This window comes from Coffea arabica, chromosome 3c, assembly GCF_036785885.1.
Source record: "Coffea arabica cultivar ET-39 chromosome 3c, Coffea Arabica ET-39 HiFi, whole genome shotgun sequence".
NCBI lineage: Eukaryota > Viridiplantae > Streptophyta > Magnoliopsida > Gentianales > Rubiaceae > Coffea > Coffea arabica.
This window is the reverse complement of record NC_092314.1, coordinates 37,510,190-37,582,278: the sequence shown is the minus strand read 5'-3', so window position 1 is coordinate 37,582,278 and position 72,089 is coordinate 37,510,190. Positions and strand designations below refer to the sequence as shown.

At 34.7% G+C, this 72,089-nt stretch overlaps 3 protein-coding genes and 1 pseudogene across 3 annotated transcripts; all 4 read left to right on the top strand.

The window, feature by feature from the left end:
• Positions 1 to 736: 736 nt before the first annotated feature.
• Positions 737 to 1,518, top strand: LOC113735896 (B3 domain-containing transcription factor NGA1-like; annotated as a pseudogene).
• Positions 1,519 to 23,177: 21,659 nt separating this feature from the next.
• LOC113735009 (L-type lectin-domain containing receptor kinase IV.1-like) lies at positions 23,178 to 25,558 on the top strand. The gene has a single exon (XM_027261883.2). The coding sequence runs from the start codon at positions 23,254 to 23,256 to the stop codon at positions 25,243 to 25,245; it is 1,992 nt and encodes a 663-aa protein (XP_027117684.1). The 5' UTR covers positions 23,178 to 23,253; the 3' UTR covers positions 25,246 to 25,558.
• Positions 25,559 to 29,589: 4,031 nt separating this feature from the next.
• On the top strand, positions 29,590 to 31,906 carry LOC113735008 (L-type lectin-domain containing receptor kinase IV.1-like). The gene has a single exon (XM_027261882.2). The coding sequence runs from the start codon at positions 29,713 to 29,715 to the stop codon at positions 31,759 to 31,761; it is 2,049 nt and encodes a 682-aa protein (XP_027117683.1). The 5' UTR covers positions 29,590 to 29,712; the 3' UTR covers positions 31,762 to 31,906.
• Positions 31,907 to 40,076: 8,170 nt separating this feature from the next.
• Positions 40,077 to 42,428, top strand: LOC113735007 (L-type lectin-domain containing receptor kinase IV.1-like). Its single transcript, XM_027261881.2, has one exon. The coding sequence runs from the start codon at positions 40,195 to 40,197 to the stop codon at positions 42,226 to 42,228; it is 2,034 nt and encodes a 677-aa protein (XP_027117682.1). The 5' UTR covers positions 40,077 to 40,194; the 3' UTR covers positions 42,229 to 42,428.
• The last annotated feature ends 29,661 nt before the right edge of the window (positions 42,429 to 72,089 follow it).

Genomic DNA, 72,089 nt, shown 5'->3' with positions numbered 1-72,089 from the left:
TTTGATTTTGACAGTTAGATATTGTAGTTTTCTATTAGTTGTCGTAAAGTTGCCTAAAATAAAAAAAATTTGGGACCATATCTATTTTAGTCGAAATATCATGGACTAATTTAACTCATAAACCAAACATTGGGGATCAAAATTGCACATCTCCCTTTATTTTAATCATGTTTGAGTTCCCAACTCTTCATTTTATATTTACGCTTCAATTATTTCAAATATTAAACTCAATTAAAAAAGAAAAACTACCACAACATTTGTTTTGACATTTATAAAATTCACGAACTAATGTTGAAAATTTCACCTATTTTCCATAACAACAATCTTGTCTACTTTTCTGTGCCTTTTTTACCACATTTCTTTGACATTTATTTTTTCGTTCTTCCCCTTTCATTGTTCTAAGTACTGAGCATTAGATGATGAACAAATTTTTAAGAGGATTTTTATTGTGATTCTAAAATGTATTTGCATTATTTCATCCACTCAAAACTGGCTTTTTGCCCCTTAGTTTAGGATAGTGTAGGCTACTATAGATGATAAGTGATGATTGATCAAATAAAAAAGGGAAAATTGCCAATTTGATCCCTAAACTTTTCCATTTAAACCAATTTCGTCCTTCATGATTTTTTTCACCAATTTAGTTCTCAAACAATTTTATCAGGTTCAATGTAGGACTTATTGGGCGATGCCACCATATTTTATATATTTCGCACGGCAGGCCAAGGGTATAAATGGAATGACAGGTTCGACTGTCAAATTATAGGGATTATAACAGAGATTTTTAGATGATTAAGGACAAAAACCTCTAAAAATTGAGAGAGAAATAGGGTTTCATAAGCATCAAAATTGAAGAAAAGGCTGGAGCCGCTTCGTCAAAAAAGAAGCTCGATGCCGGGGACATCGTCTCCTTTTAGCACGGAGTGGGTGAGCTGGACAAGGATCGATTGTTCATTGATTGGAAGCGCCGACCCGACGCTCCAGACCACCCCCAGTTGCCTCCTTTCATGTCCACTACTAGTTTTTCGCAGCTACTTACACATCATCAATATTCTTTCCCCCATTCTTGGAACCATTCTTTCTACTTGCAACATCATCAGCAGCAGCAAACCCCCAGGGACCATTCCCAGTTGCTACAACTAAATAATGATGCTACTAGTGTTGGTATTAACAACAATCCCTATCCATCTCATCCTCATCATCTAAGCAACAACTATGCCTACAACAATGTAATAATGGTTGTTTTGACCCGTTTATTTATCTCAGATCCGCCGCGGCTGTAAGGCTACTACCAGTTAATTTGGGAATCGGAACGGTGCAACTGGTACAGAAAGGAGGAGAAGGAGGAGGCAACGTTGGGCTGAACCCAGAGGAGGTGATGGTAGAGGAGGTAGGGAGGTAGAGGAGCCAATAGTGTTTGAGTCGATGCCACTAGTCCAAGGGAAGGCCGCAGAAAAGCGGCTGAGGCTGTTTGGAGTTAACATGGATTGCCCCATCTCGGAGTCGTCGTCGAAGAATTAGGAGAATGATAACTGTGACATACTTGAATTACCTTCCACCGCAGTTGATCATCCTACAATGCCATAACAATTTCCCCATTTGTGTTCGGTGGAGACATACTTGAATTACCTTCCACCGTAGTTGATCATCCTACCATGCCATAACAATTTCCTTGTGACGACTTCCTTGTGACGACCCCACCTCTCTCTCGAGCGTACCCCAGGGTTTAGCGGACCGCCTGCCCAACTCTCGCCAGAACTCACTTACTCACTTCAAATAAAACAGTTTATAACCTTAAGAATAAATGAAATAATGGTTCCCAAGTTTGGGCTAGCCTGTACCAGTCTCACACCCTCGCTTGTACCCCCTGTAAGGAAAACAAAAACTAATAGATTGAACTAAAGTTCAGTGAGGTTCCAAATAGCAAGTTGACTATTATTTAAAACTTGAACTCTTAAAATGAGCGAGTGTAAAAGTTCATAAAAAGAAACAATAACACGACAAGTAATAATCATGTCAAAGTATAAGGATACAGATGGCTCTCAAGAGTCAAATTTCTGTTGCTTCACCATAACTTGATCAAGTAATAGTTGACACTTTGTCAACTTGCAAGTAAAGTAACTAGTCCAGTAAAGCACCACTTAACTACAATCTCCGTCTATCATTCAAACCTCCTACTGGGCCCAAAATCCTCAATAAACACGAGTGGTAATACTCGGGTATACCGATTAGCCAAGAAAATAACACTCCACTCGATAAAACAAGAGACCCAGGATTCGTTATCCAATCGATCAAGCCCTTGCCGGTTTGACTCGAGTAACTCGCCACAGGGTTTCGGGAATTCCAGAGAGTGCGCGCATCATACACAAGTATATCAAGTCAATTGCAACAAATAAACAAGTACATTTCACATTAGGGCAAGTGCGATAAAGTACACCCTTGCCTGACCAAACCACGCAAATCTTATCCGATTACGTTGGTAAAGAATTTAAATCAAGTAGCAAGTTCAATCATGTATTTGGAAGCACTCACCAAAGATTTAGTGCTTGTTAAAATCATGCTCAGGTACAACTCCTTGGTTGGAGTCCAAATCTGCAATAAAATATCATTCAAGAGTTTAAAATCCACTAGGGTTCGAAACCTAAGAGTTTCGCTTCAAGAAAATCAAGTAAATGAAACTTGTTTAAGTAGTAGTTATATGACTTCTCAAACTCTCGAAAATTCATGTTCGCTCTTTTAGTTTCGATAAAGAAGTGATTTATACTTTGGAAGTCACACTTGGTACGAAAATCGAGAAAATCATATTTTTAAGGGTCACTACTTTCACTTTTTAAAGGGTACAAGTTTCGGCAAAAATTTGAACTTATGTATCTCTTACTAAAGAAAACTCGAATACCATAAACAATCGAAATTCGCTTTAACCTCGAGTCGTCGCTCAAGTCTTGAGTTCATTCGCCTAACCCTCGAGCAAAAATTTGGGCAGCATGCCCTTTATATTTAGCTATTTTCCATCCAAGTACAACTTGGATTTACAAGCCAACAACCTCCAATTGAACCACAAGTGATAACCAACAACATACATCTATTCAAGGCCTCAAAACCAACCAAACAAACCAAATAATAACTTATCACCATGGACCAAAGCTGGAAACCAGTTTAAAGAAGAACTTATAAATGGCAGATTTGTCATCCTTCGCTGATTTGTCATAACTGTAGCTAGGTCTATCGGATCAAGGTAAATTTTATGGAGTTTCAAAGCTAAGACATAGACCTGTATTTCCTATGAAGACATTGGCACACAGTTCTTGCATTTTCAGGGTCAAAAATAGATGGTTAAAAGCACATGAAAAACAGGTCAAGAAAATTAGAGATTTTTGCGCAGTCAGGAGTGTTCTAACCAAATCATAAGCTGAAATAATCCAATTGATCTAAAATTTTGCAGGTAGAAAGTTAACTCAAATTTCTATAATTTCATGTTTTGTCCAAAAGCTGATTCAATCTAAAATATGGAAAAATTCGCAGCCTAAATTGATTCCAAAAACAGGGCGGAACTGAAATTCACTACCAAATGCTGAAAATTCAACTTTTAACTCTAAAAGGTAACATCAAGCCATTAATCACTTCATCAATTCCATATCCTAGCTTAACAACATCATTTACTAGGTACACAACAATAATCAAAGCTGAAAAATGCAAACCCTAGCTGGAAATTCCACTACACCATCAAAAACTAGGAAATCAACCATAGCAAGCCAAGATTAAAAACCTTCTATAGCATATTTAGTAAGATTAAGAAAGAGAAAGGGAGTGGATCATCTTATACCTTCCAATACTTGTTGCTAAGTGAAGAACCAAGCTATTTTTTCCAAAACTTTCACCATACCAAGCTTCCTTAGCACCAAAATGAAGGTTTAATCGGTTTAGTTTTTTGGTTTCAACTCAAACAAGCAAGATCAAGGTGGAAATGGAAGGTTTCACCTCTCTTGTTTTTCTCTCCAAGAATTTCGGCCAACATGAAGGAAAATGAAGAAAAATGAGCCAAAAGGAAAGATAAGAAAAAAGGAAAATGTCTTGGTCAAACTTCCATGAATTTCCAACACTTGTCACTTTAAGATCTTTTCTTTATTTTGTTTCTTTTTTTCCTTTTCTTTAGTCAATAATGTTGGCTGACTTAAGGGTTAATTTAGGGAGGATTAGGTGAAATAAAAGCAAGGATATTAGGATAAGAAAGTTGTGACAGCCCCACTTCACCCTAAGGCGAACCAAAGGGTTCGGCAGACCGTCTGCGCAACTCTCGCCAGGACTACGAAGTCGATTCACCCAAACCCAACATAGTACGCGCGATAGGATCCAAAGAAAACGAACAATCGGAAACTACATATATTCAAATCTCAAAATAATACAAGCCTAAATAGAACAAAGGTTCTCAAATTTGAACCGTACAAGTACAGTCATTCAATCCCAACCACACACCACATAGACATGAAGGAACACCTTATATATATACATATTTGGAATGTTTTACAAATCAAAAGCAACATTGGATCATAATACTATCAGGTTGCAACCACAGAGGAGCTATACAAAAAAAAAAATAACTATACTAGCTCAACTCTTCCTTCAAAACCTTGATTTCAAAACATGGAACCCTGTAAGGAAAACAAGGATAACAGAACGAGGTGAATTTACGCTCAATGAGGTACCAAACATGTAAGCAGTTAAAAGCATGGCAATTCACGCTTAACTAATCAAAAATATATGCCAGGTATAAAGTAAAGCAGTTAGACACAGTGATTCAAAGAGAAAGGATACAAGTGGCTCTCAGGAGCCAGATTTCCATTTGCAGTACTTGATCCGAACCCGTTGACTCTCCGTCAACGTAAATAGAACCAACATGTCCATAGACCCCACTTTACACCAATTTCCCGTCCACCAAACATACCCCTACCGGGCCCGAACGCCGAACAAGAACAGTAATGGTAATATTCGAGTATACCGGAATCAAGAGTCTCAATACCCAAAGATTCCCAGAACAGACTACCGTGGTTCGTTATCTAATCGACCAGACCCTTGCCGGCCCGACTCGAGTAACTAGCCACAGCTGTTGAGCTCAAAGGTCGCAGAAAGGTCGTTAGATACCAACCTCCAAACGACGTCCGAACAGACTCAGATACAGATAACAGATTATATACAGTAAAAGGGCATACAGACAGACAGTAGATATACAGACAGACAAGAGAACGAGTGTGATAAAGTACACCCTCGTTTCAAACGGAATAAACAGATAGCACAGTCATTCAGATTACAGATTGCAAGTGCAGAAATCAAGTTAAGCAACAAATGAGGGGAGTGGTACACTCACCAGTTCAAATACAGGTACTTCCAAAAGTTTCCACCCAAAGTGGCCTAATCACCGTGAAAACCTAAGATTAACAAAGATAAAGCAGTTGAAATTTCCTCATCCAAAACTGAGTAAATAGGATGCACAAATGAGATTCGATTACTAGTCAGGTACCTCTCCAAGATTAATCCAACTAAGTAACCTCTAACTATCTCTTAACACCTAGTAAATTAATCCCTGTATACAAAACTTAACCTAATTGGCCGAATTTATCTCACTTAACGTACTAGCGGGTCCCACATCCACTATACACTCTAAACTTAATATGAACTAACTTATATTAGAAAAATGTTTTAAAAACTCTATTCACTTATAAAATGTCTGGAAAAATCAATATAATAAGGTATAATGAAGAAAATGCATACGAGAAAATAAAATAAAATAATATAAAAATAAGAAAAATTTACGGGTCCTCACAAAAATAGTAGTCAAGTGGTGTACTCAATCGGTAGCAAACGGTGCACGTCGGTTCAAGCCTATTTTCCTTAACTCTCTTATACTTGTGTTTTAACTTATGATTCACTAACTTATTATTAGCACTTCTAATCACATACTTCCTCTTATCTAATACTCACTCTTATCCATCAAATTTAGTACACATATCTCACCAAGTGGTCATACGACCAAAATACGCAAAAATTCTAGTTTGCTCTAACTATAAAAGTAAAAATAAAACTCTCGATTCTATTATATATTGCAACTATTGAGAAAAGAAAATTAGTACTAAAGGAATTTTAAATTAATTTTTCAAAATAAGAGGGAATTATAAGAGAATATAAGCAAATTTTCAAGTCGTCACATTCCCCATTTGTGTTTATCTCCATCTCCACCTTCGCTTTCTTCTTCTTCTTCAACTTGTCCTCTGCAATTGAGGCCATACCATTATGCCAGCCATCGCTCCACACAATGCCCTCCAACAATGACAACAGCAGCAGTGACAGCAAGGGCAAGGCATCTATGTCCTTGGATTTGGATATATACTTAGATGGAGTGGCACCGGGGACTCGGGAGTTAATCTTTTATATATCTTCCTCTTTAGTGCTGTACTTTGGGCGGCATTAGAGAAGTAGTGAAACACTGAAATGCGGAACCATGTTATAGCACTAAGAGTACATGGAAAAGCTCTGGTTCCGTTAGCTCTGCCTGGTAAAATCCTAGTGACAAATGCAGACAACTTACTATACTATAGTAGAAGAGGAAAGTGTACAACTCACGGGGAATGGCTGACTTTTTGCAGAGACCTTGGTCTGGCTTCTCTTTAGTGCTCTCCTCAGTCCTCTCTCAATTTTTAGAGCTTTTTGCCCTTAATCGCCTAAAAGCCTCTATTATAATCGCTACAATTAGACAGTCAAACTTGTCATTTCAATTATACCCTTGACCTGCTGTGTGCAATACATAAAATGTGGTGGCACTACCCAATAAGTCCTACATTGAACCTGATAAAATTGGTAAAAAAAATTGTAAATGATAAAATTGGGTTAAGTGAAAAAGTTTAGGGACTAAATTGGCAATTTTCCCAAAACAAAAAAACCGGCTTTCTGCCCATGCATCTTTTTGTTGTTGTCTTTATGCGTCCCCACAGAACACAGTTGGCCTCCTTTCATTACTTCTACCTACCATGGGCAGAAAAGTGAACTTACCACCGTAGACGTCCCGCAACTAAGCCTGTCAAAATTGTACTTTGTTGTTGATTTTTATTTTATTTTATACTTGCTAAACCTTGGCGTACAGTTTCTAACTGATTTACCCGAATCCTGCATGCATTCTTTAACTTTAGAAGGGGACATTTGCTCTCTAAATTATAAATTCCGTGCCACTTAAATGCAATCCTTAACAGAACGCTCAAAACTAACAAAATAATTTCCACATTTTATAATCTTACTGCAAAAAGATTTTTACGTATACTAATTTTTCAATCACATTTTTATCTCACATACATTAAATTGCTATAATATATTTTTCTATAAAAATTCCTAAAAATAGTAATTTAAATGGGCAAATTTTAACTAATATTAGACAAATTTGCTGGGACATAAATGTCAATTTAAAGACCCCTTTTTATTGCTTTTATTCTTCTTTCAAGTTTAACACCAGAAACCCAACACTTCCCAACCTACCTCCAAATCTAGCAGCACCTCTGCTTCCAATTTCCTCCTTCAATTTATTGCGCATATTCCAAATATTCTAGAAAGCCACAAAACCATGGTCAAGCCTTAGACAATTTTTTAATCACCTCACATTTAAACGCCTCTATAATTCCAACAAAATTCCAACTAAAAGAATTCCTTATATTATATAAGATTGAGTTTTGGTCAAAGAGGGGGTTGAATTTCAACTGCATGATAGGGATTTTTTGGGAATGTGGGATGTTGTGTGGTTTTCTTAAAACTTTTGGTACAACTGAGAGGAGCATGTATTTGGGTATGTTTACCGAAATGTCCTTATTTTGGTACATTAAAAGTTTTGATTTATATAGGCATCTAGGTATTTCTGGAAGGTAAAATTATTTTGCAACCATTTTTGAACCGTGTACAACTCATATATGCTTATATGTTGGTGTAATTACTCGAATGATATTATAGATACATTTAATTTAACTGTGACTTTTGTTGTACAATTAAAACAAAGACATGTTGCTATAACTACTCGTTCGAGGTTATTTCTTTGTTTGAAACAACTTGTCTGATCGTTTCCCAACTCATATGAGCTCATGCCTAAAACAACCCATTTCTTTTCCTATTTACATCTCAATTAAATAGCCAAAAACATGGGTATTGAATGAATAAATGGCTGAGCTGAGCATCATTATGGTTGTTTCAATGCTTCCCTTTTCACCTTCTTCAGTTTCTCCCCTTTCGGCTTTTGGAATTGGGATATTTTTTGCAGCCTTTATACTAAACATCTCGAAATGGTTTTCAGCCACAGCTATTCGTGGTGGTTTAGCTTGAGATTAGATTTGTTCCTCAATTTTGTTGTTTATGTGGGTGGTTCTTGTAAGTAGCATCAATGTGTGGTCAGATCCTAAAATTTGAAACTTTGGTTGTGTAGTTTAGCTGCAAGATAAAGATTTTTGCACAGAATCAGTGTCCTCTGAAATTTAACTGGTTTGCTTATAATGATAGGTTCGGAGCAACTTTAAGAAAAAACTTCCCAGGAGGTATTTGGAACAAGGTCAGCTTTCTAGGGTACTCTAGCTTACTACATTAATCCGGTCATGGTGTGTTTTCTGCTATATGAAATAAGAGATTCACTTCCTCTTTCCTTTTGGGAATAGCTAGTAGCAGGACAGAAATCCATCGATGTAAGGCAGGGCAAGAGAACGACTAGGATCTTATAGAGTTTTTGGCTTTCAAGCATTTTCCTCGCTCGTTTTGTTAAAGAAAGTGAATGGTTTGCTTGACGAGGGAAGAGATGTGCTAGCTATTTGCTTTCTTAGAAAACTAAGCAACTAATTTACTGTTGAGAGGTCAGAAATTCCTACAACAAACTATTTCTTTTTCTTTGAGTGACAAAGTGAACCATCTTGCTAAATTAGTAGCCAAGAGGGAATATCCCTTTAATGGGAATATGGCTACCTGCCTTTCTTCCTATGCTGGCTAAGCAAATTAGTCCTCAACTGAAAAAGGAAGGTTCTACCACGGTTGGGGTTAGCCATTCCTGTTAGCCTTGATGAGCTCCTCTTTGCCTTTAGGTAACTGTAGTCACTTGCTAATTGATTATAAAGGTAAGCTTATTCACCTTGACTTGTTTTTATAGTTTACACACTTTTGTATTGGCATTTTTTACTTTATGTAGGATGAATCTGATTAATTTCCTGAACCACCAGCAGTTGACTTTGGGCATTGAGTCCTTACTCCTTTCGACAAGAACGCTTACTTCTACGACACCATCGCCGGTGCCGGCTGCTCCTCCACACCATGCCCTGGATATGCCATTTAACATTTGTACAACAAACATGTTTTACATAAAATATCAAACTCCAGCTTCTTTAACTATTTCTTCTCAAATTATCTCTCTAATTTTAGGCACCAAACACTCGCGCGATGCGCGATGCGCGAGCACTCCCCCCTAGTAATCTCAAGAAAAACAACAACGATGGTACTAACGTTGAAGAAAAATAAACATTTGTAGCCAATATAAAAAAAGATCAAAAAGGGGTGTCCTATGAATAAACATCAGTTATATTTTTGAGCGGATCGGTGAAGAATAGAACTAGGAAAAGGGATCTTTCCTTATAAGTTAAGATGAAGAAGAATCAGCGGATTAGAAAAGTCGAAAAAGAAGAAGATAAGGAAGGAAGAAAATGAAAAGGAAAAGAAAAAGCAAAAAGAGGAAAAAAAAGGAACGAAGAAGAAGATTCAGCAAAAGAGTCAGATTAACAGACTTTCTTTTGTCTCGTTTGGATAGAGTATTATTTGAAATATTATTTGCAATACTTACTATAACATGTTTTGTGATATGATGTATGCGAGGTAAAGAAATGATTGAAAATATAAAAAAGTTAATTGAAAAATGTTGATGTAAGCGAAATATTATTTGAAAAAATTTGCTATCCAAACATTCTTACTTACACTTGAAAGTTTAATAGCTTGTACCAATTATTTTGCTAATTTTTGGTATGCAGTCAAGAATTGTCTTTACATGGGATGGAATATATTGTTTAAAGAGTAAAGTGTCCTATTTTGAGGTCTAAGGATGCAAGTAAGAGTCAGAGTAAAGTCAAAGGGTGCAAAATCGAATTAATCCAAAACTTTAATACTCTGAAAGCAAGATATTTTTGGGTAATGCTGTTTATACTCTATATTTAACTTTTTGCCCGCACTTAATGAGCGACACAGGGTAGTATGCTGATGGTGCTGCAATTGATGTACTTGTTATCGAGTATACTTTACAATTACACTATATTGTGTTCAAAGTGAATATGCAATATTGTGTTTATAAAATTAATCTTTTTTTACATTGATAGTATACGAATTAATAATAGTACATGCATGTTATATGTGTAAAATTTTAAATTTAAATTCAAATTGAAATTAGTTGTTTTGCATTTAGACCAGTTAAAAACTTTTACTTCAAGGTTACAGTATTGTTTTCTCGTACATCATACAACCTAATAGTTTCTCCATCCTGAATTTTTTGTAACATTACAAATTTGTGTTTTTTTTTTATTTTCAATAGTAGTGTGCTAAGCACTTGTTTTTAAAACTAAGAGATGAGCTAAACTATTTGATACTTGAATCGACCTGGGCACTCAATAAAAGTTCATTCGAATTTGGTTAGCCAACTAATCAAACCAAACTTAAATAACAATTTATTTTTGATAAACTATCAAGTTAGACTCAAGATTGACTTATAAGTGAAATTTACATGTGAAAAATTTTAACTAATTAAACTTGATTTGAGTTTGATTTGACAAAAATTCAATTAAGTTTGACTCGAAAAGTAAACGAGTTAAGTTTGAAGAAAAAAATTTCAATCTCCTAAAAAATGCCAGGATGTTCAATTTTTTTTTTTACACTAAGCGATAGGAATATATATATTACTTGAACCAAAAGTATTTACAACCGAGCAAAGGCTCGATACATACATTGTGCTTCTAGCATAGTAGATTGGGATTAACCCATTCTACATCCTGATAACTGCTCAAAGCTTGAGCACTAAATTGAACACTAAGATCATTACAATTACCTATGTCTAGGTAAAAGGAGCATTTGTAAAACAAGGAGCTCAGCTCAAGGATGTCTTGCATCACAATTGTTGTCCTTTTTTCCATTGGTTTTGTCCATTGGATTTGCTGTAGCAGATTCTTGTCAGGAACTCCTACGTTAATTAGTCGCCATCCTTGTTCTGTTGCCTTAATTTGGGCAAGTTTGATTCCTTTAGTCAGGTGTTGAAGATGGTTGTCTACTGCCCTCTCTCTCAAAACCCAAGCCATTAGTTCCTGTTGCCTTCCATCATACGCTGCAATGCCATAACCAACAGCTTTGTCCTCTTTGCTCCATTGCACTACAATTCTCAAGCTGGTTCCTGAGGTTGTGGAGCGCTCTTGCTGCTCTTTCTCCTGTTCCCTGTGTTGCTGAGAAAATGTTGTTTTCCTAATGCTCCATTTCCTAGCTTTCCCTGCCACATTTTCAAATTCACTCCATTCGTTGCATGCTTTGTTTACTATTGTAACTGGATCCATACTTTTGTTGTTGAAAACCATGTTGTTCCTAGTTTTCCAGATTTGCCACAAAATATATGTCGTGAGACCTATATGATCTTTCCCTTGTATCCTACATCTAGCTTCAGATACTGCAGCCCACCACTCTTTGAATTTATCCGTCCTGTGTTTGATGCCATCCTAGTGGATAGGGGCTAGTTTCCAGATGTCCTTTACTTTGCTGCATTTAAGTAGCATGTGTTCCAGTGTTTCCACTTCTTCTTCACACATTGAGCATATTGGATCTCCCACTTTGACTCTTATTATATCAGTTCCTTGATTGGTACTGCATCCCTGAGTCCTTTCCATATAAACATCTTGACTTTGTGGCTGATATTTAAACTCCACAGTACTTTCCATACTTGCTGGCTCAGTGAACTACAGCTCGATTCTGCACCCTCACCTACCTTCCTAGTCTCTTCCTCCCTCCTATCCATTGCCACTTTGTATCCTAACTGCGTAGTGTACTCCCCATTTAGGTTCCCTATCCAGAACGTATTACCGTCTCTTCCAGTAATGCTGATGGGGATTTTCAAAATATTTTCTGCATCCTCTTTGGAAAAGGTCTTGAAGATGAGAGGTTTATTCCATCTGTAGCTACTGACCAAGTCAGTAACTTTGTCAAGTTGGCATTCTTGTGGTTTAGCAGTGACTAGTTTCCATTGGTGGTTGTTTGGTATCCATTGGTCATTCCAAAAATTGGTTTTCTTTCCATTTCCTATTCGTTTTCTCACTGCCCACCAAAGGTCCTCTCTGCTGCTCATTATACTCTGCCAGAACCATGATGAATTCTTAGGAACCATGATGCATTCTTAGGGACTTTGCACTCTTGGATGCAACTCTTAGGAAAATACTTTGCCTTTAGCACCTTGCTAGACAACAGGTTTGGATTTCTCCATATCTGTTTGGCTATAGCAAGACTCTATTAAAGCTTTGTAAATCCTTAAAGCCTAGACCTCCTTTTTTCTTCTCCTTGGTCAGCTGCTCCCATGCCACCCAATGGACTTTATTCTTGTTGTCTTGCTCTCTCCACCAGAAGTTTGAAAGTAGAGAGCAGATATCTTTATATAGCCTGCATGGCAATTTGAAACAAGACATAGTGTAAGTAGGCATGGGCATTGAGACTGCTTTGATCAAGATTTCTTTCCTAGTTGAGCTTAGCAATTTGGATTTCTAGCTTTGCATTCTGTGTTCAATGTTGTCCTTGATGAATCCAAACAGTTGCTTCTTTGTTCTGGTAATCACCAGTGAGAGTCCTAAGTATTTCCCTTGGGAGACTTGTTGGATTCCTTCTAGTTTGCTACAAACTTCCTCTCTTATTTCCTGGTTGACATTTTTGCTGAAGAAAGCACTGGATTTGTCAAGATTTATCATTTGTCCTGATGCTTGTTCAGAACTCTTCAAGATCTTTGTCAACTCCTGTGCCTCTTGACAGGTAGCCTTGCAAAAGATCAACGAATCATCAGCAAAGAAAAGATGTGTGTCACAGAAGGGCCTTGCCTGCTTATCAGTGATGGAGCCAGGATTTTTTTTTTTTTGGGCCCAAAATTTTTTTCTAATAAAATTATCTTAATATATTATGTTCAAAATAATTTTCTTCTATTTAAATATATGACATCTAAAAATATCAAATATTAAATTTAATTATAAAGGTATGTCTATTCATAAATATGCGGTACAGTCATAACAAAAATTAACAAAAAAGATAACCTTTGATTAAATATCTTATAACATCACAAACCATTCAATTTGCACATTATGAGAATATGCTCTCCAATATGTCACCTATGCAATATATATATATATATATATATATATATATATATATATATATATATAACCATGTAATATAAATGTAACTATTTTCAATTGAAAAAAGATAAAAGTTATGTTAATTAACATACTTTGAAATTTCAACATCTTTTCTTTGAAGTAAATTGAGCTCTACGCTCTTTCATAGAACTAAATTAATCTATGATTGAATCACTGCTAAAATTTTCAACAACTTCCTTTTCTATATACACAGTTAGACAAATCATTCAAGAAATTATCTTCCATCTTGTTTTGGAGCTTTGCCTTGATTATTTTCATAATTGAAAATGCCCGCTCTGTAGTTACAGTTGATACAGGAAGAGGATATATCAAGTCTAATCAATCTATCAATAAGAGGATATATCACTGATTTTCTTGCCTTCACCAAGTCTTGACATAACTCATTAATACCAGATAATTCTTGTAATTCATGATGATTTGGAATGTCGAGTTCAAAATGTTGAAATTTTATTCTTAGACGTACTAGTTCTTACTCCATAAAATCATAAGACGGATAGAACTTCTCTGCATACAAATATCATCAATCTTAAGCAGTATAAATCCATTTCTAGGATCTAAAGTAGTGCTCAAAACAAGCAATTCTATGGTATGATCATTAAACCTGCTATGTAACTCTTGCAATTGATAATCAATTGTTGCAAGAAATATATCTACTCGATAATAATGCTCCACAGTAATCTCATCATGATGATTTCGAGATCTACCACGTCTTGCAATATATTGAGCATTCATACATGGGATATCAATTGGATGTTGTTCACAAAATAATTTAACTTTCACCAAGAAATCATCCCATCCCGAATCTCGAAAATTCTTCAGTAGCTTTGTTGTGCTTGAGACAAGATGCATTGCATTCAAAATATCTTGAGATTTACGTTACAATGCTATACAAAGAAGATGAGTAATTTTCGTAATGTCTTTCATAAGATGCAAAGTGAAAACAAATTTAAAGGATAACAACTGATTCAAAGCAAAATTTGCATCTTCACATTGAGAGTATGAACCTTCATCTACTGCAATGTTACTTAAAATCACATAAGTAGCATTGAACATTTTCAGTAAACTAGAAATAGAATCCAAATGAGAACCCCAACGAGTATCTCCAATTCGTTTTAAAGTGCCAATTTGATTAAGCCCCCTTTCAGTTTCAAGTTCACCATTAGCAATCTTAGTAGCAACTTCAATTGGTTGAGCCTCCTTTAATTCATCATTATGTTTGCTAGATGCAGTAACAATATTGATAATGAAAACTAAATTGGAGAAGAATTGGTGAACAGAAGCTACTTCTCTAGAAGCTGCAACATTAGCAAGTTAAAGCCTATGATATATATATATATATATATATATATCAACTCTCATAATATAAACTAAAATTGTAAAAATTTAGGGGGGGCCAATTTTATTTTACACACATATTTACATATTATGAATTAAAATTCTCAAAACTTAGGGGGGGCCATGGCCCCCCTCTGCCCCCCCTTGGCTCCATCATTGCTGCTTATCTTGACTCCACTTATCCTCATGTCTTAGGCTGCATTTTTTAACAGGTTAGAAAAGCCTTCTGAATAGATAAGGAAGAGGTAAGGTGACAAGGGATCTCCCTGTCCAATCCCTTTTTGAGATGTGATATATTCTTTACAATCTCCATTTATATTGAATGAAAATGAGACTGTTCTAATGCAATATATGATCCAGTTAATCCAGCTCTCACAAAACCCCATTTTGCTCATTATGGATTGTAGAAAATCCCATTCAACTATGTCGTAAGCTTTTGACATGTCCAACTTCACAACCATATAACCATCCTTCCCATGCCTTTTATTCTTAAGGTAATGCAAGTATTCATGAGAGATTATTATGTTATCAATAATGTGCCTCCCAGGTATAAAGGCAGATTGATTGATACTAATGCAGTACTTAAGAACAGGCTTTAGTCTATTGACAATGATTTTGGTTATGGTTTTGTACACGACATTGCATAGACTAATAGGTCTATATTGCTTAATGTTAATAGGATTTGGAACTTTAGGAATAAGGGAAATGATTGTGTGATTAATGGCTTTAAGCATAAGACTAGAGTGGAAAAAACTTTGAATAGCATTTACCAGGTCTCCTTGATTACATCCCAAAATTTTTGGAAAAAAAGAGATATCATACCATTTAAGCCAGGAGCCTTATTGCAATCCATAGTGAAGAAAGCAGTTTTGATCTCTTCTTCTGTCACTTCCTTGGTTAGCTCCGTGTTCATTTCTGTCATGATGGAAGTTGGGATTCCCTCTAATATCTCTTGAGCGTTACTGGTTGGAGACTTGGCAAAGAGCTTCCTGTAATAGTCTACAATTTCTTTCCCAGTTTCTACTTCTGATTCAGTCCAGCCTCCATCTTCTTTTTGTAGTCTTTGCAGCCTATTCTGCTTCCTTCTGCCATTTACCTGTGCATGGAAGTATTGAGTATTTCTGTCCCCTTCTTGCAACCATTTGAGTCTGGATTTTTGGCTCCAGAAGATTTCTCATCTTTATAAGCCTCTTTCAGCTGTGACTTTAATCCAACCATCTTTTCTCTCTTATTGTTCATTGAAGAATCTCTTGTCTAATCCAGTTGCTTTTTGAGACTATCAATTCTGTCCTTAGAGTTTTTGTAGATGCTGTTACTCCACTTAAGCAATGCCACTCTATAGTTCCTCATTTTTTATTGCACTTGGTACATCCGAGATCTTTCTACATTGTCCTTCCGTGCTCCTTTAACAACCTCAGACATTTCCTCATGTTGGAGCTATCTCTTATCAAAGAAGAACCTTCTTTTTTTCCTCTCTACAGTAGGCTTGGTGTCTATCATCAAAGTATAGTGGTCTGAAGCATATGTTTTAATGTGAGAGCACTTAGCATTATCAAACAACTGAATCCAATGTGCACTTCTCAGGGCTCTATCTAATCTTTGCTTGATTTCTCCTTCATTTCCCCAATTGTTGCATCGAGTCCACGGCTGCCCCTCAAACCCCAGGTCCACCAGTTAGTTGGCATTTATGAAATTCCTGAAATCAGTGAAACTCCATTCAGCTCTACACCTTCCTCCCCATTTTTCAAAATTAGAGGTTATATCATTGAAATCCCTAGCCAACAACCAGTTGTTTCCCCATAGCTGCCTTCTTCTATTCAATACTGTCCATTGTGCTTTCCTTATAGCATCATTACAGTTTGCATAAATGCCAATCAGCCACCAAGTGCACTTGCTTTCTTGGTTCTCAATCTGAGCTTCCATAGTGAATGATGTGTGTTGCACTTGCAATATTTTTATATCAGAATTCCAATACATGCAGTGCCATTCCTCCTGCTTTATCCATTGCTTGCACCACATAGCAGCAATAATAGTTTAGGGTTTTTTCCATACACCTTAATCTATTTTTCGTCTCACTTAAAAACATCAAGTTTGGGGAAAGGAGTTTTTTATACTCCTTCAGATGGGGAATTGTCAAGGGACTCCCAGCACCTTGTCAATTCCACACCATCACTCTCATTGACTTTTAGGGACCCAGTTAAGGCTGGTTCCCACCCCCTCTGCTTGTCTTTCACTCACCCCTCTGGGGCTGTCAATTTTGTTCCTCTTTGGCTCATGCACAATATTATCCACTTCTGGCATTTCCTCATCAATCAGACTTAACTTTCATTTGGTCAGAACTGGTTGGGCCATGCTGTTTCCATCTATCTATTTCAGTGCTCTCCAGCCTCTTCCTCTTGATGTTCTTATTGTCTTTCTGACCTTCAAGTCCTGAGGTTGTCTTGTTCCTTGTTGGCTACTTTCCATGCGCTACTTTCCATGCACTTATCAAATATCCTAATATGTATTATCTCATTGATACTATTATGTTTATCCGTCTCTTGAGTGAATTCTGTTGTTGTCTGTTCTTTCCCCAATGACTGTGAGTCCATCATCTCCAAATCCTCCTTGTGAGGATTAGGTTCCGCACTCCTCTCAACTCTCTCTACCTCCATGGTCATAATCTGGTTTTTTCCTTCTTCTTTACCTTTCTCTGGTTTCTCTTCTATTGACGCTACCAATGCTGTGCTAACCTGTGTGTTACACGTCTCTGGCATCTTACTGTTGGGTGTTGGTGGTACCTAGTTCGTCCCTTCCTTTTTGGATTGCAGAAGCTTTGTTACCTCTTCTTTGAAGGCAGCCACCCTGTTTCTATCCCTAACTTCCTCAGTTCCCATTTGATCCTTTGGGATATTTACCACTTCTTCCTGACTTAGCTCCTTACGAACTAGTTCCCCATTTTCCAAACCCCAGTGTACTCTGTTGGAAGGGGATTTGTATCTATTACTGTCCTTTTGTGGGGAACCTTTGCTATAGTTTACTCTCATCCAAGGTCCATACTGGTTCTCTTGTTGCCCCTTCCCCACTAAGATGCCTGCTGCACATCCTTTCTCACTATGGCCAATGATTCCACAAGCATAACAGAAATCTGGGCATCTCTCATACCTAAATTTAATCCACTTCATAGAGTCACTCATCTTGACAGTAGTGCCCCTAGGTAGTGGCCGAAAGGTATCAACCACAACTTGTACCTTTAGGTGTCTTCCTTCCTTTCCACCTGTTTGGGGAATGATAGCTTCTTTCACCCCCTAAACACTGTTTTACCAATCTTCTTCCCCATTTCTTTTGATAACCAATGAACTGGTAGGTTCCACATTTGCACCCACAATAGGGTCAATCTGAAGGCATTTGGGTCATCCTCAATCCCTTCATACCATTTGCTCAAAACTATCAGTTGGTTGTCCAAGATCCATAGGCCTCCGTTCATAATTCTCTCTTGAGTTTCCTCTTCAGGAATCAAGAATTGATACAGGTTTGGTCCTAACTCTGTGACTTTCAGGTCTTTTGGGTAACCCCAAGCAATACTGACAAAGTTTTTTTGTCCGGTGAAGTTAACTAGTTTCTCTCCCCGGATTTTGCCCAACAAGCTTAGTTGACATTCCTGCCTACTGATACTAGAGTGAACAAAGTCCAGGTCAGTTATGGTGCACTTTTGGGTATTTAAGACAAATTTCTGCATTATCTCAGACAGTTCTTCCGCCATAGTAATGGACTGAGATATAGAGGGGATCCCAATTCTACCCTGACAATGAAGGGGAACTAGCCAAGCTACTGCATATCAAAAGTAAAACTGCTTATTTCAGCTAGGTAATGCTTACCTAGGTGACAACGAAAACAGAGGACAAATAGTAGAACTAACAAACAGAAAAGCAGGTATTTTAAGAAAGCTGGAAAAGTAAAAAAGAGAATCAAGCCTTGAGATGGATGGTTTTATGCTTGTGAAGTGCTGACCCACTATCTCAAGTGCTACTCCCTTCCATTACGTACTTGTAACGCCTCTTCAGCTGCCGATCCTTTTGGAGTTAATGCAGACGACACCGTGGTAGCTCCTTCAGCAACTAACATACATTTATTTTGTCCGATCTAAAAAGCTGTGGGGATCATGTATGGATTTGTGGATGGAATTGGTTCTTTGTGCTTTTTGCCAGGATTTGAACTTTTGGGATTTGAAAAGTTTTGAACTTCCACCATTGGAGGGACAAGCAATGTTTTCAAAACTGGACTGGACCGTCCGGTTCGACCGGTTGGACCGCGAACCGGACATGTCACCGGTCTGGTCTAGTGCTAAAGCCGGAGAGTAATGAAAAACCGCTAAAACCCAGATGACTCGGATGAACCGTGAAAAATCGCTTAGACCGTGAACCGGCGGTTTTTGAAACTTTTCAAAATTAATTTCCAAATTGCAGCCACCAAGAATCAAACACCAGACCTTGCGTTTGTTACAAGGAGCCCTTACCATTAAACCATAGCCAGCGGACAAGACTGTTTTGTGTAGATATTTACTTAACTTATTAAGTAAAAAACCAAAAATACCCCAAAACACATCAAACTTATTTCTTTGTTTGCTTTAGTTCAGCGGCTTCTCCTCAGTGAATAAATGTAAAGAAACGTAGGTAAGATTAAATATAAAAAATATATAAATGCAAAGATAGTAATAATTGTTAGTATATGTGTGTATATATATATATATAATAAATTAGATGAATATTAAATGTGTTAGGACAACCATTAGAAAAATCCTTTAATAAAACAACTTTTTCAAATTATTTTTTAAATTTTTGTAGAAAAATGTACGACCACGATTTAATGTGTGTAGAATAAAAATAATCAAGAAATAGATTTGTGAAAAGCTAAAAAAATTAAAATAATGACAATCCAAACAAGGTCTAATTTGGTAACTAAATTGAATTGTTTAGATAAGTTATTATTTTAAAATTTTTTAATTACATTAGAAAAACTTGTGCTTTACATCATAAATACATTGTTGGTATATCAATGTTTGTTAATGTACTCCCCTTGATTATTAATGTAATCCCCTTGATCTTTTAATTTGTGAAAATAAATAAAAATACTTAGACTTTTAATTTTAGTTACAATCTCACAATAAAATAGTGGTTGAAATGCAATAACAGATAGAAAGATTGAGTAGGGATATTCTTGCTCAATTGACATTGTAGACAAGTATTTAGGGAAAATTTTGATAAATAATTATTATTTTAAAAAATATTTATAATTACATTGTACACATTCGTATTATACATCATAACTCCTTGATTTTTTTTTATTTGTGTGAATAAACAAAATACTAAAAATTTTAATTTCAATTACAATCTCAAAACAATATCGTAGGTAGTAAGATTGAATAAGGATATTATTACCTAACTAACTAGTAGATAAGTATAAAAAAAGGGAATATTGATAAATAATTGGGCGCTAATAACAATTTTCTAGTGGACAAAAAATGTGAATATGGAGAATTTTTTTTCTTTTCAATGAATATGGACAGAGTGAGAAAGTCAAATGGCCGAAATGAAAACACAAATTTGGTATCTGGCTAGATATCAAATTTGAAAATACAAATTCCAGATTCTTCTGATAGAGGATATCGAGCTGGATATTTTTTAGTACTACTTCAAGAAGGTTCCACATTCCTCTGATGTCTCATTTAGACCCATCTCAAATTTGAATTGCATCATTATCGAGTTGGACCTGACAATAGCCTGTACCATGTTCTTGGACATCAGCCTTCAAAGTTTAACCTTGTAGCCATAGACTGTCAACGGTTTCCGGAAAGAAAGATGTTAACTGAAGTTGTATGCCAAAAAAAAAAAAAAAAAAGTGAACCAGTGAACCGGACGATCAAACCGATCGAACCGACTAAACCGGTCAAACCACAAACCGATCCCTTCTCCGGCTCACTGGCCAGTCCGATTTTAAAAACATTGGAAAAAAGTGCTCTTAAAGAGAGAGAAAAAAGTCAGGATGTTCAATTTGATTAGGCTGATTTATACTCGTGCTTGTTCCACTTTAGTTTCCTTTTCTATCCCTATAGCTTCACTGGTGGAAACAAGAAAGGACACATGTGGGGTCAGGTCTTGTGGTAAATCTCTCAACTGTTCTTCAGCAACTAGTGTACGGACGCTCATAGTGCAAACCTTTAGCGACCGTTGTGTCTGCCTTTTTCAAAATTCTTTGAAACGTGACACTGCCGGTCCCACAAGTAAGACTTCAAGCTTTTCAACTTGCCGAAGGGTGAAGGTCAAAACTCAAAAGTAGACAAGATCATCCATTTAAGTCTGATGGAATTAAACTAACCTATCATATTTATTTATTTTTTATTATTTTAATTTCTTGTTTTGGGGTCCTATTTATTTATAGTTTGGATATTAGTATAGAAAATTTCAACTTAATTTGAAGTAAGTTTCAATTAACAATTGTAGTTGTTTAGAAAATTTAAAAATCTATAAGTACTACTAGTATGGTAGATTATGACTTAAAAGGCTGAATTGAATCTTGAAGAGTTCATTGAGTTAAATTGTGAGATAAAGAGAAAGTCTCTAAATTGATATTTGGAAATTGTCGTAAATGAAATGTTATGACTTGATATTGTTATTATTGAATTTTGAGTTAATAAAATTATTGACTATTTATCGTGTATTTATTCTCCTCCTTTTCTCACACATTTTTATACATGTTAAAATTACTTTCGCTATGCATGATTTTATTGTGCCAACAAGCGGTATAAGCGATCTAGGCTTTGATCTTGGGGCTTGTTCATAAAATTAATGTATGGATCCATATTATTTCTATCTTTGATGGTAAAAGCAATTTTGATGTTTGGAAATGGATGATGAAGACTTTTTTTGAACTATTGGACTTTGGGATATTATTCAAAAGGGATTCATAGAACTTGTAGAAGGCATGAAATTATCAAGCGACGCAATTAAAAAAGTTAGAGAGGAACAGACACATAGATTGTAAGGCATTCCACTATCTCAGTACCCAACTCTAGTTGTATCTAGCTAAAAAATTTATACATGCAAAGACGACTAAGAAGGTTTGAAATTTTTGATAAATTCTTATTGTGGTCATGGTGGAAAAGACATTTATGACGAGCAAGAGAAAACAGAATTTTTTTGATGAGACAAATAAAAAAAATTGCAGAAGTTGTGGGTGTACATAAAGATTAAGAATTTGTTCAAAAGGAAATTTTAGAAGTGATTGAGAAAGAAAGCAACATTATTGATGAAATGAAATATGTGCTGAAAGATCATGGCGTTGTAGAAATTCTTGATTCTATGGGAGTTGATGAATTATTTGAAAAAGAATATCAAACAGTTGAATTGATTGATATCAATTGTAGGATGGGCAAATTAAAATTGTAAATTGCTAAAAGTGACGGGATTGTTTGTGTTGACAAGTTAGGGCTTGCTGAAAATATCAGTGGTGACAACTATGATTTGTGAATTTGAAAAATTTTGTTGGTGACATAGATGAATTAAATTTTGAAGTGTAATGGGTCATCATATTTGACGTTTTTGACGAAATGATCATGTCAAGAAATTATTCCAAAAGTATGAGTTTTCCAAAAGTGATCATGACAAAAAGATTAGTTATAAGTAGGCGTTTCACATCATTTATACAGTGACAGAGTTGTTCATGAAGATTCAAGTTCGCGATAGAATTGGAAATGATCATAATGAAGAGCTTAATTTAAGAGAGAAAATGATGAAATCAAACTAAGGCATCCTATTTGTTTATTGTTTTAATTTCTTGTTTCGATGTCCCGTTTATTTAGTTTGCACATTAGTTTAGGAAATTCCAAATCAATTCCATGTAAGTTTTGATTTACAATTGTGTTTGTTTAGGAAGTTCAACAATTTATAAATAATGCTAGTGTAGAAGATTATTACGTGAAAAGTTGATTTGAATTTTGAAGAGTTCTTGAATTGTGAGATATAAGAAAAGTTTCTAAGTTGATATTTGTGAGTTGTCATAAGGAAAATGTTATGACTTGATATTGTTATCATTGAATTTTGAATTAATAAAATTATTGAGTATTTATTATATGCTTATTCTCCTTCCTTTTTCACATATTTTTCTATATATTAAAATTACTTTTCAGTGTACCTAATTTTTCGTGCCAACAAAGTCAACTAACAAGAAATTTGGACATATCAAAAGCACAATAATTTCAATAAGATGAAAGGAGAATATAGAACCACCGTATAATTTAAAAAGACCACTTGCGTGGTGGCCCAAATCCCTTAAAAGAAGGTGTAACGTGGCTACGATACCTACCTGCTTGTCATTTGCATTAGTTAAAAAGCAGTCAAAGTGTGTGTGAGAAATTAGAAAGGAGCGTGGAGAAATTGCAACGCTAGACAATATGATATAAGCTACTAAATTAAGAAGAGTTTGGCAATTGGCATCCAACTCTTTAGTCATGACATTGAAACTAGGAACAGCAGTCTTAGCCTATTTTCTACTTCCCATCGCAGCTGGTGCAGCAGCTTCTGATGATGCTGGGTTCATCTTTCAAGGATTTCAACAATCAAATCTAAGCCTGGATGGATTAGCCACGGTAACCAACAATGGCCTCCTACGAATAACCAACACCACCATATCACAAACTGGGCACGCCTTCTATCCTAATCCTATCAACTTCAAGAGCACATCTAATAGTTCAGCTTTCTCCTTTTCCACCCAATTTGTGTTTGCTATAGTACCCGATCTCTCAGGCTTAACTGGTACCGGAATGGCTTTCGTGATTGCACCAACAAGAAACCTCACAAAAGTGCCTGACTCGCAGTTTATCGGCCTCTTCGATAACAGCACCAATGGAAATCAAACAAATCACGTCTTTGCTGTGGAGCTTGACACTTACCAAAACCAAGATTTTGGAGATATCAATGACAACCATGTCGGTATTGATATTAACTCTGTGATCTCCAAGGTATCCATGCCAGCGAGTTACAAAGCTAATAACAAGGATTCATTTGAAAACTTAACTCTTATCAGCGGTCAACAGATGCAACTTTGGGTGGAATACGATGGGATGGATAGGAGAATCGATGTTACATTAGCTCCAATAGCTGCTGCCAAACCACATACTCCTCTTCTGTCTTTGAGATATGATCTTTCGCCAATTTTAAAGCAAACCATGTATGTTGGCTTTTCTGCAGCCTCTAGTCCACTCGAAATAGGAACATCTCATTTTATACTTGGATGGAGCTTCAAGATGAATGGTGTTGCACAAGCTATTGATCTCTCCCAGCTCCCCAAGCTTCCTCGGTTTGGACATAAGAAAGTGTCTAAATTTTTCACAGTGGGATTGCCCCTGATTTGCATTACTTTTTTATTAATACTAATATCTGGAGTGGCTTATTATCTAAGGAGAAAGTGGAAGTTTGCAGAAGTGCTAGAAGAATGGGAGCTAGCTTACGGACCTCACAGGTTCAAGTACAAAGATTTATACATTGCCACCAAGGGGTTCAGAGAACAAGAGCTGTTGGGAGAAGGCGGATTTGGCAGGGTCTACAAAGGCGTCATGCCAACAAACAGGGTTGAAGTTGCTGTCAAGAAGGTCTCTCATCATGCAAGGCAGGGAATGAGAGGATTTATTGCAGAAATCATCAGTATAGGACGCTTGCACCATAGAAATTTAGTACCGCTCTTGGGTTATTGCCGGCGTAAAGGAGAGTTACTTTTGGTATATGAATTCATGTCCAATGGTAGTCTAGACAGATTTCTGTTCAACCAACCAAAGCGTACTCTCAACTGGAACCAAAGATTTCGAGTCATCAAAGGTGTGGCGTCAGCATTACTCCATCTACACGAAGAATGGGAGCAAGTAGTGATCCACCGAGATGTCAAAGCCAGTAATGTATTGTTAGATGGTGACCTGAATGGAAGATTGGGAGATTTCGGCCTGGCAAGGCTATACGATCATGGAACTCTGCCTCAAACCACCCATGTAGCGGGATCTTTTGGGTACCTTGCCCCTGAGTATAGTAGGACAGGGAGGGCCACAACGAAGACTGATGTATATGCTTTTGGGGCCTTTTTGCTAGAGGTTGCATGTGGGAGAAGGCCAATAGATCCCCGAGCAGTACCAGAAGAGAGTATCATTTTGGTTGATTGGGTATTTTTGTGCTGGAAAGAAGGGGATATTCTCCAAGCAGTTGATCAAAAGCTGGGTGCTGAGTATGTGAAAGAGGAAGCAGAATTGGTGTTGAAACTAGGCTTGTTGTGCTCTCATTCAGAACCAAATCTTAGGCCAAGTATGAGGCAAGTTCTATTGTACTTGGACGGATCAGTTGCCCTGCCAGATTTATCATCACTGGCCATGAGGGGTTCTACCGTTGGTTTTGACGTTTCCACAGACAAATGTTTTTCACATTCTGTTGCAGACTATCTTCTCTCTGATGGTCGGTAATTAAGATGCTTTTCTTTCTGATTTATTAATTTTTTGTAAAAAAAGAGCTTCTACTCCTGTACTTATTTTGTTTGGTGCATTTTCTGGCATATCTGTTATATTTTTCCTCTGTTTCTACCCACCAGAACCCCCAGTTCTCTCTCTTTAGTAGTGTGGCAGATCTCATATATGTAAGGTTAAAATGTTGTTAGTTAATTCTTTTCTCCTTTCTGTATAATCTATTATCTAGTTTCAATAAGTCTTGTAAAAAGATTCATTAATAGTTGAGAATAAGAGCAAAGATAGCCAAGAGCACAGGAGCTTCACCCATCAACTGACCAAAGCTCGAAAGCATTTGGTTTTTTATTCAAGGACTCACATTATTGTCACGTGTTGAAGAACTCGTGCTCTATACTTGGTAGAAATTGTTAATCTCTTTCAATAACACAACTCAGATTTATTGCATGGAAACTGGTATTTGGATGTTGCACAATAATATCTTACAAATCATCAAAAAGTACTGAACAATTCTTAGGATCAGAGGTCTCACATGTTTCAATTCAAATCAATTTTTTCTTATGATGTAAACAAACGAATGCATGATGTAAATGGATTTAGATAGGATGTAAAGTATAAACAAGTGGGAATGCGGCGTAAAGAGATAGAAAATGACGATTCTATTTTCAACCAATTTCAGCTAAAACTTATGAGGGGAAAATCCTTCAATCCTAGCGTGCACGGTCTTGATTTGAAAGCAAGTCGTTTTACAGCATCTTGACGGAAGACTGTGGACAATTCTTTAATTAGTTTACTAAGTCAGTCGTCAGACTACAAAGTCAATCTGGTGGGGGCCAAAAGATTTAACGTGGCGGTTTCCCATCGGCCCAATCTTGATGCATTTCTGCTTCCATCCCTGACCTTGTTTTCTAGCCATCAGCTTTGATACATCTATATTTATTTTATACTATGAGAGAGGAATTTGTTGGTGGAAGAATAATAAGGAAATTATTGCTCCTTGTCAAATCTTCCAAAGCCAAGCTCCGTGATTTTCTAGTAATTATTTGTAGATGTGGACTTCCATTCAATCTTTGATTTCTAGAAAAATTAACACAAAAAATTCAGTGTGCTGGGTCCCATCCCACGTCCCTTTTTTTTTTTTTTATCAGCAACGATACATTTGTATAATTTACTCTATCCTAATCTAGGGGGAAGGGAAAGCCTAAGAAGGCTGTGGCAGAGGGTTAGTGGACATACAGACTCAACTAGATCAAGGGAATATTCTGACACAACTCTTAGATTTTTTTTAACTGCAGGTGAGATTTGAATCCTCACTTACAGCCCAAGCCCAAGGAGAGACTACATCCCACGTCCATTTCCATTCTTTAAAAAATGTCTCCCCCGTGCTCAATTACCTACCAAGTCATAATTTTGACTGTTTTTTCAACTGTTCTTTTACAGGTGTTGATTTTTATTCATATTTTGTTATTTATATGTCCAAGAAGAAAACAATCCAAATACTCAACAGTAACATTAAATATTAAGAAAACAATAATTAAAGTTCAATCTGAAAATCAAAGTATTACAAAATCTTTACATAAAAATTGGGTAGCTTGAAAATTAAACACAACTAAAGCCATGCTTGATAAAACTAAAGTCTAGAATCTTAAAATTTGAAATATGAAAATTAAGTGTTAAAAATATTAAATTGCGAAATTGATAAAGCTATTTTTGTTTAATAACTAACTGAATTATAGCACTGAATTGAAATATCACACAAATATTATACTTTAAAAATTATCTTTATTTGTATACTCAGAAAGCCCCCGCGTGAATGGTTCAACAGTAGCCACCTCTCACAGGGACCGATAAGTCCCGAGTTCGAGCCTCCGCTCTGCTGGATTCCTCCGCGCACTTAACGTGCTAGGGTCGGGTTGGGGTGCCTGGCCCGGGCCGCAGGGAATTAGTCGGGCCCCGTAAGGATTGATCGGGACACCTTGTGTCGACAAAAAAAAAAAAAAAAAAGTATACTCAGAGAGAAAGGAAAACATGCATGTGCGCGTGTGTATGTGTGAAAGAGAGAGAATAATGAATCAATTGAAACATGGGATTTAAGTGCATGTATTTATGTGTAAGAGTGTGTGTGCGCCAAATAGACAAAGAGCAAATGCCATTTTTTTTTGGTGTAAGAACATGTGTGAGAATGTGAGAGACATAGTGTATGTAGTGAGAAAATTCAGTAAAAAATGTCCACTTAAAATTTTATACACAAATTAAGTAGTGCTTAATTTATTAAATGATAAGGCAATTAAATTATCAAATATGCTAAATGAAAAAATTGTCAGCATTAAGTAGAGTTATCAAACTGGCCTAAATGAACAGTCCAATCTTGGACAAGGTTAAGATTTGATGTATCAATACTATTATTTTTTTTTCAAACAAAACTCACCAAACCCCATGTATTTACTGAAATTTTGATTCTCCATACATTCAAGATATTCAAGATCTTCTCTTTCCACAGAGTCCAAAAATACATGAGCGTGCCAATAGACAATTGAGTGAAATCCTGTTTTCAGAATGTGTCAATGTATCAATACTATTAGGCATGCCATTTAGAGGAGAAAAAATAATTAACTATATATTTAGTGCTCACATACGTGCATGTGTGTGTGTGTTTATATGTGTATGTATGTACCCATGTACATAAGAAAAATGCATACGAATGTATATATATATATATGTGTGTGTACGTGCTGTGCACATATACATATACATATATATATATATATACATATGCATATATACACACATACATACAAATCGTCCAAAGAACAAGACCCTTTTCGAATAAATCAATTCATTTGAAATCGTGCGGAACTACTCTCTTTCCTATTCAAAGATTAGCCCCTGGCTTTATGTTTTCACATCAAGAATTATTTGCAAACGAAGAGATGTACATATCACCTTTTCTTTTATACATATCTCTTAACAGATTTGGTAGTAAAATCAGCCCTCTGTCAACTAAACTGCGTAAAATGTTGACTACAATCCCAGACAGCAAACTTTTTATTCTAGCCTTACATTTGTAAGCCACAAAACAAATAATTTAATATTCCAAAGTGAAAAAAAGGAGAACTGGAACATGTGTCCCTCATCACGTGGAAGACCAACATAATCTATCCATACTATATTAAAAGCACCATTGTGATTTGGTAAGTTTGTTATTTAGTTTTTCTTTCCTAAAATTCCCTTATTAGATATAAATGTAATCCTAAGTATTACTGGGGCTTTTTATTGCTACCAGCCTTCAAATTTTGTTTTAGAAATAGAATTCCTTATACAATAGAGATTGATTTGGAAAGATTATAGGTTTACTTGAAAACTTTTTCCTTTAAAATTTAATGACCAAACATTTGCTAGGCCACAGTCTTAAAAATCTTAACTAACTTCATGTATATCAGCCTTTTTAACTTTTTATAGATTCAATGTCCCGTTACATGATATTACTCTAAACAATATTCAAATACATAAGATAGTTTATACAAAGAGCGTACATAGACATGTTAAATTTAGTTCAAATTAATCCCTCAAAGTCATAATTTTTGTTTTTCTTTTCCGTGATGTTACTGATTCAAAAAGATATGTCCAAAGATGGATTTTGTTGACATATGTGTAATTCTAAATTAATATCAATAGAATAAGTGACCCCTTAATGATTATATTATGTTCCAAAGTCCTTTTCTATTCTTTTTGTGGTTATTCATGTAACATTGGCCTTTAAATTTCATCTAGGAAAAATAAACTTGCTAAAGTAAATTTCAGTAGAGTTTAAAAATAGATTATAGAATTAGTGAAGAACGAGAAAAAAACTTTGGGTGGATAATTTAGAAATAAACATGAATTAGAAAACAAAATTTATGTAAATTGATTTTACGTGGAATAAATAATTGTGGAGAAATAAAAGAAAGGGGAAAACATTGACCAAAAATAAAGATAGATTGAATGGATCACCAATGTGATTTAGTAATTTGGCAATTTAGGTTTTTTTCTCAACAGTACCTTTGCCATAGACTCTAATTATAATTAATTACGCACGTTCTCTTATACTAGTTACAATAATGCCATCGTGGTTGTAATTTTCTTTGGCACCTTGTAACACTAACGTCATTGTTTAAACAGTAGTCATCCTTTTTCACAATTAAATTGATCATTAATGTCTTAGTTGATGCTGAATAAAAGTACAAACAAGCTATTCAAATGATGTAAGCTTACTTTACGCAAATAACGTGCTTTAGTCATTAATTTTTGTGTTCCCACTTAACATTTTGAACCATTGGAAATCCGAATGAACGGCGAAAGAAAACTCGTTCAAGGTATCAATTGATGTCGTGGGAACCACTGACTATTAGCCGGTTGTATTAGTTTGTATTCAAAGTAATGAAATACAATAACAAGTCAGCTAATGACTCGTCATTGTAGCATGATCCAGCCATGTCATTGAAACTAGTAACAGCAATCTTAGCTTGTTTTCTGGTTCACACGGCACCTAGCGCAGCAGCTTCTGATGATGGGTTCATCTATCAGGGATTTCAGTCATCAAATCTAAGCCTGGATGGATCAGCCACAGTCACCAACAATGGCCTCCTACGGATAACTAACAACACCAAATCACAAAGTGGGCATGCCTTCTATCCTAATCCCATCAACTTCAAGAGCACATCTAATAGTTCAGCTTTCTCCTTTTCCACCCAATTTGTGTTTGCTATAGTACCCGATGTCCCAGGCGTGATTGGTCCGGGAATGGCTCTTGTGATTGCACCAACAAGAAACCGTACAGAAGGGCCTATGTCGAAGTTCTATAGTATGGAAAGTCTCGGCCTCTTTGATAGAAACACCGATGGAAATCAGACAAATCACGTTTTCGCTGTGGAGCTTGATACTTTTCAGAACTCAGATTTGGGAGATATTAATGCCAATCATGTTGGTATTGATATTAACTCTGTGAGGTCCAAGGTATCAAGGCCAGCAAGTTACCAAGCTAATAACAAGAATTCATTTGACAGCTTAACTCTTAGCAGCGGTCAATCGATGCAACTTTGGGTGGAATATGACGGGGTGGATAGGAGAATCGATGTTACGTTAGCCCCAGTAGCGGCCACCAAACCACATACTCCTCTTTTGTCTTTGACATATGACCTTTCGCAGATTTTAGTGCAAAACATGTATGTTGGCTTTTCTGCTGCCACTAGCCCAGTAGAAAGAGGAACATCTCATTTTGTACTTGGATGGAGCTTCAGGATGAATGGTGTTGCGCAAGCTCTTGATCTCTCTCAGCTCCCCAAGCTACCTCGGTCTGGACATAAGAAAGTGTCTAAATTTTTCACCGTGGGATTGCCCCTGATTTGCTTACTTTTGTGGTTAGTACTAACATATGGAGTAGCTTATTATCTAAGGAGAAAGTGGAAGTTTGCAGAATTGCTGGAAGAATGGGAGCTAGCATATGGACCTCACAGGTTCAAGTATAAAGATTTATACATTGCCACCAAGGGGTTCAGAGAAAAAGAGCTGTTGGGAGAAGGTGGATTTGGCAGGGTCTTCAAAGGCGTTATGCCAACGAACAAGGTTGAGGTTGCTGTCAAGAAGGTCTCTCATCAAGCAAGACAGGGAATGAGAGAATTTGTTGCAGAAATCGTCAGTATTGGTCGCTTAAGCCATAGAAATTTAGTACCGTTCTTGGGTTATTGTCGGCGTAAAGGAGAGTTACTTTTGGTATACGAGTTCATGCCCAACGGTAGTCTAGACAAGTTTTTGTATGACCAACCCAAATATACGCTCCACTGGAGCCAAAGATTTCATGTCATCAAAGGTGTAGCATCAGGATTATTCTATCTACACGAAGAATGGGAACAAGTTGTGATCCACAGAGATGTAAAAGCCAGTAATGTACTACTGGATGGTGACCTGAATGGAAGATTAGGCGATTTCGGCCTGGCAAGGCTATACGATCACGGGACTCTCCCTCAAACCACCCATGTAGTAGGATCTCCTGGCTACCTTGCTCCTGAGCATAATAGGACAGGGAAGGCCACAACGAGAACTGATGTATATGCTTTTGGGGCATTTTTGCTAGAGGTTGCCTGTGGAAGAAGGCCTATAGAACCCCGAGCAGCACCAGCAGAAAATTTCATTTTGGTTGATTGGGTATTTTCTTGCTGGAAGGCAGGCAATGTTCTCCAGGCGGTTGATCAAAGGCTACGCACCGAATATGTGAAAGAGGAAGCAGAATTGGTGTTGAAACTAGGCTTGTTGTGCTCTCATTCAGAACCGCAGAGTAGGCCAAGTATGAGGCAAGTTCTGCTGTACTTGGAGGGATCAGTTGCCCTGCCAGAATTATCATCACTGCCCATGGGCGTTTCTGCTGTTGGTCTTGGCTTCGCCCATCCTGCTGGCTTTGAACATACTACATCGTCATTTGCATCTTCCACAGACAAAAGTTTCTCACATTCTGTAGTAGACTCTGTTCTCTCTGGCGGTCGGTAACTTTACTAAATTTAGGGAAATAAAAGTGCTTATTTTGTTGAGTGCATTTTTACTATCTTTCTACCCAGGAGAGCCCCTTGTACTGTTTATTAGTGTGGCATCTCAAATATGCAATGTTGTAATATTGAAGCCTTTTCTTTTCCCCTTTTCTGTGTTTTCCGTTTTCTAGTTTCTGTATGTCTTGTAAAAAGATTGATTCATGTAGAACTCGAATTTAAAATTCTAGTAATAATAAATATATGCAGGGTTACAGAATTGAAAAGAGAATATAATTATTCAAAATATTTATTTGGGATAATGAGAAAGGAATAAACGCGACTCACTATCTGGTCCTTTAGTCCAAAACGACTCACATTTTTGTCCCATACTGAACAACTCAATGGATCTTTTCAATTCTTTGGCACTTCATTGAGCTTTTCGTGCATTAGTCATGCTTCTTGATTGCTAGAATTTAATTGTTAGTTTCTGTTAAATGTTCCATCAAATTTCAAAATTAGCTTGATAACGATTTTCTGTGAGCTCATTATACATATATATATATATATATATATATATATGTATATGTTGAAGAAGAGCTAAGGAAAGAAGAATGAACTTCATAGTGTAATCAAAGAAAGGGACCGTTTACTACCAAAGTCCTTGGACACATACAATCTGGATTTTAATGCATTTCTACAAGCCTAGTCAAGCTCGCTGTTGACTGACAATTACAGAAACCCTTAATCCCTAACGTGCACGGTCTTAATCAGTGTTTTGAAAACTGGACCGGGCCGGCCGGTTGGACCGTGAACCGGTCATGGCTCCGGTCCGGTTCTATCCTACAGTTGACCAGGTTAGAAAACCGGTTAAACCGTGAAAACCACCGGACCGGATTGAACCGGCGGTTTCCGGTTTTCGAGATTTCCTTTTTTTTTTTTTTTTTTTTTTACGTTTTGCAAAATGCAACTATCAAGATTCGAACTCAAGACCTTTGTAATAAAAGACCAATGTAGTAACCATTGCACCATCACATCTTATTAGTTTTTTTTTTATAACTTATTTATATAAAACAAAAACTCATATTTTTTTTTCATTTTTTTAACAAAATCTAATCATCTCATGGCTCTTTCTTTTTAATTTTCAACACACACACACACACACTCTCTCTCTCTCTCTCTCTCTCTCTCTCCTCTTTTTTTTGTCACTCTCTTTTTAATCAAACCACTTTATTTTTAATTTATTGATGTTTTCTTCCATCTTTTAATTTTATTTTTTTCCATTAAATTGAAAAAGGTTAAAAAAGAATTATTTTTCTTTAACCCAAATTATTTAATGCCACAACCACTCACTTTTATCTCATTTTTTATTTCTTATCAAGTTTGCATTTCTATTTTCGATTTTCTTGACTTCTTTCGAACTCCAAAATTCCTTTTTTAAATTGCAATATTTAAATCCCAAAACGTAAATTAAAATTTAAGTTCACAAAATCTAAATTCTCATAGACATGAATTTTGTATAATTTTAAAATATTATGATATTTTTGGGTTAGATCTAAGATTTTTTTGGTAGATATAATTGAAATTGAAATGAAATTTATTTGTTTTAACTTATAATTTAAAAATTTTATTTTTAAAAAATCAAGTTATTCAAAAATAGTAAACTTTTCATCATATAATGTATTAAATTAGTCCATTACATGTCTTATTTTGTGAATAAATATTTATATAAATTATTTTTTTTAAAATTCATTGAACAGAGGTTGAATCGGTCCGACCGGTTGAATCTCGACCCTTTCACGTCACCGGTTCAATTAACGGTCCGATTTTTAAAACATTGGTCTTAATTTGAACGTATTCCATGGTACAAAGCACTTGTCATTTTACAGCATCTTGACGGAGGAATGTAGAAATTTCTTTAATTAGTTTGATAAGCCCGTCTTCGGACTACAAAAATTCCTCTACATATGAAAGGCAATCTGAGGGGACCCAAAGGGAAAAAAAAATCAATTTGGCAAGTTCTTATTAGGAGTGTGTAAAATCGAAAAATTCGATTTATCAATTGAATTCGAATTGAATTCGGAATTTTCGAAATCAGTAATTCGGAATTTTGCATTGAATTCAGAATTTTCGATTTCGAATTAAGCGAATTTGGTTCGAATTCGGTATTGGAGTTTTTGAAATCGGAATTTTCAATTTCGAATTCATAATTCGAAATCGAAATTTCCGATTTCAATTTCGTTTTATTATATATATTAATATACATTTATTTATATATAATAATAATATTTTTTATTTCAATTTCCTTTTATAAATATATATAATAATTATAATAATATTTTTATTTCAATTTCATTTTATAATATATATTTATATATAATAATATTTTTTATAATATATGTAATATAAAATTTATATTATATAACAATACATCTAACACAAAAGAAAAAAAAAGGGGAAAAAGGTTTCCGAAGAAAAAAGTTTCCGAATTCGGTGAATTTGGAATTGACTGAATTCCGAATTGAATTCGGAATCGAAATCGAAATTGGAACTGGTGAATTTGAAATCGAAATCGGTCAATAATTTCTATGCCAAAATTTCAAAAAATTTTGAATTTAAACTTCCGAATTCGAATTCGTTGCACTGCCCTAGTTCTTATTCTACACAATCTTGAAATATCTCCTACTCTAGCTTCCACCCCAGGTCTTGTTTTCTAGTGGTAATTAGTTGGTGTTGATTTGTATTCTACCTTTTTTTTCAAAAGATAAATAATAAAACTTACATCATTCTCTTTTTTTTCGATAACGATAACATTTGTATAATCTAATCTATCATATTCTACAGGTAAGAGAGCCTAAACAAACTGTGTAATAAACTAGAGAATATACAAATTTGATTAGATCAAAGAGGTATTCTGACACCTCTTTTAAATTTTTTTTACTGCACGTCGAATTCAAACTCCCAACCTACAGCCTAATAAAAAAGGGACAAACTTATGACCTGTATCATTCTCATATAACAAAAAATTCTACATGGCGAGTCCCAGGCCACGTCCGCCGCCCAAATTGAATAGGCCCCTTACTCGAGGCCCTACCTTAGTTATGTTTTTCCAACGATTGGTGACAGGTATTGATTTTTATTTAAATTTCTTTTAAAAAAAATTAATAACTAGACTTATATCATACTCATATGTCCAAAAAAAAAAAAAAAATCAAACCAAATACTCAACTATAACATCAAATATTAGGAAAACAATAATTCAAGCACAATCTGAAATTCAAAGCATTACAGATCTTTATATCTATATTTATACTATATTAAAAGCACGAGTTTGAATTAGTGGATTAGTTACATTACATTTTCTTCCCATAATACCCTCACCATAAAATTGAATGACTACATTAACTTCTCAAAGTTGAATGCCTTTTTAATGATTATCGAGGATATTTATGTAATACCAAGGATGAAATTTTATTTTAGTAAAGTAGTTTTCATTCAAATCAATGCCGTGCACGTTAGGGCGCAAGGGTTATCTAGATTTTAATGCACTTGACTGAAAATTGCAGCACCCCTGGAGTCCTAACGTGCACGGTGTTAATTCGAGCCCCTGGTACAAAGCAGGTCATTTTATCACATCTTGCAGATGACCAAAGACTGTAGACAGCTGTTTAATTAGTTGATTAACTAAGCCTTTGGACTCCTAAGATTCCTCTACATTTGAAAGGCAATCTTGCCAGGTCCCATCCAATCTTGAAAAAATCTCACCCCACAGCCCTGACTGCTACCAGTTTATTGTTGCGGTTCTTCCCGGGCGTTGATTTTTCATTGAACTTAAGGGAAGAATCTTACTTCTATGACCAAACAAATTTAATGTGGTTGGTTTCCATTCCATGTCCACATCCTAACCTTGAAAACATCTCCTCCTACTCGAGCTTCCACCCCTGGTACCTGTTTTCTAGTCGTCTTTTGTAGGGCCTAACTTTTAATTATTTTTTTAAAATAATAAGTATAAGGAGGTCATATATAATTTTTAAAATTATAGGAGATTAGATAAAAAAAAATTGCTAAATCATAAGGGAGTGAAGTGTATTTGAATTTTTTTAATAAATAATAAGTATAATTATGTCATGCTTGTATAACAAAAAAAAGAAAAATCAATGTGGTGGGTCTTGTTTCATGTGCACTGCCCAATTTTGTAAAAGTCTCCCTTTCTCGTGCCCACAGCCTGAGTCTCTGTTTTTCCAGCAGTTCTTCATATGTGTTGATTTTTATTCTTTTTTTTTTTTTGAGAAAGTAATACCTAAACTGAAGAGGGAAAAAATGAATCCAAATATCATATATATATATAATAAAGTCGTATTCTCATACTTATCCCTTAATATTTTCTCTTTCCTACATGGCTTAACGAGACGGCAAGTAGTTTCCTACGTGGCTTGCTCCTTTTTTGTTTGGATATATATCAATTTTTATTTCCTATAAAAATTCTTAATATTATATGATTCTTATTTCCTACCCAAAAAATGAACTGGAAAGTAATGCGATATAAATAAAAGAGATATAAATCTCCTCTATTAGATATATAGGAATAAATGATAATATATATTTTTATAGTGTCCTATTCTTTTTTTTTTAACAGTTTCATCATAGATCCTTTTTATTTTAAGATAATCTACCCATATATAGAACAACATACAAACAATCTAGACATGGAAATTAAAGAAAGTTAGCCCGAGAAAGTTTTTACAAGACTCACAGTCTCCATGCATAATTGATGTACAAAGAGAAATGACACTTCATCTGATTGAAAAATTCTGGAAAAGTCCATAAAAAAAATGGAGTGTCATCAACCAAAGAAATAAAATTCCATTAAAGATGAGATAAAACATTAGATATTTGTTGAAGTTTTGGACCCTGAAGGCCCCTACCCGACCCTCCGTCGGTAGTGTCCTCCAATCCAAGAGAAAGGCCTCCGTTCGTAGTGTCCTCCGCTCGTCTTTTTTTTTTAATATATTTCTGCTAATAATTCCTTAATCACAATACATCTCTGCCCAGATGGTGGGGAGTATTTCGTGTGTGGACCCACATCATAGGAGTCCATGCACTTAAAGGACTCAATATAGTAGAGGTGATCTTTTAAGGTCGGTAAAATCTATCTTGATAACGCATTTGTAAATTTATTACGTACATGTTTATATACGTGCATAGTACGGGTCACATAAGATCTTATTTCCTACTCAAAGTTATTTGGACGATTATGGTTTATTTCCTATAGGAATTCTTAATATTATAGGATTCTTATTTCCTACCAAAAATTACGTACTTTAAGCAACTTAAATTAATATAAACATACTTTTAATGTTCTTATCAATATCTCTTTGTATTATTATCAATTCTTATTTCCCATGTCTACACTACATATAGCCTCTAATATATTGATTTCAAGCATCAAATTCATTGTTAGGTATTTTCAGTGCAAGCGGTTGGCATATTAAAGTATCGATTTTTGGTTTCCACTCCTCTTGATTATCAGGTACATCTTCTTTCAATATATATATATATATATATATGTATATATATATATATATATTTTAAAAAGGCATGTTGATCTTCAATTGTAAGAACTTAGTAACATATCTTGAATTTTGTTTTTTTTTTGTTTTATTTTCTATTTATTTTGTATGAAGACATAGGATTTAAACAAGTACTTTCATCGTTATTTTTTCTAATATGTTTGTTAATTGATTTTTGTGATCATATACTACGATGTTTGTTAATTTGCCTTCAGGAAAAACAACCAAAAACAAAAGGCACTGGAAAAGTAATGCGATATAAATACAAGAGACATAAATATTTCTATTAGATATATCTGCAAATTCATTAGTTAATTAAAAGACTCTGGCCATTTACTTAATTATAATCTTTACGTATTGTTGTACACAAACTTGAATGCGATAAATCATTTATTTTTTTTATACTTAGTTATCCTACTTTGCTATCATGCAGTGATAATAGAAAATCAATAAATGCTGATTTGCACGGACAAATCGAGGAGAATGTTCAAACAGAAAAAAACAAAAACAAGTTTTTGAATAGTAGAATATTATTTGATACTATTTACTGCACTTTTTATTTATTTTTAAGTTTTTGAATGTTATGGTATTGTTGAATGTTATTTTTTCTATTTTTTAATTATTATTCACTGAATTAGATGTTCAAATTTATATTATAAGAATACTTTACATTACAATGCGCACATAGTAATATACTTAAGACAAGTTACAATAGATTATACATTAAATATGTATTTTATATCGACATTTTTATAAATTGACTAAAGTTTATTATTTTTCAACGATTTCCGTTCAACAAACGGGTACAAAACTAGTTCAACTATAATATCAAACACTAAGAAAAAATAGTTACAGGGTCTTCTAAAGTTCAAAGTATCATAAAAAATTTTCTGTCAAAAAATTTTTATATTTTCGTGAACACATTTTTTATTATTTTTTTACCTCATATATATCAAATCGCTATGAAAAATCTAGCAATCCAAACAAGGAGAAAAAAAAAGAATCAAGTGAAGTTCAACAAGCATGTATAGGAATGCTGTAGGGGTGCCGCCATCCCCAACCCAATACAATCCTCTCCATTTCTTTAGCCGTCAATCCTTCTCCATGATCAACCACGGTGTTACCGAACAAATAAAGGGTCTTCTGGAAATTTGCCTCAAGAGATCACTTTTAACACCAACCACCTACAATTTATACAAATATGAAATATGAGCAAAATTCCAATACTTAGCACAGTAAGTAATTAAAATTGGGACAGAATAACAGTGCAAAATGTGCCCAAAAATTGCTCTATCATTCAACAAAATTTCAATCTCTTCAACATAGTCAAAAAAATCTTGCACGCTAGGGCATTCAATTTTTTAGATTTGCTTACGCTCCTAATTGTTTCGCATTAGTTCACTTTTCTATCCCTAAAGATTCACTGGGAAAATAAGAAAAGACACGTGGGGTCAAAGTGCTGTAGTCAATCTCTGAGCGTTCTACAGCATCTCGTGTATGCACGCTCTTTGAAACATCGTTTCGGGATTGTCAGGTCAAACTTTATCAGAACTCTTTGAAACATGACACTGCCGGTCCCAGACTGGGGCAGAGCCATTTTGCACCGCTCAGTTTTATAGAATTTTCAGAATAGCCATTTTGCACCTTTTTCTATTGTTGCCTCATTTTTGCCCCCTTGAAATTTGATAATATTCTTTCTAACCCTACAATTGCCCTCCAAAAGTTTTCAAATTTTATTATTATACCACCATCATTTCTATAATGCAACATTAAAATAAAATATATATAATGCTATTTTTATTTTCTTTCTAACAAATTTTATTCGTATAACATTAAACTTTTCATAGCCTTATGAATTACAAGTTAGCAACATTCATTTGCTAGTTTGACTATCAATGCAGTATTTGTCTATTGTATATATGAAAATATACATCTACTAAATGCATAATTTAAATATTGCGCACTATTATACAATTTTTTATGCATAGGTTTATTCATGATTTTATTTTACACCATTAGATGACCTTATCATAATTGCAATTAAAAAAATCTGTAGATAATTCTTTTTAAAATTATTTAATACTGAATAAAGTGGTGTACTCATTGCAAACATTTAGCTATCCCAAAAATCTATAACACATAGTAAACTTATGCTAGCTTTGGGAGATTCTACAATCCTCTTTTGGTATCATACCCTCAAGTTAAATTCACGGTTAGATGGTGAAATAAGTTTTTCGGACCGTTAGACTATATTAACTTGAAAACTTTGAACCACTGCTATCACTAAGAGACAAAAATTAAGGGAATGGCTCCTTAAAGGAAAACAGAATTTTATTTATAATTGCACCATTTGCAAAAAGGAGTATTTGGCACCAAAGGGTTCACAAGATAACATATTTTCCATTTAAATTAACTAATAAAAATTTTGAAACAGACCAAAATAGTTCCTTTTGGATTAGCTATTTTTGGGGATATTTTTGAAAAATTTTACTGTAACAGAATTTTTAGAGTATATTTTTAGAATATATTTTGAAAAATTTAAGAGTTGTAGAGTTTTTAAAATATATTTTGGGATATTTTTTAAACATAAAAAAAATTTAGACTACTTTTTAAAATATCTTTTAAAAATTTTTATAGTATTTAAAAAACTAATTTTTAAAAAACTCAAGGATCCAACAGGTCTATGATATTTTTTTAATGAGACGATGGAGAGTATATAGAACCACCGCACAGTTAAAAAAGACCACTACCGCAGTCAAAGTCTTAAAAAGCAGTCAAAGTCTGTTTGAGATAATAGAAAGGAGTGTGAAGAAATAGCAACGCTAGATATTATGAAATGAGCTACCAAATTAAGAAGAATTTGGCAATTAGCATCCAACTCATTAATCATGTCGTTGAAACCAGTAACAGCAGTCGTAGCCTATTTTTTCGTTCACATCGCAGTTGGTGCAGCAGCTTCTGATGATGTTGGGTTCATCTATCAAGGATTTCAATCATCAAATCTAAGCCTGGATGGATTAGCCACAGTCACCAAAAATGGCCTCCTACGAGTAACCAACAGCATCATATTACAAACTGGGTACGCCTTCTATCCTAATCCCATCAACTTCAAGACCACATCCAACAGTTCAGCTTTCTCCTTTTCCACCCAATTTGTGTTTGCTATAGTACCCGATGTCCCAGGCGTGACTGGTACGGGAATGGCATTCGCGATTGCACCAAGAAGAAAACTTGCACAAGTGCCTTCCTATCCGTTGCTTGGCCTCTTCGATACAAACACCAATGGAAATCAAACAAATCACGTTTTTGCTGTGGAGCTTGACGTTTACCAAGACCAAGATATTGAAGATATCAATGACAACCATGTTGGTATTGATATTAACTCTGTGATCTCCAAGGCATCCGCACCAGCGAGTTACCAAGATAATAACAAGAGTTCATTTGACAACTTAACTCTCATCAGCGGTCAACCGATGCAGCTTTGGGTGGAATACGACGGGGTGGAGAGGAGAATCGATGTAACATTAGCTCCAATGGAGGCTGCTAAACCACATACACCTCTTTTGTCTTTGAAATATGATCTTTCGCCAATTTTACAGCAGACCATGTATGTTGGCTTTTCGGCAGTCTCTAGTCCACTCAAAACAGGAATAACTAATTTTATACTTGGATGGAGCTTCAGGATGAATGGCGTTGCACAAGCTCTTGATCTCTCTCGGCTCCCCAAGCTACCTCGGATTGGACATAAGAAAGTGTCTAAAATTTTCACCACGGGATTGCCCCTGATTTTTGTACTTATGTTGATAATACTAACATCTGGAGTAGCTTATTATCTATGGAGAAAGTGGAAGTTTGCAGAAGTGCTGGAAGAATGGGAGCTTGCTTATGGACCTCACAGATTCAAGTATAAGGATTTATACATTGCCACCAAGGGGTTCAGAGAAAAAGAGCTGTTGGGAGAAGGCGGATTTGGCAGGGTCTACAAAGGCATTTTGACAGCAAACAAGGCTGAGGTTGCTGTCAAGAAGGTCTCTCATCAAGCAAGACAGGGAATGAGAGAATTTGTTGCAGAAATCATCAGTATTGGTCGCTTACGCAATAGAAATTTAGTACCATTCTTGGGTTATTGTCGGCGTAAAGGAGAGTTACTTTTGGTATACGAGTTCATGCCCCATGGCAGTCTAGATAAGTTTTTGTATAACCAGCCCAAGTATATCCTCAACTGGAGCCAAAGAATGCGAGTCATCAAAGGTATAGCATCAGGATTATTATATCTACACGAAGAATGGGAGCAAGTTGTGATCCACAGAGATGTAAAAGCCAGTAACGTACTGTTGGATGCTGAACTGAATGGAAGATTAGGAGATTTCGGCCTGGCAAGGCTATACGATCATGGAACTCTGCCTCAAAGCACCCATGTAGCAGGATCTCTTGGCTACCTTGCCCCTGAGCATAACAGGACAGGGAGGGCCACAACAAGCACTGATGTATATGCTTTTGGGGCCTTTTTGCTAGAGGTTGCCTGTGGAAGAAGGCCAATACAACCACGAGCAGAACCACCAGAGAATATCGTTTTGGTAGATTGGGTATTTTCGTGCTGGAAAGCAGGCAATGTTCTCCAGGCGGTTGATCAAAGGCTACGCACTGAGTATGTGAAAGAGGAAGCAGAATTGGTGTTGAAACTAGGCTTGTTGTGCTCTCATATAGAACCAAAGATTAGGCCAAGTATGAGGCAAGTTCTGTTGTACTTGGAGGGATCAGTTGCCCTGCCAGAATTATCATCACTGGCCATGGGCGTTTCTGCTGTTGGTCTTGGCCCCGCCCATCCTGCTGGCTTTAAAGATATTACATCGTCATTTGCAACTTCCATAGACAAAAGTTTCTCACATGTAGCAGACTCTGTTCTCTCTGGGGGTCGGTAATTAAGATGCTTATCTTTCCCATTTATTAAATTTAGGGAAAAAAAGAGAGAAAAAAAAGGAGCCTCTATTCCTGTACTTATTTTGTTGAGTGCATTTTCTGTCAAATCTTGTCAATTTTTCTTATCTTTCTACCCACTAGAACCCCTTGTACTCTTTATTTCTGTAGCTGAGGTTTCAATATTGCTAGTTTGTTAATTTCATTCAATTCTTCCATCAAACTTCAAAATTAGCTTGATAACAATTTCCTGGATGCTCATTATATGTCTAAGGAGCTATCCATTCAATTTGCCTGGAACAGATAGATGTAAAAGAGGCACAGCATGTTAATCGTCTTACACAAATTTAGTACCATGAATAATACAACTCCAATTGATTGACTCGTTCACTACGCAAGTCTTTGGACTAGCACAATCTGGACTTTAATCCATCCGTATATGCCTAATCAATTAGTTTACTAAGTCTTTGGACTGCAAAGATTCCTCTACATATGAAAGGCAATCTGGCGGGGACCATAAAAGTTCAATGCGGTGGGTCCCATCCTACCCAATCTTGAAATGCCTCCTACTCTGTCTTGCACTCCCGATCTTGTTTTCAAGTAGCTATTTGTAGGCGTTGATTATTATTCAGCTTTTGTGAAAAAATTTAATACAAAAAAATACAATGTGGCTGGTCCTATCCCACGTCCACGTCTAATCTTGAAAAAAATCTCTCAAGTCCTTATCCTAGTTCTGTCTTTCCAACTGTTCTTTTGCAAGTGTTGGTTTTCATTCAAAATTTCTAATTATATGACAAAAAAATCAATCAAAATATTGAGCTATAACTTTTAATATTAAGAAAAAAATCATTAAAGCGCAATCTGAAATTCAAAGTATTACAAATCTTTACATAAAAAGTAAATAGAGAAAGAAAGAATCCAGTAAGGTCCAACAAGCATACGCGGGAATGGCATAGGGAGGCTTGGGAATGCCATAAAATCCTCTACTTTTCTTTAGCCCGAGAATGGCTCATTTGATAAGACTGAAGTCTACAATATAAATTTTGAAATATAAAAATTAAGTGCTGAAAGTATGAAATTGCTGAATTGATAAAGATATTTTTGTTTAATAACTACCTTAATTATAGCTTTGAATTGAAATATCAGACAAATATTATACTTTTATCTTTAAAAATTTGTCTTTATTTATGTATTTGGAGAGAACGGAAAGTGCGTGTGTGTATGTGTGAGAAACAGAGAGAAAATAAAGAAACAAATTAAACATGGTGTGTAAGTATGTGTACTTATGTATGGAAGTGTATGCATCAAATAGATAGAGAGAGAATGCATTTTTTGATGTGTAAGAGTATGTAGAGAATGTGTTATATATGTGAGAGGTATAGCATGTGAAGTCAATTCAGAAAATTCTGTAAAATAAATTTTCACTTAAAATTTTATGGACAAATTAGGCAATGCTTAATATATTAAGTGATAAGGCAATTAAGTTATCAAACATGCTAAATTCAAAAATTTCTAAATGGATTATTTTTTAGCATTAAGTAGAGCTATCAAATAGGTCTTAACTGAAAAACTATTTACTCATAAGTGAACAGTCTAGTCGTGGACAAGGTAAAATGGTAGATTTGATGTATCAATATCATTAGGCATACCACTTAAAGGAGAAAAAACTGATTAACTAAATTTAGTGCTTACATGTGTAAGTGTATATATGCGTGTGTAAGTATGTGTATGTGTGTGTGTGTGCACATGTGTGTGCATATATATGTGTGATCCACGAATTCCTATAAGCGCACATGGTCGATCGTAGTAATGTCTTACCTAGAGTATTTTAGGGTTGAATCCATAGGGTCGAATTAATTTTCTACTTTAATTATGTTAATAAAAAAGATAAAATTTAAACTCAAAGGGTGTTATAATCACTACTCAACAAATGAAATAAATAATCAAATCAAATAAGATATAGGTGATAAAACAATTAGCAAAACGCTGGGGTTTTAGATTTTGATCTAGAGTTTGAGTTAATTACCTAGTTAATTTCGTAACATGCCAAGAGCGCATCACACGCAAGTACCTGAGATTATCTCTTGATATATATAAGTTGTGCCTAGGTAAATCTCACGTCTCTCTTGAGATCATTAGTATTTAATTAAACCTTTTAAGATCTTAGGTGATATAACCTACTCTCATGATTAGGTTAAGTATCCTAATTTTTCTAATGTATGGTTGTATATCCCTTCTCAGTTCAATACAAATTCTAAGAGCATATATATGATGGCCAAGCATAAACATATAATTAAATCAAGGCGAAAGTTAAGAATTTAACTAAGATAAATAATCAAAACTTTTCCACAAAACCCTAACTCCAGATGTAATTTAGTTCATCATAATCATAATTAAAGCCAAGAATTCAAGAAACAACAACAACAATAATGGAGAATAAAGAAAAGAAAACTTCTCAGTTGTCCGGCTTCAATTCCCATGTTGATTGCTCCTTGATTCTTCTATAACTTCTTCTTGATGTCTCAAAAAAATGTGAAAAATATGAACAAAGCTTAACTTGGTGTTTTTCTCCCTTAAAAATGACCAAAAGTACTCCTATTTATAGTCTCTCAAAGTTGTATTCCAAATATGGTAGGAATAGGCTTCGAAAAGTTACCAAAAATTGGCTATGAGGGGGTTCCCCAATGAAGTCTTGTTGAAATCAGCCCTAAGTCTGGCCCTTGACTTGTTTCGAAACTCATGAAACATCAGAATCTGAGAATGTCCGGCGTGAAGTCCCTTGCAATGTCCAGTACCGAACATGAGATCCACTGGGAGATCTATAAGGATCCGTGCGTAGATCACATTTGAAGCCAAATTACACAACCTCTTGCTCAAGCATAAAAGTTGTAACCCTTTCAATTAACTTTTAAATGCCATAAGACATGTTATTTAGAGGTTTGGATGCTGAGATATATCCAAAATATTGAGAACTTGTTGGAAGAGCATCATAGTGCAAATATACTTCAATAATTTGGAATTTTGACTATGAAAACGTGAAAAGTGGACTCTAATGTCTTCCTAAAAATTGCAGATCGTCTCTTATTTCAAATGAATCAAGAATCATCTCAATCTGATTTTGGTAACTAAATTTATTGCCAAAATATTGAAACATGTCAATCCTACTAAATCCCTTTCTCTTGACTTTTTTCTCTTCCATTGTTTCCTTGCATCATGTTTTTGGTCCGTTTTCTCTCCAATTGAACTTTCCATCTATTAGAACAATATAAGAGCAAACTTAAGTGGTTTTTACTCAAATTATAGCTCAAATAATATAGTTAACTAACAACCTATACATATAAATGGACTACAATTTATGCCCTATCAAACTCCTTCACACTTAGTCCATACTTGTCCTCAAGCACAAGACCAAATTCCATTAAATACAAACAATGGCTATATTTCAGACTATTATTATGAAAGCAACCATTCTAAACAAGTGTCAAGTATCAATAGTGAAAATTAAAGGAACGCTTTTCCTGCTAGCTTTTAATACTATCGACCCTTTGACTTAGGCTAACTAAACTAGGTATATAAAATATTTATCAAGCATTTTCCGCAAATAGTCCAACTATTAAGTAAAATCTCAAACATATAACCACATGATCCACAGGCTATTATTATAATCCATATTTTTGTTTCCTTTCTTTTCTTTATTTTTCTCTTTCCTTTTGCAAATTCCCTCACACTTAAATTTTTTTAATATATTTTAATAAGGGGAATGTACTTAATTCTCAGCCGTTCAAGCCTATTGACATGAACTCCAATATCTCCCAAATGAAAGAGGCCAGTTACTCAGCTTTCATAGCTAAAGAATCACATACTCATAGTTATTCGCCATTTTTTGACGCGAAAGTCAACATTTATTCAATGAAGACTCCCAATTACTAGTTAACAAGACCTGGCAAAGTATAGCTCAACATAATAAACTAAGAATATAAACACAAACAATAACTCAAATAGCCCATTTCATATTCCAATAATGTGGAGAGTTAATGTGACGCCCCCACTTCTCTCAAGGGCGCACCCAAAGGTATTGGCGGAACGCTTGTCCAACTCTCGCCAGGACTCAGTACTAATTCAATTTAAACTCAATAATAACCAATCGATACTAAATATCGAAGAGATAAAGGAAGGTCAATTCCTTTATAAACGTTCAAGTCTTACATCATAATCTACCCAATTACTTTACATTCCCAAAATATACAGCTTCCAAAATCAAATTCTAAACAAATACATTCACAATTCTAATCAAATGAAGCATCAAGTAAGCTTCTCCATAATTCCTCCCATTTCAGCTCCTGTTAAGGAAAACAAATCTAACGGGATGAGCGGATACTCGTGAGGCCAAGAAAACATGCAAGACAAGTAATTCAATAGCAATAACACTTACACAATAGTGAAAACTATAACATTCAAGAAATTCACAATTTATAATAAACCCCCTTTAGTAGGATGTAGGAGCTCTCAGGAGTTAAATCTTTGTTTACTTTGCCCAAGTTCAATCTAATATCTTCTCGTGGCAATACCCTGTCACCTGGGTAGATAATTAAATTCATAGCACTTTACATATTCTATTTATGTTTTTGAGATGACTCGAGAGGCACCACCCACCCAAATCGATGTGGTACTTACTATCGCTCAGTTTATAGGTATGAGACAATTTGAGAGGTACCTCCCACCAAATCGGTGTGGTACTTACTATCGTTCAGAGGTCGATAAGACACCGTTCCAATCGACTTAGAATATTTAATGGTTTTGAAACGATTCGAGAGGTACCTCCTACCCGAATCGGTATGGTACTTGCTATCGTTTAGAGGTCGATGAGACACTGCTCCAATCGACTTAGAATGCTTAATGGTTCTGAGACGATTCGAGAGGTACCTCCCACCCAAATCGGTGTGGTACTTGCTATCGTTCAGAGGTTTAGGGTACTGAGACGACTCGAGAGGTACGTCCCACCAAATTGGTGTGGTACTTATAATCGTTCAGTGGTCGATGAAGCATCGCTCCAATTGACTTATGCAGCCATAGCATAATTAATCATTTCATTCAATCATTTAATACATTTAATTATTTATTTCATTTCAATCAAGTCATTCACGATTCATTCATTTCAATTCAATCAAGGCATTCATGATTCATTCAAATGAGATCGAGTGTGGTAAGATACACACTCGACTCAGTATTTTCAAAATCTCCAATTACTAATAACAATTAAGCACATATCAAGTTTACATACACTTGACACTCATCAAGTAATTCAAGAAGCAAGGACAAGCGATTGTTTAGGCGTCTTTCGTGAGATCCTCTTGCAGGTCCTCTTGAGTGCCTGAGCAATTAATAATGAACTATCACTTATAAACCCCAATTATCAAGAAAGATTGCCCACTTGTACAATCTAAGAAAATTTCACGAAAATGAGCCTTATTACTCGTAAATCGAGGCTCAAAAGTGGGGTTTTAAAACACAAATGAAATCTGATTTTCATCTTTGAAATCAAGTGTAAAGCGATCAAGTGATATCGAAGGAAAAAGATGAGTTCTAAAAACTCAATCTCCTTTAAGTTTGGAAATTTTGGGTTTGTCAAACAATCTTAGAAAAATCGTATCTTACTCTCCACAAGTCCAAAATTGGCAAACTTGGTATCATTGGAAACTTCTTCCAAAGTACTAAAAGTTCCTAGACAACACTTTTTCATGATTCCAAACGGAAGACAATCAAAATTTGGCACAAAGTTGCTATTTTAGGCTATCGAGACAGTTTCGGGGTTGGTTTTGGCCAAATTTTGAAATTCGGCAAAATTCACAGAATGTGAACTAGCCTTTCAAATTTGAAACTCAATTAGAGTTACAATCAAAGTTTAAAACACAACAAGCGGAACAAGAATCAGAGTTTTGAGCACCAAGATATAGTAGCTCAAACTTGCTGAAAAAGTGAGACTGTTAGGCTAATTTCCAGGTTTAAAACATAGACTTTGAAGCTTTGGTTGAACATCGAAATGGACTCGGAATGGCATCAAATTTGGTATGATTACATACCATATAAGGGCTATTCCTCTGTCAAATTTCATAGAAAAATTCGTACGGAAAGTCGGTTAACAAAATCATTAAAGTCCCACGAGTTTCCAAGGCAAATCTGCCTTGTATGTAAATTTTCCTTTTCTAAACTTTTGGCCAATGAAATCTTCTCAAACACGGTCCATTTGTGTAGAAAATGTCTAAGTAACATCCAAGATGTGTTTGGTAGATGATTAACACCAAAAATTTTGAAACAACAAGTCCCAAATCAAGATTAGCTATAAATCAGTCCAGAATTAGGGTTTTCTTTCACAAAGACAGCTCTGAAATCTGGCCACAACTTACTCAATTCAACTCGAAATTGAGCGTGGTTGATGGCATTGAAAACTACATTCATAAGGTTACAATTTCTCAGAAGGAATCATTTTAAAATTCTGTCCACAACTAGCTCATATTTGAGCATCAAGTCCCAGCTCAAAACAGGGCTTCCAGTACAGGCGAGAAATAGAACAGGCAATTTTACAAGGTTGGTACGGCTCGCTCAGGTGGAATCAGGGCATCCATTTTATACCGTTGGAAAACTGGAAGTGTCTAGTTTCTAATGCTGCAAATGGCACTCGATTTTGACGTTGGAGCAAAGAGTTATGGCCGAAATAAAATTACTGCTAGAGCACTCTGGACACCCATTTCCAGCTTTGGTAAATTTTTGAAATCTCAACACTTACCCATCCAAATCACGTAATTTTTGTGGAAACTTTTCACACAACCTATGCAACATATCTACATAAAACACAAGTCAATTGGACCACAAAAAAGTGCACCAAAGTGCACGGCAATAGCAGGGGCAGAAACGATAAAATTCCCTTTTCACTTCCTTTGAGTTTTCTTCCACAATACAGCTTATTTTCACTAGATTAAGCACTAATCCAACATAAATAACATCAAATCAGTTCATCAAGCCATCGTGGGATTTCATAGAGCCCACTCACAAGATTTCCAATAATATAAAGCTACCCACATGAATTTATGAGCTTACAAGTGCAAGATAACTTCCATGAACCAAGTTTTAAGAGGTTGATCGTTGTTTATCTTTGTAGAAAGTTTTAAGGCTGGGACAAGTAAAATTCAAGCAGAGGAATTTAGAGAACCTTAGGATCAAGAAGTCTTTCCGACACTAGTTGGATCTATTTGATTCAATTAGACAACTCAAATGACCCTAAAATTTTCAATGAACTCACAAAATAAACCTTAGGAATTGCTGGAAAAAAAATTTCAGACAAAAACAAAGAAAAGGTTGCAGTTTCAAGAATGAGCAAGCAACTTTGTTTAATTTGTAAGTTGCACGGCTGACCTGGAAGATTTGCAGCTTTTGAATTCTTGAAATAGTAAAGGTGTTTTTTCTTCAGGAAACACGTTAGGGAACCCTTTTTCCTAGGTCCAATTGGATTTTGGACAAGCAAGATCAAATTTGGTCACATTCTAGGAAATCTGAAAGCTGTTTGTAAAAGAAAAAGGAAACAAGGTTGTTTTAATTTGTTTCTTGGCCAGACGAGCAAGATCAAATCTGGCCACATTCTAGGAAATCTGAAAGCTATTTGGAAATGAAAAAGGAAACAAGGCTGTTTGAATCCGTTTCCTTCAAGGATTCTTCTTTAGCATGTGGTTACCAATTTGGTGAAGATTTAAATGGCTGATCTGAAGGATCAAATTCCAGAAAATTTTCAAGAATTAGTTGAACACAAAAGGACCTCGATTTCCAAATTAGTTCTTGTCAAGGTTAATCAAGACTTCCAAGATTGATATTTACTCAATCAAGAACCTCAAGAAACCCTGATTTTGATTTGATAATCCAAGAAACAACCAAGATCGGTTCACACAATTCAAGACAGCCAAGATTTCCAAAATTATTCCAAGGAAGTTCAAGAACTCAAACTGTTTTAGCAAGAAATTTCAAGAACTTGAAGAAGTGACTAAAAATGTTCAAGAAACGTTGAAATTGATCCAAGAGCTTCAAGATTTGTTCAAGAAGCTAACAACTTCAAGATTATATGCAAGGATCTCAAGAACAAGTTTTAGACAGCTTCTTGAAAAATTTCCAACAATGGCAACAAATTTCCACAACAATAAGAACAAAAAATTAGGTACGACAGACACCATTTTTTTACCCGATTTTAATGACTCAAGGACAACACAAGACACCAAATAAACAACTAAACAACAGATTTGCTAGACTTAAACACATGAACAAGACCAATAAACATGGACAGCAAGAAGTACAATGACAATTAATGACTCAAAGGAAAGAAACCCGAACGGATCATTTCTTTTTTTTTTTTTTGAAACCCTCGAAATGAATTTAAGAAAAAAAAAACACATGATATAACAAGATACATTCAACTAGCTTTGATATCAAATGTTACAAATCTCATCCTATTTCTAATGAAACTTGAATCGTAACATGCCTACAAGATCTAGATTTTTGGTATCAAGTTTGGGATGGAAGAGTAGATATGAACTTGGACCGCTCAATAACATTTAGACAATAGAAGACACCACAACCAAGTGTGTTCCTTGATTGATAAAATAAAAATGAACACCTATGTCCCTCTAAAGTGCTCAAGAAAAACTCATGAAGAAGGTTGGAGAATTAACTTTCAATTTCTGAAAAAATAATGTCTTCCTCCCTCTATTGAATAAGACTTAAGCCTTTTATATACCTTACAAAACAAAACCTAAAATAACTAGGAAAGTAAGAAGTTAACTCATGGCCTTAACTAAAGTTAGTGTTGGCCGAACCCAAATTCCTAAAGAAACTAGGGAAACGAACAACATTACTACTATCTAATAAACCAACCAATCAATCAATGCTCAACATGAGCTTCATTGAGAAACTAACACTGCTAGACTAATTCCAAATAAACAACTCAACCAACTAAAGTGCCTAGGAACTCGAACTTGCAACTTAGGGTATGACTCTGTATCATCCTAGCATCTTGCCTAATCAGAAATAAGAATATAACCCATCTTAACACTTGATAGTAAAAGAATTTAGTACACATCTATAGCTAATAGGCATGATTAAAAGAAACAATCAAATTAGGGCTTACGGGTACTTACAGTTGTTTTCATTGGGTGACTTCTTCTGCCAAAAATTTCTTGAGCTTGGACAAGGGCACAAAGACAACAGAGAATTAGAAATGGGAGATTGGCAAAATTTTGTGAAATTTTTTTGGAATCTAGATGGGGAAGAAGCTTGGAATAGGGCAGAAAAAACAGACAACTGGCTGATAGAAGCAAGGTCACGTGTGGAGGAGGTTGTGCAAAAGAAAAAAGAGCAAAGGGCTTTTGTTGGTGTAAAGTGGAGCTTGCAAACAGGCACAGTATTATCTTGCCGTCTATAAAGGAGATTAAGTATAACAGATTTGGTATAATGGCCAAAATAAAAATAGAGTTAGTCAAAAATTTTGAATTTTATATGTTTTTGACCCTATTTGTTTGAATTTTGGATCAATCTAGTTCACAAACCGAATAAAATAGGATAACTCATCCTTCTGCTAATTAATCTTGGGTTCAGTCATTCCGGATTAATAATCTAAGTTTTCTAGTATTTGGCTGGTTCTGAGTTAGATAGGATATATTGGGAAAAAATTCTGCAATATGTTTGGTTGAGAATTGAATAAAATAGGATTACTATAATAATGCCAAAGTACCCCTTAATTTGTAGTTTCTTTTTAATAAAATATTTTAATATTTTTATAAAGTATTAATAAAATAATTTAATAAAAAAATAATATTTATAACTTTTATTAAAATAGAGTAGTTTAAACGTTAGAATTATAAAGTAAATCAAGGGTTTTAATATATAAACTTATTGAAGTCGTCATTCACACAACCCAATTGATAGGATTGTGTATTTATTTAGAATTTGGTTGACAAAATAAGTTTAGGAAGGGCAATTTAGTCCAAGGGCAATGTAGTTGCATTATTATGATATTAATAAGTTTACAGTAGTAAAACGGGAAAATTAGTCAAAAATTTTAAAATAATGAATAGGGACAAATTAGTCAACAATTTTAATAAAATTAGTAGGGGCTAATTAGTCCATTTATTATCACATTTATAAGGATAAGTTAGTCTGAAATTTTATTATTCTATCTGTTAATCATCCCCAGATGACTAATACCATGTCCCCCATGGGATTAATTTATCTCATGAGTAGAAAATTAATTCGGTTAGTTGGGATGTGTCATCCCATATACAAAATGCAACCAAATATGGTATGGACACAGAATGATTAATCCAATCCCATGCCATTTTATGAATCAAACAAACCCTTAAAGTACAAATATGGCACTCGTTACAACACTTAAATAAAACGTTGCTTACAATTCTACAATACTTACTTGCATTATTTAATCATCTTTGAACGCCAAGTCTTATTGTTCCACCAAATATATGAAAAATTGTTTGTCAATTTAAATGCTCGTTTGCATTACTTAATCATATTTGAATGCCAATTCTTTGAAATTTAAATGCTCGACAAATTTGTGTAATAATTTTAGTTTTACATTACATGATATGCATTTCCATAGATATAGGATTTTCATTAAAGTACATGATCAAATTTTCATAGGAATATTTGATTCACTTGCAATTTTATGGTTTCACACATAAAAAAATTATAACATTTTGTAAGGTAACAACATTTTTAAATTTAATGTATGACAAAATTTAAAATCAAGAATTAAGTTCATAATAAATGGATGCTTCAACATTAACAAAGCATAAGGAAGATGGCATCTCTGCTTGTTGCTGTAGTTGCCTTCCATGCTGCCATGTGGCTGTTGGAAGGAAAGGCTTGCGTTTGTTTTGCTACCTTGAATGTTGTTCCCTTATTATGGATTGAAACGGATGGAAATGCAAGTGGGCTATAACGTAAAGGGTAGGTGAAGTCCTGAATTATTGTCCGAGGAGACACAATTCAAGTTTTATGTAGGGACGGGAATAGTGTAGTTTATTGTTTTCACATATTTTCTCTACCTAAACCCATGTTTGTCTACCTAACCAGCATGGACGACTTTGTGTCTCAATTGTCTCAAGCCATCCAACTTTTTTCCAAAAATTCATCATGATGTGATGTTTACTTTTTTTATTCAAAATATTTCTTATATATAAGAGAGAATGCCCAATTATTTGAGTGATTTGGTTCTTCTTAGTGCTTTTGTTTTCATAAGCTCTCGGTCTTCCTGCTTTTTCTTATTTTGAAACTAAAGAAGTAATTGACATATATTTTATGTTTAACTCTTTTATTTGCATGCTTGAGGAATCAGATTTGCTGGGATATCTTTCCCTTTTTTGGTTTTTCATTTTTGTGTTTTTTATGTGAAACAGCAAAATTGTTTTCTTTTATGACATTCTTATAGTTGATTTCTACCAAATTGCTCTATAAATTGGGTCTTTTATTTATTTATTTTCGTAGATGAGTTGATGTTTTTATGCTTTTGAGATAACTATGCCTACTGTTTTCTTTCTCTCTCTGTTGTTTTTTAATTCTTTAGTTATTAGTTGTTGTTTCAGTTTGAACCACCTGCTTGCCTGTAGCTAAGAAATAGATTGATGCAGGAATTGCAACCATTGCAACTCACCTTCTTCGCTCGATTTTTGTCATGTATGTCTCCATCTCTCTGGTGAAATTCTTTCTATAATTTTTTTTCCAACTAGAAATTACTTTGCTTGGATATATTTTGCTCTAAGCATCATAGAATGTCTTCAAATGGTAGTCTAGCTCTTAATGGGAAAAAAAAGAGTAGTTCTTATTAATGGACAAAAAAGTAGCCCTGGTTAGCTTGCAATTTCTTCAGCCATCATAGAAATTGATGCAAATTTCTTTTTTTTTTTTTTATAAATTGTGGGTATATGTATTTGTATTTTCCTTATGAGTGCTACAAATTTTGGCCATGAATTTACTGGATATCTTTTTTCCCCTCAATTGCAGGTTTTTGTGCAAGTTATAATCGACAAGGTTTCTGAAAGGAGTTGGATTATTTTCTGTTTCATAACATCATGAGTTGAACATTCAACTCAGTACATTTTTTTAATTTGATTTTTCACTTTTAACAATTATACAAAATTTTCAATTTGAAATAGACACAAAATTTACTTCTATATTCGATCCTTTGAGATGAGGAATATGTGAGCCCAACCAAAGGTAGTACTACTTTTCTGAATTATATATTTTTTTTCTTAACATGGAATTTAAACGTTTTTTCACCTTTTTTCTTGGAGATATTTTAGAAGAAGCACTTTACTTTATTTTCTAAGTTTCTCTGAACAACCTTAACTTATTGTTGAATCTTTAACGGATATCTATTTCCAAATATTAAATGGAACCTATCAGGAATGCAAAAAGTTAATTTAAAATTTTTATTCTAACTTCTAACAAATCAGAATAGTTTTGGCCATTTTCATCATTGGATTATATGCATTGTTCTTTTTACTTATAAACACTAACTATATTATCAACTCCAAAATTATAAAACTATTTATACGCTAAATGTAAAAATAAAAGGTCACAAATAGTTCATTATATTGTCCCAAAAATATGATCGTAATTAAATGCTTTTGGGTAGGCACTGGTTGCGCGTAGCACAACGAATCTCAACTAGTGACCTTTAATATTGTAGTAGCACTTCTAAACCTGTGACAAAGAATATCCCATCAAATTACGAAACCCAACCAGAAAAAGGCTTCAAACACAAATAAAAATGGGCCAAGTTTATCAGCATGTTTCTGGACACGTGTGACCCACAATCTTCTCAAGGGTTGTGCAAATGTCCCTTACAACCAATAAAACTATGATAACCAAAAAGAAAAAGGCTTGAAACATAAATAAATATGGGCCTATTTAACCAATATGTATCTAGTCATATCCCACCTTCAAACTTTTTAGGGGTACTGCATATAATGTCCAAGCTACATGGATGTCCCTTACAACCAATTAAAACAATGAGAAAATGCATTCGAGTTTTGCTGCGATCCGTTTTGATCAATTTCATACCCTTGCTTCATAAGTATAGCAGCATAGTAAATAAATCCAGTTAAATCACCGACCCTTTACTCAATCCAGTTGAATCAATCCATACAATTTGATTGATATAAAATAGACCTTTTAATTGGCTACTTTTTAAATCACTAGCCCCACCAATTGGCTACCGACCTTGCTTCCTACTTGTATTATATTATACAGTTAATTAATTAAATTATGATACTTTTGGTGTCTATTCCTCTTATGTGTTACTTCTTTATTCCATGCATTCTTGCTGATCTCTACTAACTTGTCACGCTTACATACTTTAACTATTATTTGTCCACGTCGTATTAACTATGACAATTTGTTGCATTTCATTTACTTTGCATTACTTCGATTACAACACAGGGCATTATACTAACTACTAACTATTGTTTCATATTTACAAGATCATGAAATACAATTTCAATGCCATGTTGATTATTCTATTTCTTACCGTTTACCTTCCTAAATTCCCCCTAAATCATAAGCATCCCACCTATTAAATGATTGCATACCTTTGAATTCCCATCCTTCATAAATATCCATTTGTATTTTTCGTTACCTAAATAACTTCCTATGTTGTAGTTATTATTTCTCACGAATATTATTGAAATATACGTATTGTCATTTTTCGCTCTCCGTAATATTCCATTCCACGTATATATCATTTCTAAGACACTTTCATGCACATTACTACAAACACATAAACCAATTTTTTCCCACATTTACAACCACCAATTGCATACCATTGTCACATTGCATTTGTGGAAACAAGTGCTTTCATCTTCAAATTCGTTCTATCCCTTCTAATTTGCTCTCATTCAATTCAATTCTTTTGCTTCTTTGTGCCTCCCCCATCCCTATCCATATCCTATGGTTTTTTTTTTAACAAATTGCATTGCAATATACAATGCCTATGGGGTCTTTATTGGTTTTATTTCTTGGCCTATTGGAATGGGATACCAAGCATTTGCTTTCCCTTTCCCTTTTGGTTGATGGCATTAATAACACAATTTTAATGCCTCCATTAATGCCTTGAACTACCATACCATTTCAAAGATTCCCTCTTTGTAGTCACATTTTGTAAGGGTCCATTTTGTAGCTCCTAAGTATTAAATCCCTATTCCGTGGACTGACCAGTGCTTTTGGAACATTCAATATGTGACAGTCTCACCTTCCCCTAAGGCGAACCAAAGGGTTCGGCGAGACCGCCTGCCCAACCCTCGCTGGGACTCAGTCACTCACTACAGTCCTTAAATGAATTGCAATGTAAATCTCAAATATACATAAATTTCTCCATGAATACACAAATAACCGTTCAAGTCCAAACATTCAAACAATCCTAACTATTACACAAGAGGAGTCCGAATTCAAACTATACATGAGATAATCCATCCAATCACATGAATAAGTACTACAAGCCCTTCTTTCGCCTCAAGCCCTGTGGAGGGGAATAAAATATTTTTGGGGTGAGCTAAAAGCTCAGCAAGTAACCAGTAAAATCAATAATCAAATCAGTTTCACAATAGTTCATTTCAATGATGTCATGAATCAGTAATCAAATATACGTTTATTGCTCTCGTGAGCCAGTGAAATCATTGTACTTAGACGTCCAACGCTCAAATAGATCAGTTAACAGTGAAACAGTGATAGGGAGCCATTGGTGCTCCAGATAAACAGTAAACAGTGGTGGAGACGTTGGTTCTAAGTACATACAAGACTTCCCAAGAACTCATTAAAGCCAAATCATGTCATGAACTCGCATGCAAGCACACATGATATGCAATCGAGTAACAATACAAGAAATAGTTCAAGAGTAACTTTGGAAATAGTTTTGGGATCACTCACCAACCACAGCTCATGATCCATCATAGATAGTTCCTCGATCAAGTCCAAGCCTTTCAACTCAAACTCAAAGCAATCAAATGCTTTCAAAGATCGGACAACATTTCCCCTTAATTTCTTTATTTTCCCAACCTATAAACAATCACCAAATCCATAATCATCAATCACAATTACACATATACATCATAGGCTATTAAACACTCTTAAGAAGGGTCATAATACCCCCTTCAATCTTAACCAATTAAGAGCTCCATAATCAATCATAAGAAAGCCCCAAATTAAACCCTAAAATCGGAATTTCCGTACAAACCAGAAATTTTTCGCAAACAATCATATCCAACGTATACAAGCTCCATTTTACACCACAACAAGCTATCATTCCATGACCAACATACCATAATCATATAAAATCAGAAAATTCCCCATTAAATCAGAAATTGATCCAACTTTACTTAAAATCATGAAATCATCCATATAATAGCATATCTAACCTCTACAAACCACCAATTAACCATTATTAAAGCAAGAGGGAACTTTCTTATCCAACTTACCTCAAAACTCAAGAAAGCTATCAACTTAGAGCTTCCCTTCCAAAGATCACTCGGTCAACAGATTTAAACCTCCTTAGTATACACTTGTATGGAGTAGTTTCCAAAACCATCGGTGAAAACTCAAGATTTGAGCAAAAATTGAAGCTAGAAAATGAAGAGCTTTCTTGGTTTTTCTCTCAAGACAGCCGGTCAAGCAAGGAGCAAAAATGAAGATATTTTGGCCAAAAACAGGATAAGAATGAAAGGAACAGCCGGTCAAAGTTGATGGCCGCCTGTGACACGTCACAATCCGGCCGAGGACAAAATGAAATCCCATTTTTTTTCAAAATGCACCAACAATCCGGTCAAGAACTGGCCGGATTTGCGGCCGGATTTGGTCCTCCCATTTTCCACCAAATTTTTTTCATTTCTTTTCCTTTCGGGCGTCACACAATACATGTCTTGCCCTATTGATTTATACTTTTTTTTAAAAAAATATTTATTTAAAGATAGACCCCACAATTTCAAGTAACCTATACTTACCCACTAGCCCACCGGCAACTTCTATCATCAAGTTTCTATTTAAACTCTTCTCAATTTCAATATTTTCTTATGTGTCGTCTTATCATTGATTAGTCTTAACTTTACCTCAAAAATGTTAGAAACTTGTTAACCATTTTGCAGAACTTACCTAGTTACCTTCTTTTTAAGCGTTCAATTTTTTCATGTGGCAGCGGATTTTATTGGTTGTTGAAGAATGATGGAGGAGGGCAGGGTGAGGGGAGGTGATGAATGATGTGATGGGTTGCAAGGAGAGGCATAAGTGTAATTTGACTGATTTGACCTTTCATCCATGTTGAAGGGAGACTAGTGAGTGAGCACGGAGCAGGAGATTGTGATTTCAGATGCAAGGACGGATTGCTAGGCCTATCAATCGGGTTATATTAGCTAGCGCGCTTTCATAAATTCAGATTCAATTCATTTAATTTGTAACACTTTTAAATTTTGAATTACGAGTTTCAAATTAATAAATATGATCATCATATTCAACTCATAAATTATTCGGGTTTTGAGCCTTATAGGGGATTAGTCCAAACTCACTAACTACTCCTCAATTTTTTTAATATAATTACTATAACTATTGAGTTATAAAACTAATTTAACATTCAAAGGATTACAACATTAGAACTAAACATAAACAAGTAATAGTTTTTAAAAAGTATATAAACCAAGAATTTTTCAACAATATTTATATCTAATTCCTTCAAAGTACATAAAAATAGTAATAAAATAAGTGGTTATAAACCAATACATCTTTAAAAATTGAAACATCTTCATAACTTTGTAACTTGAATCCAAACATGCTTGATGATTTGCGTTTCTAGATAAAAAAAAAAAAAATCAACCAATATTATGCCAACACAAAAATTTACTCAACAAATAAGAAAAGGTAGAATTTCAATTATGCATTACCAATATTGGCTCTTAAGAAAGTTAGTAGAGAAGTCTTCAAATATAATTTTGTATTTTGTAATTTGCATATATTTAGTATTTAGTAATAACATATTTAGATACATAATTATATACAATATCAAAATATAAATATTATATATAGGTAATTTAAGCATCGGGTCTATATCGGGTTTGAGTCGAATGAGAGTTGAGCTCGGCTCATATTTAACTCAGATCTAATTTTTAGGTTCAAACTCAACTAACTCACTAAAAGGTCAGGCTCATCGGGTTTTTTCTCGAACTAAACGAGCCGAGCTTGGATTGATTCAGGCAATTGATGTATACTAAAATATCCCTTCCCCTGCTACTAAGCAAATCCCAAATTCGTGCATTGGACTGAGCTTTTATCCAATTCCTGCCTTAGGGTGAGGAAGTCGTTTCATTTAGTATGAGATCGCTTCACACCTCGCGGTGCTTACACCTCTCGCCTATCTATTCAAAGTGGGATTGCTAAGCAAGCTTAGCTTGTACCTTCCTTTGAAGAGTAACAACACAATGCGATTATCGCTTCGATCGGAAGCCTCCCCAAGCGATGAACGTACAGGAAAACCTTTTTTGGATTTGCCTCAGATCTTTGGAATTCATTTATGTCTCCATTTATTTCTTTCAGGAGTGGTTAGGAGTTAGCAACAAATCCAAAATCAATAAATTGGAAGTTTGAAGTTGGAATTTTTCGAAATTTTGACATTAGAATTACCGATCGAATTCGATTTCGAATTCATCAGTTTCGATTTTGAATTTAATTCCAAATTCAATTCGAAATTTGGTAAATTCCGATTTCAACACCGTTCCTTCTTGCCTTTACTAAAATTAGAATCTAAATAGTTGGCCTCCTAGTTCGCCCCTAGTAGTTCGATTAAGAGCACGGGGGATGTCTTGCGGATGTATGTGGCTTATATCAATCGAAGGCTTATATCATTTTCGATTGAGAGCCTTTCTCCCTTCAACATGGATGAATGGTCAGCATTTGTCCGTAAGTTAGCATCAAGTTACGGACCATCATGTTGCTATTTTCCTTTCCGTAATAAAAATATATAGCCAAAAGCACTATAATTTAGAAGTGATTATCTCATATTGTGTTTTCCCATAAACTCCGAGCAATATTTAATTTTTTAAAAAGCTTCACAACAAATCATGCGCAGAAGAAAGGATTGAACAGTAAAAGCAATAACTTTGTTTGAATAGAGATTATTTGTCCAATTTATTTAATTGTATCATTAATATATTTTCAATTATTTTTTGTTTTATATATATTATATAAAAATATATTATTTTTTTATTTCACACATATCACATCAAAAAAATACTATAATAAATTTTTCACGTCAAAATGGCCTTTTCTGTAGAAATGCTTTTCTTACTCGCTACCAGACAGGTGATTCAGCTCATTTGCAAACCCAACCCACACAATCATGCGACAAGCTGCTTCTGCTACTATGATCGGTAGACAAGAAATATTAGTACTACAACCAAAAGATCTACAACTCCTAGTCCTTTTTTTTTTTTTTTTTTTAAATCTTAAACTTATCATGTTGAGTTTTTATGTTACCACTAACTGTTTGAACCACCATAAACCTGAATGAACAATGAAAGAATGGTCACGAAAGGTTATCAATTTATGTTGTGGGGGCCACTGTTGAACAGCTGTATCAGTATTTTATTCGAAACATAATAACATGTCACCTAAGGGCGGTTCGTCACGAAACCTTTATGGTAAGAAACCTTTGACCCTTCCTACCATAGACAGCTCCTCAGAGCATGATACGTGTGTTTGTAAAATGAGGAGTTCACGGACCGTTATGTTACAGTGATAACGCGCGTAGAGATAAACCAAACAAGACATGTCCGGATGCAGTCTTTTTTCCCCTCCAATTCCTCCGTTCACTATGCATTGTTTCCCCACTGCTTTATTACATTTAAAAAATTGTGAAACTATAATTTTCTGCACCTAATATACCAAACAATTTAATAAAATTAATAACAATATACCAACAATATATACACATGATATAAATATACTAAGCAATTATAAAAATTATTAGGATTATATAGTTACTTTAGAAGTTGCTCCCAAACATCGTGCAACTAAATTTTTCATTCAAACTAACGATAGTACAAAAAAAAAGACTAATTAATGAAAATACGATCTTAAAATTTTTTTAATTCACAATCGCAATATGTGAATTCGTGATAAATACAAAAAAGTATGGTACTTTGATCATATAATAAAGGAAAGCCATAAAGAGCAGGCCATTTACGGGAAAAGTTTTCATTAATAAAAATACCAACTCTTCACGGCTCTCTTACCAGTCCTCCAACGTATGAGCAAAGTGTCAATAATTAAATTAGTAATTTTTTCGATTTATACATAATTAATTTTTTTTTTTTGCATTTCCACAAAAAAACAAATGAAAATTTTTTATCAAAAAGCACAAAAGTCAAAATGATTGGTCTAAAAGGGAAAGGAATAGCAATTATGTACAGTACTTGTATTTCACATTCGAAATGCTACAGTGCTGTTTTTTAAAAACACCCCCAAAAACATCTAATTCAAACGGAACCAATCTTCATTATTTAAAGGAAAAATCGTTCAAAACGTCCCTCACATTTTACAAGATGACTTTTTTCGTCCCTCACTTTTAAAAGTGTAATTTTACGTCCCTTACAAATTCACATTGACCAAATTTGGTCCCTACCTAGGTTTCCGACTAGTTTTTGCCGGAATCCACTAGGTGACTTGCATGTGATCATTTTTAAGGGCAAAATTATCAAATCAAATTTTTACATAAGCTGATTCATAGTCCCTCACATTTCACCCCTAACATTTTACAAAATGAGTTGCTTCGTTCCTCACATTTCAAAAAATGAATTTTTTCATCCCTTATATTTTTTAAAATGAATTTTTTCATCCCTCATTGATCATGTATACGAATAGCTTTTTTTCTATAAATCCACGTATATGTCTATTTGATCTTACCTGAACAGTATGAATAACATGTAATTTATCTCTATTGGATTTCATCTAAACATGCTAATCGTAGTTATACACATGCTATTCAATAGATATATATATGAAGGGTTTTAAACTAATAATTTTGTTTAAAACCCATGTATATATTTATATGATTTCACCATTTGAACCTATTCAATATTTGTGACATTTCTCTTTTGGTAATAATTTATTTATTGAATTGTATAATAAGATCATCTAATTAATGGGTCCTAAATCAAATTTTATAATTGTGCTAACAAATTTCAGTTTAAATCTGAAATTTTTACTCCACACTTTTAAGACCAACAGTTGAATTACTTGTCTTGTGATTGTGTTAAAATTTGAAAGTACCAATCACTTATTTTTTTTGTCATACTTTTCTTTTGTCTACTTTTTATATCCAAATTTAATTCGATATAAACACTCGATAATATTTAAGATTAAATGTATTCTTTATTTTCAAATTTTGAGTAAAAAAAATGAATATAAGTGAAAAATTAACATTTTTTAAACCCACGTATATATTTATTAGATTTTACTTGAGCAATACGAATAGTGTGTAATATATCTCTATTTGATTTCACATGCTATTCGTACTGTTCAGGTGAAATCAAATAAATATATATATATATGGATTTAAAAAAAATTATTCACACACATGATCAATAAAAGATGTAAAAATTTATTTTGAAAAATGTGAAGGACGATAAAATTTATTTTATGAAATGTGAGGGATTATGAATCGAATTATATAAAATTTGATTTGATAAATTTGCCATTAAAATATGATCACGTGCAAAGCACGTGGTGAATTCCTATAAAAAACTAGTCGGAAACCTAAGTAGGGACCAAATTTGACCAATGTGAATTTGTAAGGGATGTAAAATTATATATTTAAAAGCGATGGACGAAAAAGTTATTTTGCAAAATGTGAGGGATGTTTTGAACAATTTTTCCTTATTTAAAATACCAAATCTGTAAATGTGTTTTAACTGTTATCCATTAGTATTCTAAAGTATCATTTTCCCATCAAATACCAGCTCTTTAACACTCGTTTTTCCATAAACAAATTTATTTATCGGATAAAATAAAAATATACCCATTTTCCAATAAATAACTGGTGTTTTATTAAAAAATGGATTTATTTTTATTTTATCTGATAAATAAATTTGTTTACGGAAAAATGGGTACTCTGTTCTTATAATAGAGGAAAGCCATAAAGAACTGGTGTTTTATGAGAAAATGGGTACTCTATTCTTATAATAGAGGAAAGTCATAAAGAACTGGTGTTTTATTGGAAAATGGGTTTATTTTTATTTTATCCAATAAATAAATTTATTTATGGGAAAATGGGTGTTAAAGAGCTGGTATTTGATGGAAAATGATACTTTAGGATGCTAATGGATAACAGTTAAAACACATTCACAGATTTGATATTTTAAATAATGAAGACTATGATTTAAAATACCAAATCTGTGAATGTGTTTTAACTGTTATCTATTGGTATTCTAAAGTATCATTTTCTATCAAATACCAGCTCTTTAACACCCATTTTTCCATAAAAAAAATTATTTATCGGATAAAATAAAAATAAATCCGTTTTCTAATAAAACACCAATTCTTTATGTTTTTCCTCTATTATAAGAACAGAGGTGCCCATTGTCCTATAAAACACCAGTTCTTTATGACTTTCCTCTATTATAAGAACAGAGTACTCATTTTCTTATAAATAAATTTATTTATCGGATAAAATAAAAATAAACCCGTTTTCCAATAAAATACCAGCTATTTATTGAAAATAAACTATTTATTGGAAAATGGGTATATTTTTATTTTATACGATAAATAAATTTGTTTATTGGAAAATGTGTGTTAAAGAGCTGGTATTTGATGGAAAAATGATACTTTAGGATACCAATGGATAACAGTTAAAACACATTCAAATATTTGGTATTTTAAATAATGAAGATTGGTTCCGTTTGGATTAGATGTTTTTGGGGGTGTTTTCAAAAACAGTACTGCAGCATTTCGAACGTGAAATACAAGTACTGTACATATCTGCTATTCCTTTCCCTTTTAGACCAATCATTTTGACTTTTGTGCTTTCTGATAAAAAATTTTCATTTGTTTTTTGTGGAAATGCAAAAAAAAATTAATTATGTATAAATCGAAAAAATTACTAATTTAATTATTGGCACTTTGCTCATACGTTGGAGGATTGGTAAGAAAGCCGTGAAGAGTTGGTATTTTTATTAATGAAAACTTTTCTCATAAATGGCCTATTCTTTATGGCTTTCCTTCATTATATGATTAAAGTACCATACTTTTTTGTATTTATCACTTATTCACATATTATGACTGTGAATTAAAAATTTTTCGAGATCATATTTTCATTAATTAGTCTTTTTTTTCATACTATCGTTAGTTTGAATGAAAAATTTAGTTGCACAGTGTTTGGGAGCAATTTCTAAGGTAACTATATAATCCTAATAATTTTTATAATTGCTTAGTATGTTGATGTCATGGGTATATATTGTTGGTATGTTGTTATTAATTTTATTAAATTGTTTGGTATATTAGGTGCAGAAAATTATAGTTTCACAATTTTTTAAATGTAATAAAGCAATGGGGAAACAATGCACAGTGAACGGAGGAATTGGAGGGGAAAAAAGGCTGCATCCGGATATGTCTTGTTTTGTTTATCTCCACACGCGTTACCACTGCAACATAACGGTCCGTGAGCTCCTCATTTTACAAATACACGTGTCATGCTCTAAGGAGCTACTTACGGTAGGAAGGATCAAAGGCTTCTTACCATAAAGGTTTCCGGCTCGGTCATTACAGCATGCATGATCCAGTCATGCCTTTCAAACTAGTAACAACAACCTTAGCCTATTTTCTAGTTCACACCGTAGCTGGTGCAGCAGCTTCTAAAGATGTTGGGTTCATCTTTCAAGGATTTCAATCATCAAATCTAAGCCCGTATAGATTAGCCAAAGTCACCGACAATGGCCTCCAACGATTGACCAACACCACTGAAGAGGTGATTTTTGGTTAGACTAGCAGTACCAAACTTGCTGGAGTAGCCACCTGAGATGAGTACGGCTCCTTAAAAGTCACCTGCTCAAATTATCAGAGGTGGAGTAAAATCCCCCGATTTATCTCCGACGATCTAGTTAATTTAGATTAAGATGGAAGTTTAGAGGAATTTTTGAGAGTAGTTCTTACAGAATTTTTTTCTTGTGTCCCCCTTTGTGAGTGAGGTCTCTATATTTATAAGGGACAATTGGGAAAGAATGACGGTTTGACTCAACTTCCTAAGATTTGACAGGCTGAGCATGTTAGTCTGTCCTGATGGGTCTGTCAGGGACAGATCTTATCAGGCGTCTTGTCTCTCTGCAGGTGTCAGTCTACGATAACACTTCGGCCGTCCCATTGAGCACAATGGAGCCTTGTTGTGCTCACCACGGTATCCGAAGTGTTCGGGATGGATAGTGTAAGCTCAGGTTGCTGCTCACCTCGGTATGACGAGGCCGAGGTGAGAATGGGCAGAGCATTATTATTATCAAGACAGCAGCCCGGCTAAACGGGGCCGAGCTGAGATCATCACCCTCAACTACCAAATCACAAAGTGGCCATGCCTACTATCCAAATACTATCAACTTCAAGAGCACATCTAATAGTTCAGTTCAGCTTTCTCCTTTTCCACCCAATTTGTATTTGCGATAGTACCCGATGTCCCTGGACTGATTGGTTCCGAATTGGCTTTCGTGATTGCATTTGTACCAACAAGAAACCATAAAAGGGGGGCCTATGTCACGGCTCAATATTATGGAAACTCTCGGCCTCTTTGATAGACGCACCAACGGAGGTCAGAATAATCACGCTTTTGCTGTGGAGCTTGACACTTTCAAGAACCAAGATTATGGTGATATCGATGCCAACCATGTTGGTATTGATATAAACTCTGCGAGGTCCAAGGCATCTAGGCCAGCAAGTTACCAAGCTAATAACAAGTCATCATCAAAAAGGGGGAGATTATTCATCTCAGTCCGTATCTTTTGATGATTAGAAAACAAATGGATGTTACCAATATTCCCTAAATAAATGTTTTCAGATTTGGAGCAAAACAGGCTAACATATGCTAAAGCTTAAGTCGGACGCACAAAAAGTCTGCATTGACCGTTCGACAACTTTTGAGTAACTTCGGACGCATAAGAAACTCACTCTCGGATGTCCAAAATAATAAGCCGAGTTCTCTAAACTCACAACTTCGTTCGGACACACAACACCTGAGTACCGGGCGTCCGACAAACGTTGCGACACTTCGGACGCAAAGCATTGAAGCACCGAACGTCCTAAACATTTCAAGAAAACTTCTTGAGCTCACTGCCTACGATCGGACGCACAAAACCAGCCTATCGGACGTCCGACACTACCAACGACTAGTTGACTTTTCAGCTGCTTTCTATCCGTTGACAGCATTAATTGAAGTACTTTTTGGTCTCCTATAAGTAGAGTAAAGTCAACCACTTCAAACATACTTTGCACATTAAGACTACATCAGATCTTGAGTGATTCAAATATGAGAATACTCTAGAAAGAAGATTTGTACTCTTAGTTGTGAAATTTTCAATAAGCTTTTCAAGTGTGTTTCTATTTCTTCAATAGTGTAGCTTTGTGAGGGTTATCTGAGTGATTGTAAAACTTCCTTGCTTGACCAAGTGCAACTTGGGTCTAGGAGGAAGTGATTCTTCCTTTGTACACAAGAGATTGGTTGTAAGTTGATCAACTTGAAGAAGCTTGCTATATAAAGTGGAATTCAAACTCAAGTGGAGTTTGAAACTTGGTTTGCCATTCTATCCTTTTATTTACTGTCTTGCAATATAAACTGTCTATCTCTTCTACTCCTAAGCATTTGTGCTTTCTCGTCAATTGCTCCATTGTATGGTCTTTTAGAAAAAGAGGGCAAGTCCTCAAAAAGTGACATTTCTTGGCCAGTTTTTAAACTATCTAATTCACCCCTTCTTAGGTTGTTTTCGATCATTACAAACTCTATGTTGGACTTATAGTCCCAGATATTCAGTAATTCAGGATTTGGCTTATAACCCTAAGTATTCAGTAATCAGGAATGGAGTCGTTGGTTGTTATCCAACGCTCACGCAGTTATGATTGGAGACGTTAGTTGTCATCTAATGCTTCGTATTCAGTAATATCAGTGTTCAAGAGATGAATTCCAGTCCAGAATAAACAGGTTAGGAACTTGTCCTTTATCCAAGGGTACCCAGCTTAACCAACCGCTCTGAGGCTGGTCTAAAGCAAGAGGTCCAACGAGAGCTCAGTTCAGCCGTTACCGACTTACATTCATGCATACGCATGAGTAACTCTAGATTCCACTTACCCGAAATCTCGGATAAGGTCCAAGGCCCAGTTCAACTACTACAAGAGAAATGTGGCTGGTCTACAATTCAACCGCTACAAGAAGGATTTAGCCGGTCTACCATTCAACCACCACAAGAGAAATGCAGCTGGTCTACAGTTCAACTGCTACAAGAGGAATGTAGCCGGTCTACAAACGTGCACATAAACATGCAAGTTCGCATGCAGGATCAATTAATTCAAATTCATGGAGATCGAGTGTGAGATAATTTGTGCAAGGGTTGAATATAGAGATACAAGAGGTTTTAGCGGTGGCACAAATTAATACTTTCATGGAGGTTCTTGAGAAAGCCCAGAGGATAGAAATTGCAAATGAGCAAGTGAAGGCTTTTCATGCAAGAAAGAAATGTGCGTCTAGGGGAGACCAAGGGCAAGAACAAGGTGATCTAGGTATGCCACCTTGTAAGATGGGTCGAGGAGCTAGTGGTGTGAGAATTTCGGGGACATCCAAGGAGTTACTCCGAGAGGAACCCTAGGTGGAGGAGGACAACTGAGAGGTGTCTCACAAGGAGATCAAACCTCATTCTCTCACTTATCTTGTGGATATTGTGGAAAAACCAACCATACTGAGAATAATTATTGGAGAAAGACCCGAAAATGTTTATGGTGTGGTAGTGGTAAGCACCAAATTGCAGCTTGTCCCCTTTTCGGTGAGACTCAGCAGTTAGACAAGTCAAACCATAAACAACCAAATGTATGAGGGAATAGATCCAAAGTGCCTACCAGAGTATATATCTTAAACCATCAGCAAGTGCCTAATCCGTTTAAAGTGGTAGAAGGTACGATTCATGTTTCCTATTGTCTGGCTAAAATTTTGACTAATGATGAGATCTGGGAGTTAGAGACGGACATGCAAGAAGAATACCATGAGTTATTTACGAATAAATGTATGAATTTCGAGGTCGAAATTCTCTTAAGAAGGAGAAAGCGTGGGAGGTCCTGAGCTAAGGGAACGTCTACGGTGCAATATTCACTTTTCTGCCCACGGTAGGCAGAAGCAATGGAAGGAGGCCAACTATGTTCTATGGAAATGCACAAAGACAAACAGCAAAAATGAACCGGGAGCTGGAGAAAGCCGATTGTACGTAATGCAATACATTTTGAAATCACAATAAAAGCCCTCTTAAAAATTTGTTCATTATCTAATGCCCAATACTTATATTTGATAAATTAAAATAGTTAATTAAATATTCTATTATAATATGAACAACTATATGTCATTGAGTGTGATTCACTTACTAATGTTGAAAATTTCACCAATTTTTTGTTATAACAATCTTGTCTACCTTTCCGTACCTTTTTACCACGTTTTTTTGACATTCATTTTTTTGCTCTTCCCCTTTCATTGGGACCTGCATTTAGATAGAGTGTTCACTAAACATTTTCTAAGTACTAAGCATTAGATGATGAGCAAATTTTTAAGAAGGTTTTTATTGTGATTTTAAAATATGTTGCACTATTTCATCCACTCAAAATCGGCTTCCTGCCCAATGCATCTTTTACTGTTTGTCTTTGTGCGTCCCCACAGAACACAGTTGGCCTCCTTGCATTGTTTCCCCCAACCATGGGCAGAAAAGTGAACTTTCCACCGTAGACGTCACTCAACTAAGCCTGTAAAAGTTGTACTTTGTTGATAATTTTTATTTTATTTTATACTTGCTAAACCTTGGCGTCCAGTCTCTAACTGATTTACCCGACTCCTGCATGCATTCTTAAGCTTTACAAGGGGACATTTGCTCTCTAAATTATAAATTCCGTGCCACTTAAATGCAATCCTTGACAGAGCGCTCAAAACTAACAAAATAATTCCCACATTCTATTAACTTACTGCAAAAAGATTTTTACGTTTTCTGTATACATATTTTTCAATCACATTTTACTTCACATATATTAAATTGCTATAGTACATTTTTCTATAAAAACTCCTGAAAATAACAATCTAAATAGGCAAATTTTAACTAAAATTAGCCAAATTTGCTGGGACATAAATGTCAATTTAAAGACTTTTTCCTTGCTTTTATTCTTCTTTCAAGTTTAACACGAGAAACCCTATACTTCCCAACCTACCTCCCAGTCTAGCGGCACCTCTGCTTCCAATTTCCACCTTCAATTTATTGCACATATTCCAAATATTCTATAAAGGCACAAAACCATGGTCAAGCCATAGACAATCCTTTAATCACCTCGCATTTAAACCCCTCTATAATTCCAATAAAATTCCAACTAAAAGAATTAATCTCAAGAAAAACAACAACGATGGTACTAACGTTGAAGAACAATAAACATTTGCAGCCAATATAAAAAATGATAAAAAAAGGGTGTCCTATGAATAAACATCAGTTATATTTTTGAGCGGATTGATGAAGAATAGAAATAGGAGAAGGGATCTTTCCTTATAAGTTGAGTGAAGAAGAATCAGTGGATTAGAAAAGTCCAAAAGGAAGAAGATAAGGAAGCAAGAAAAAGAAAAGGAAAAGAGAAAGCAAATGGAGAAAAAAAAAAGGAACGAAGAAGAAGATGCAGCAACAGAGTCACATTAAGAGACTTTCTTTTGTCTCATTTGGATACGGTGTTATTTGAAATATTTGCTATAATATTTTTTGTGATATGATGTATGTGAGATAAAAAGATGATAAAAAATATAAAAAAATGAGTTGAAAAATGCCGATGTAAACGAAATATTATTTGAAAAATTTGCTATCCAAACATTCTTGCTTACACTTGAAAGTTTAATGGCTTGTTCCAATTATTTTGGTAATTTTTTGTACGCAGTCAAGAATTGTCTTTAAGTGGGATGGAATATATTGTTTAAAGAGTAAAGTGTCCTATTTTGAGGTTTAAGGATGCAAGTGAGAGTTAGTGTAAAGTTAAAGAGTACAAAATGGAATTAATCCAAAATATTTAATACTCTAAAAGCAAGATATTTGTTGGGTAATGCTGTCCATGCTCTACATTCAACTTTTTTAGCACACTTAATGAGCAACACGGGGTAGTATGCTGATGTTGGTGCAATGGATGTAATTGTTATCGAATATACTTTACAATTACACTATATTGTGTTCTAAGTGAATATGCAATATTGTATTTATAAAATTAATCTTTTTTACATTGGTAGTATACGAATTAATAATAGTGCATGCATGTTAAATGCGTAAAATTTTAAATTTAAATTCAAATTGAAATTAATTGTTATGCATTTAAACCAGTTAAAAAACTTTTACTTCAAGGTTACAGTATTGTTTTCTTGTACATCATACAACCTAATACTCTCTCCATCCTGAACTTTTTGTAACACTACGAATTTGTGTTTTTTTTCCTCAATAGTAGTGTGATAAGTACTTGTTTTTAAAACTAAGAGATGAGTTAAACTATTTGATACTTGAATCGGCCTAAGCACTTCATAAAAGTTCATTCGAGTTTGGTTAGCCAACTAATCAAACTAAACTTGAGTAACAATTTATTTTTGAGAAACTTTCAAGTTAGACTCAAGATTGACTTTTAAGTGAAATGTACATCTGAAAAATTTAAACTACTTAAACTCGATTTGATCTGATAAAAATTCAATTGAGTTTGACTCGAAAAGTAAACAAGTCAAGTTTAAAGAAAAAAATATTCAATCTCCTCAAAATGAAAAAACAATCCTGAACGCAGGATATTCAATTTGATTAGGCTGGTTTATAATCCTACTTGTTCCACTTTAGTTTCCTTTCTATCCCTGTAGCTTCATTGGTGGAAACAAGAAAAGACACATGTGGGGTCACGTCTTGCGGTAAATCCTTCAAGTGTTCTCCAGCATCTAGTGTACGGACGCTGATGGTGCAAACCTTTGGTGACCGTTGTGTCCACCTTTCTCGAAATTCTTTTGAAACATGACATTGCCGGTCCCACAACTAAGACTTTAAGGTTTTCAACTTGCCGAAGGGTGAAGGTCAAAGGTAGACACGATATCCATTAAAGTCTGATGGAATTAAACTAAGCTATCATATTGATTTTTTTATTATTTTAATTTCTCATTTTGGTGTCCTATTTATTTATAGTTTCTATATTAGTTTAGAAAATTTCAACTTAAGTTGAAGTTAGTTTCAATTAACAATTGCAGTTGTTTAGAAAGTTTAGAAATCTATAAGTACTACTAGTATGGTAGACTTAAGTACTACTAGATTATAAGTACTACTAGATTATGACTTAAAAAGCTGAGTTGAGTCTTGAAGAGTTCGTTGAGTTGAATTGTGAGATATAGAGAAAGTCTCTAAATTGATATTTGCAAAATGTCGTAAATGAAATGTTATGACTCGACATTGTTATTGTTGAATTTTGAGTTAATAAAATTATTGACTATTTATTGTGTATTTATTCTCCTCCTTTTCTTACATATTTTTATACATGTTAAAATTACTTTTGCTATGCATGATTTTGTTGT

Coding starts and splice junctions, on each gene's coding strand:
- LOC113735008 (XM_027261882.2), top strand. CDS start 29,713: ATGTCATTGAAACTAGTAACAGCAATCTTAGCTTGTTTTCTGGTTCAC.
- LOC113735007 (XM_027261881.2), top strand. CDS start 40,195: ATGTCGTTGAAACCAGTAACAGCAGTCGTAGCCTATTTTTTCGTTCAC.
- LOC113735009 (XM_027261883.2), top strand. CDS start 23,254: ATGACATTGAAACTAGGAACAGCAGTCTTAGCCTATTTTCTACTTCCC.